The sequence below is a fragment of the Carassius auratus genome, unplaced genomic scaffold (genome assembly GCF_003368295.1).
Source record: "Carassius auratus strain Wakin unplaced genomic scaffold, ASM336829v1 scaf_tig00215316, whole genome shotgun sequence".
In the NCBI taxonomy this organism is placed as follows: Eukaryota; Metazoa; Chordata; class Actinopteri; order Cypriniformes; family Cyprinidae; genus Carassius; species Carassius auratus.
In genome coordinates, this window is record NW_020528035.1 from 565,951 (window position 1) to 630,873 (window position 64,923).

At 36.8% G+C, this 64,923-nt stretch overlaps 4 protein-coding genes across 5 annotated transcripts; all 4 read right to left on the reverse strand.

Moving 5' to 3' along the window:
• Positions 1-13,606: 13,606 nt before the first annotated feature.
• wasf3a (WASP family member 3a) lies at positions 13,607-27,950 on the reverse strand. Of its 2 annotated transcripts, none has more exons than XM_026259970.1 (9): positions 27,877-27,950; positions 23,588-23,758; positions 22,779-22,913; positions 19,157-19,310; positions 18,951-19,068; positions 17,889-18,070; positions 16,615-16,890; positions 14,591-14,874; positions 13,607-13,936 (listed from the first exon to the last, which is right to left on the reverse strand). In XM_026259970.1, the coding sequence occupies exons 2-9, from the start codon at positions 23,718-23,720 to the stop codon at positions 13,779-13,781; spliced, it is 1,440 nt and encodes a 479-aa protein (XP_026115755.1). In that variant the 5' UTR covers positions 23,721-23,758; positions 27,877-27,950; the 3' UTR covers positions 13,607-13,778. The 2 variants fall into 2 exon arrangements, with proteins under 2 accessions (XP_026115755.1, XP_026115756.1); XM_026259971.1 differs by having other exon boundaries at positions 23,588-23,738; positions 27,877-27,945.
• Positions 27,951-29,921: 1,971 nt separating this feature from the next.
• Positions 29,922-41,497, reverse strand: rnf167 (ring finger protein 167). The gene is made up of 10 exons (XM_026260030.1): positions 41,257-41,497; positions 38,219-38,346; positions 37,938-38,018; positions 37,702-37,842; positions 36,719-36,806; positions 36,418-36,508; positions 35,508-35,613; positions 34,496-34,589; positions 33,585-33,665; positions 29,922-32,193 (listed from the first exon to the last, which is right to left on the reverse strand). The coding sequence occupies exons 2-10, from the start codon at positions 38,306-38,308 to the stop codon at positions 31,739-31,741; spliced, it is 1,227 nt and encodes a 408-aa protein (XP_026115815.1). The 5' UTR covers positions 38,309-38,346; positions 41,257-41,497; the 3' UTR covers positions 29,922-31,738.
• Positions 41,498-41,846: 349 nt separating this feature from the next.
• spag7 (sperm associated antigen 7) lies at positions 41,847-51,036 on the reverse strand. The gene is made up of 7 exons (XM_026260007.1): positions 50,476-51,036; positions 49,906-49,973; positions 49,713-49,801; positions 49,400-49,484; positions 43,392-43,481; positions 43,041-43,197; positions 41,847-42,605 (listed from the first exon to the last, which is right to left on the reverse strand). The coding sequence occupies exons 1-7, from the start codon at positions 50,603-50,605 to the stop codon at positions 42,487-42,489; spliced, it is 738 nt and encodes a 245-aa protein (XP_026115792.1). The 5' UTR covers positions 50,606-51,036; the 3' UTR covers positions 41,847-42,486.
• A 172-nt stretch (positions 51,037-51,208) lies between these two features.
• On the reverse strand, positions 51,209-60,632 carry slc25a11 (solute carrier family 25 member 11). Its single transcript, XM_026260006.1, has 8 exons — positions 60,428-60,632; positions 57,964-58,116; positions 57,422-57,628; positions 54,591-54,681; positions 53,819-53,909; positions 53,519-53,618; positions 53,133-53,184; positions 51,209-52,135 (listed from the first exon to the last, which is right to left on the reverse strand). The coding sequence occupies exons 1-8, from the start codon at positions 60,508-60,510 to the stop codon at positions 51,980-51,982; spliced, it is 933 nt and encodes a 310-aa protein (XP_026115791.1). The 5' UTR covers positions 60,511-60,632; the 3' UTR covers positions 51,209-51,979.
• Positions 60,633-64,923: the final 4,291 nt, after the last annotated feature.

Sequence of the window (64,923 nt, forward strand, 5' to 3'; positions counted from 1 at the left end):
TGCCTTGCGTGTCTTGGAGTTCAGATGACCACATCTTCCAGCTTGACTTTTACTCTTGGTGGCATAGCATCCACTTTAGTAGTTCTAAACAGTGCTGTCATCACAGGATCTCCCTCTGGGTCTGTTTCCATTTCTTGTTTCTTATGGTGCACCAAGGCTCGATTCTTAATCCAATGTTATTCTCTGTTTGTATCAATTATGTCGCTCGTGCTGCGGTCAACTCTCTTATTCATCTCTATGCAGATGACACCGTACTGTACACTTCAGGCTCATCACTGGAAAACGTTTTAGAAAAACTCCAAAAGAGTTTTTAAGAAATTCAATTAGCATTCTGTGATCTTCAAATGTCATTCAACTTTAGTAAAACAAAATGCATGATTTTAAATCGAACACATTCTGTATCTTCTTGCCCAATAAACATCACCCTGAGCCGGTCTAAGCTGGAATATGTGGAGACATACAAATATCTAGGTGTCTGGCTAGACCCCCCACTTTCCTTTCAGAGCCACATAAACCATCTCCAGTCAAAGATCAAGTCCAGGATCGGGTTTCTATTTCGAAATAAAGCTTCATTTACTCTTCCTGCAAAACAGGCCCTTGTGAAAATGACCATCATCCCAATGCATGACTTTAGTGATGTTGTCTACAGAACTGCTTCTAATTCTTTACTCAAAAAACTGGACGTTGTTTACCATAGTGCTATTTGCTGTAATCAATCTGCATTTGAGAAAATATCTCTCTCTAGACCTTACAAAAGCCCGCATCTCTTTTGGCCGCTCTTCTTTTAAATTTTCTGCTGCAAATGATTGGAACACTTTACAAAAGTCTCTCAAATTAGAATCCACTGTTTCGATCACTACTTTTAAAGTATTAATCTCAAATTTACTGAATGACCACTGTACATGTTGATGTCACGGTAGGAAATCCAGTGTTTCCTCCGTGTCATGTTTTGTGATTGTTTTTGTACTTACGTTGTCTCCATGTGCTCGTTTAGTTGATTGTCATCACCTGGGTGTTGATTGTCTCGCTCCAGCTGATCTTCATCACACCTCAGCTACTTATACTCACCTCGCTCTCTCTCTGTTGTCAGATCCTCTCTCATGTCTTCGTGTCCTAGTTGGATTACCGTCTTCCGTGTTCGTGTGCTGGAGTGGATTAAGTGTTGTCGTCCTCGTGTCAGTGTTCCGGTCTGTTCCTGGTTCCAACCATTGACCACCTTCACCTGCACCGCCGACTTCACCACCCAGCTCTTCTCACGCCACCGTAGACCTTCCTTGCCATTGCCAACATCCTGGACTCTCTTTCTCAATAAACTACATCTGATCGCCTGCAATTGCTTCCTCCTCTTTTATCTGTCGTTACAGAAGGATCTGACCATCATGGAAGCAGCAGGCGACCGCTCCCCATCTCATCTGGAAGAATTTCTGCAACGAGCTGTGGGTCGTATGGATCGCCAAGACAAGGCGATAGATGAGATGGGTCGAGCCTTCCAAGCAATGGTGACGAAGGTGTCCGAGCTCGCTCTCCAGACGCAACACCAACAACAACCGTCACCCGCTGCGCCTCCCACGCCACCCACACCGCCGATCGTCTCCGGGGGGATTTCCCAGCCCGAGCCACGCCTCCCCATCCCGGAGAAATATGCGGGTGAGCCAGAATTCTGTCGATCATTTCTGTCTCATTGTTCTCTGCACTTCGCCATGCAGCCCCGCACGTTCTACACCGAGGAAATGAAGGTGGCATTCGTCTTATCACTACTTACGGGAAGGGCTGCCCTCTGGGGGACGGCGGTGTGGGAAAACCAAGACAGCTGCTGTGCCTCGTTCCACGCCCTTTCGGAAGAGATGAGACGGGTCTTCGACCGCTCCGTCGCCGGGAGGGAAGCGGCTCGCCTTCTCACGGACCTACGTCAGGGGGAAAGGTCCGTTTCCGATTACTCGATTGAGTTCCGCACCCTGGCGGCGGAGTGTAAGTGGAACGAAGAGGCGCAGTGGGATCACTTCCTGCATGGGTTGGCTGACCGCATCCAACAGGAGATCCGCGCCGTCGAGCTCCCCACTTCTCTCAATAGTCTGATTGACCTCACCATCAGAGTTGACAATCGACTCGATCAAGCCGCCAGACGGAGGGGGAGAACAGTTCTCGCGAACAGACCGGAGGCTCAGTATCAGCGCTCAGATGTTGCGGTCAGCCCACCGGGAGATCTTGAACCCATGCAGGTGGGGCGAGCTCGGCTCTCCCGGGAGGAGAGGATCAGGCGGAGATCCCTGGGACTATGTTTATACTGCGGCAGTCAAGAACATCACATCCAGCGTTGTCCGGTAAAAGACCAAGCCCGATAGTAAAACGGAGGCTACTATCGGGTGGGATCTCTGCCAGGAAGACCTCATCTACATCGACACTCCTTCCGGTGAGTCTACGGTGGTCCACCCACGCACTCGAGCATCACGCCTTGTTGGATTCTGGGGCAGAGGGTAATTTCATGGACTTCAAGTTCGCTTGTAAGCTTAACATTCCTCTCACCTCCCTCAAACACCCCATTGCACCCTTTGCTCTCAACGGACACAGACTACCAGTCATCACTCAGACCACCTTACCTGTTTCCCTCACCACATCTGGCAACCATACTGAGGAGATATCATTTTACATCACGGACTCACCTCAATCCCCCATCGTTCTCGGTCACACCTGGCTTCAGAAACACAACCCCAGGATCAATTGGCGCCTTGGATCTGTGGTTAGCTGGAGCGAGGAATGTCATTTGTCTTGTCTTTTGTCTGCTGGTGTTAATGTTTCTGAGTCTGTGTTTCAGGGGGAAGCAGTGGATTTGGCTAGTGTGCCCGCGGAGTACCACGACCTGAAGGAGGTGTTCAGTAAGTCTCGTGCTGATTCTCTTCCTCCTCATCGTCCCTATGACTGTGCGATAGAGTTATTGCCAGGTACTTCTCCGCCTAAGGGCAAGTTATATTCTTTGTCTATTCCAGAGACGGCGGCCATGGAGAAATATATATCCAGTTCTCTAGCAACGGGGTTTATCCGCCCTTCTTCTTCTCCAGCGGGGGCGGGGTTCTTTTTTGTGGGAAAGAAGGACGGATCCTTGCGACCTTGCATTGACTACCGAGGGCTGAACAACATAACGGTAAAGAATACCTATCCTTTACCGCTTATGTCTTCAGCTTTTGAGAGGTTGCAGGGAGCGTCCGTTTTCACTAAATTGGACTTACGTAATGCTTATCATTTGGTCCGCATCAGGGAGGGGGATGAGTGGAAGACTGCCTTTAACACCCCTAGAGGCCATTTTGAGTACTGCGTTATGCCGTTCGGGCTAACCAACTCGCCGGCAGTCTTTCAAGCACTCGTTAATGACGTGTTGCGAGACATGGTCGATCTGTTCATATATGTTTACCTGGATGACATATTGATTTTTTCTTCGTCTCTCCAGGAACACGTGCAACACGTACGACGAGTGCTTCTGCGGTTGCTAGAGAATGGATTGTTTGTCAAGGCGGAGAAATGCGTTTTTCATGCACAGTCTGTTTCTTTTCTAGGACACATCATTTCGACTGAGGGTGTTCGCATGGATCCTGAGAAGGTTAAGGCTGTGGTAAATTGGCCATCCCCAGAGTCTCGCAAGGCCCTGCAGAGATTTCTGGGGTTCGCCAATTTTTACCGGCGTTTCATTCGCAATTTCAGCCAACTAGCCGCTCCTCTGACCGCCTTGACCTCCCCTAGTTTGACGTTCAGGTGGTCAGACGCAGCTGAGGCTGCGTTTGCCAAACTGAAAAGCTGCTTTGTTTCAGCTCCCATTCTCGTCACCCCTGATCGCTCACGTCAATTCATAGTGGAGGTCGACGCGTCAGAGGTGGGGGTAGGAGCAGTGTTATCCCAACGCGCATCCTCAGACGGAAAGGTGCATCCGTGCGCGTATTATTCTCACCGTTTATCTCCTGCAGAAGTTAATTATGACATTGGCAATCGAGAGTTGTTGGCAGTCAAACTTGCACTGGAAGAATGGCGTCACTGGCTTGAGGGGTCGGGTGTACCTTTCATTGTATGGACGGACCATAAGAATCTCGAATACATTAGAACCGCCAAAAGACTTAACTCCAGGCAGGCTCGGTGGGCATTGTTTTTCGGTCGTTTCGATTTTACACTTTCTTACCGGCCGGGTTCCAAAAACATCAAACCCGATGCTTTATCCCGTCTTTTTGAGCGTTCCGATCGTACTGCTACTCCCGAGCCCATTTTACCGGGGACCATCATTATCTCCGCGCTCAGATGGGAGGTCGAATCGAAGGTGTTGACCGCCTTAGAAGGGGTAACGCCCCCGGCTCGTTGCCCACCGAACCGATTGTTTGTGCCGGAGGGGTTACGGTCAGACGTTCTCCAGTGGGGTCATTGTTCCAGTGTTGCTTGTCACCCAGGGGTTAGTAGAACTAGATTTCTAGTCAAGCAACGATTTTGGTGGCCTGGTATGGCTCGTGACGTCCACGATTTCGTCTTGGCTTGTTCAGTTTGCGCTATTGGTAAGACTTCCAATCGACCTCCAGATGGGTTACTCTTACCGCTGTCTGTCCCTTCAAGACCCTGGTCCCACATTTCGCTAGATTTTATCACCGCCCTCCCGCCCTCTAGAGGCAATACGGTGATTTTAACCGTAGTGGACCGGTTCTCGAAGGCGACTCATTTTATTCCCTTGCCCAAATTACCTTCAGCCAAGGAAACAGCGGTAGCTGTCATTGACCACGTCTTCCGCATACATGGCCTCCCGACAGACGTGGTTTCTGACAGGGGTCCCCAATTTGTGTCCAAATTTTGGCGAGAATTTTGTAAATTTTTAGGAGCGACTGTTAGTCTTTCTTCCGGGTTCCATCCCCAGAGCAATGGTCAAACCGAACGAGCCAATCAGGATGTCGAGAGGGTTTTGCGATGTTTGGTTTCCAATAATCCTTCGTCCTGGTGTCAGCAACTCTCAGTTGTGGAGTACGCACACAATTCTTTGCCAGTGTCATCTACGGGCATGTCTCCATTTAAGTGTAGTTTAGGGTACCAACCACCTAATTTTGTCAGTACGGAATCCGAGGTTTCGGTCCCCTCCGCACACGCACTAGTCCAGAGGTGTCACCGCACCTGGACCAGAGCTCGCAGAGCTCTGCTCCAGGCTAGGTCGCGCACCAAGGCTAAGGCCGATCGCCACCGGTCGAAGCCTCCCCGTTACGTCGTCGGTCAAAGAGTGTGGCTTTCTACCCAGAATATTCCTATGCGTTCCGTTTCTAACAAACTTGCTCCCAAATTTATTGGCCCGTTTTCTATTACCAAGATTATTAATCCGGTAACCGTGCGTCTTAGCCTTCCTCCGGCGTACAGGAGGATTCATCCCGTGTTCCACGTGTCCAAAATTAAATCGGTGATTTCTTCCCGTCTTAATCCGCCTGCTCCGGTTCCCCCCCCGCCTCGTCTCGTTAATGGGGAGACCACCTATTCGGTTAATCGTATTCTGGACTCTAGACGGAGGGGACGCGGTTTTCAGTACTTGGTGGATTGGGAAGGTTACGGTCCGGAGGAGAGAAGCTGGGTTCCTGCTCGGGACATATTGGATCACCACCTTATAGATGATTACAATCTACAGGTAAAGCAGGCTGGGAACGTCAGGTGACGTCCTAGGGGAGAGGGTACTGTCACGGTAGGAAATCCAGTGTTTCCTCCGTGTCATGTTTTGTGATTGTTTTTGTACTTACGTTGTCTCCATGTGCTCGTTTAGTTGATTGTCATCACCTGGGTGTTGATTGTCTCGCTCCAGCTGATCTTCATCACACCTCAGCTACTTATACTCACCTCGCTCTCTCTCTGTTGTCAGATCCTCTCTCATGTCTTCGTGTCCTAGTTGGATTACCGTCTTCCGTGTTCGTGTGCTGGAGTGGATTAAGTGTTGTCGTCCTCGTGTCAGTGTTCCGGTCTGTTCCTGGTTCCAACCATTGACCACCTTCACCTGCACCGCCGACTTCACCACCCAGCTCTTCTCACGCCACCGTAGACCTTCCTTGCCATTGCCAACATCCTGGACTCTCTTTCTCAATAAACTACATCTGATCGCCTGCAATTGCTTCCTCCTCTTTTATCTGTCGTTACAGTTGATGCTCTCTGCGAACAAAGGCTTATGTATTTTTTGCACATATTCAACTGAATGGCTGTCATTCCATTTATTTACACATTATCAATTTACCCATGTTGGACTATACTATTATCCTACTGCCATTTCTCTTGCACTGCCATTTTATATTTTTAAACTATCAAATTTTTTACATTTTTATTTTTATACAATGTCCAGTACTTTTTAATGGAATCTGAATGTCTTCTATATTTATGAATGTGTATTTGAATGTTGGTATGTCATGTGTAACTTCATGTCGCCTTGTACCCTGCGTCTTAACTTGGACAGGTTGCAGTTGCAAATGAGAACTTGTTCTCAACCGATTAACCTGGTTAAAGGTAAAAAAAAAAAAAAGTCTCAGTTGTCTCTGGATGTAGGTTGTAGGATTCTCTGTATCACTTATTGGTATTCCTTTTAGTGACATTGGTTTATTCTGCATTGGGTATTCAGTTCTCAAAGAAAGCCATATCTCAGCCTGCTGTTTGTCAAGTGGGGTCCCATCCATCATTTGATTGTCAATTGCTTGATCCAGATGCACCCCTCTAAGGAATTCATTCATCTTGGATACTCCCAGGCATTTTGCCAACAATGCTTTGATGTTATGTGTAGGTCTTGATTGTCACAGGGCATATACTGTTCATGCCTTTACTTGATCAGGACTAGACACTGCATTGGGTTTTTGCTGGGTTCATTGATGCTACTGGTACATCTTATCATTCTATGTTTTTTCTTTGCACATAGCATGGCTCTTCTTCGCTCTGCATATCCTCAGGAGAATTACATGTGATGTTGTTGCACTCTAGTCTGTTAGGACTGTTTGAGTGGACTCTGGTCTTTGAATGTATGTTTATTTTTCTCAATTCCATCTTGACCAGCTCTTTTTGCAGGGCGTGTCTCCCTTTTTTTTCTTCATTTCTCTTTCTTTTTGGTTAGAATCATTCATTAATTTTGACTGCTTTCTTAGTCACCTTCCCCACTGAGTCGGTTCAATTATATTGAAGATACGCTCTTATTAATTCATAACTTAACCTAAATTTTAATCCAGATCTGTCAATGAAATCTGATTAAAATCTAAATATAATAGGTTATACATAGTTTTTTTTCTGTACAGTGCATACTCTATATTGCCATATACAGGTGCTGGTCATATAATTAGAATATAATCAAAAAGTTGACTTATTTCACTAATTCCATTCAAAAAGTGAAACTTGTATATTATATTAATTCATTACACACAGACTGATATATTTCAAATGTTTATTTATTTTAATTTTGATGATTATAACTGACAACTAAGTAAAATCCCAAATTCAGTATCTCAGAAAAATTATAATATTGTGAAAAGGTTCAATAATGAAGACACCTGGTACCACACTCTAATCAGCTAATTAACTCAAAACACCTGCAAAGGCCTTTAAATGGTCTCTCAGTCTAGTTCCGTAGGCTATACAATCATTGGGAAGACTGCTGACTTTCTGTTGTCCAAAAGTTGTCCAAAAGACGACCATTGACACCTTGCACAAGGAGGGCAAGACATAAAAGGTCATTGCAAAAGAGGCTTGGTGTTCACTAGGGGTGACCCAGAATAGTCTACGAATCGATGCTTTGATTCGAGGAGCCTGATTCGACTACCAATTTAACAGTCGAAAATTCACAGGGTGTTATTGATTATGCCATTTTGACTATATGGGGGAGCTCAAATGTCTGATTTCACATAGAACTACTAGTTTTCTCCCAATAACTTAATATACAGCCTATTATGATAAAGCTGTAAGAATCTGAAAAGAAAGAAGCTTCAAATTAATATTTTAAAGTGCTTCAATTATATTGCATACAGTTTAAATGGAGGGACTGAGAGCTCTTGGACTAAATCTAAAATACCTTAAACTGTGTTCCAAAGATAAACAGAGGTCTCACGGGTTTGGAACGACATGAGGGTGAGTCATTAATGACATAATGTAGATTTTTGGGTGAACTATCCCTTTAATTGCTAACATTATAATGAGAGCACTATTGTAAAAAATGAAATAAAATAAAATTGTTAATTGTTATGGTTTCGCCGATGTTAAGTGTTAGCTATCTGTTCATCAAAACATAAAACATTATTTACCTTGTTTATATCTGCAAGGTGTTCATTACACATTTTCCCTGTGTGTTAACATCAGTAATTATGTTAGTCGAATGTTTGACTTGACTCTTGTTAATGTATTTTGCCTCGCCCCCAGACATATGACTCGACTATCAGTTGAAAATCGGCAAGATTCAAAAATTCTGATTCGACTATGAAAATCCTTAGTCGGGGACACCCCTACTGTTCACATAGCTCTGTGTCCAAGTGCATTAAAAGAGAGGTGAAGGGAAGGAAAAGATGTGGTAGAAAAAGTGTACAAGCAATAGAGATAACCGCACCTTGGAGATGATTGTGAAACAAAAACCATTCAAAAATGTGGGGGAGATTCACAAAGAGTGGACTGCAGCTGGAGTCAGTGCTTCAAGAACCACTACGCACAGACATATGCAAGGCATGTGTTTCAGCTGTCGCATTCCTATTGTCAAGCCACTCTTGAACAACAGACAGCTTCAGAAACGTCTCCCCTGGGCTAAAGACAAAAAGGACTGGACTGCTGCTGAGTTGTCCAAAGTTATGTTCTCTGATGAAAGTAAATTTTACATTTCCTTTGGCAATCAGGGTCCCAGAGTCTGGAGGAAGCAAGGAGAGGCACACAATCCACATTGCTTGAAGTCGAGTGTAAAGTTTCCACAGTCACTGAGAGTTTGCGGTGCCATGTCATCTGCTGATGTTAATTCACTGTGATTTCTGAGGTTTCGAGGTCAATGCAGCCATATACCAAGAAGTTTTAGAGCACTTCATGCTTCCTGCTGCCGACCAACTTTTATGGAGATGCAGATTTCATTTTCCAACAGGACTTGTTACCTGCACATAGTGCCAAAGCTATCAGTACCTGATTTAAAGACCATAGTATCCCTGTTCTTAATTGGCCAGCAAACTCGCCTGACCTTAACCCCATAGAAAATGTATGGGGTATTGTGAAGAGGAAGATGTGATATGCCAGACCCAAGAATGCAGAAGAGCTCAAGTCTACTATCAGAGCAACCTGGGCTCTCATAGCACCTGAGCAGTGTCACAGACTGATTGACTGTATGCCACACAGCAAGACTGTGTTGCACACAGCATTGCTGTAGTAATTCAGGCAAAAGGAGCCCCAACTAAGTATTGAGTGCTGTACATGCTCATACTTTTCATTTTCGTTGGCCAATATTATAAAAATCCTTTCTTTGTATTGGTCTTAAGTAATTTTCCTTAGTTGTCAGTTGTAATCATTAAAATTAAAATAAATAAACATATTAGAAATATATCAGCCTTTGTGTAATGAATGAATATAATATACAAGTTTCACTTTTTGAATGGAAATAGTGAGATAAATCAACTTTTTGATGATATTCTAATTATATGACCAGCACCTGTATATCCTATCCTGCTATTATTGTAGATTCTGGTGGTAATTATTGCAATTAACAAACACTGGTTTTCGCGAGACACACAAGTGCATGTGCTTTGCCTACATCCTATGTCATCTGCCCGGAATCTTTTAAATATGGCAGTTAGCTCAAGCTAGAGAAAAGTGATAATAACGTTTTAAATATGGACATTTTTCTTACAAAAACACTTTGATTTGTTACAGGAGGCCTTTATTCACCCTCCCGGAGCTGTGTGAGGCACTTTTTAATTATGGACGGATGCACTTCATTGGACTTCTTTTGGGCTATTGAACACTACCTATTTACTATTTATAGCCCAATGCCCTTATAAAATATGGAAAAAAAAAATGTATGCCTTGAGGGTGAATAAATCATGGGCTAATTTTAGCTAACCCTTTAAATATACTTTGGAGGTCTTCAAAAAAAAAAAAAAATCTTGAGCTGGATCCACTTAAACTTTCAATAAAGGTTCAGGGACTAAAAATTACCTGATTACATAGATTATTGTCTATCGTCCATGTTGTATAATTGTTAAAATGCATTTTGAATGGTTGTTGTTATCTTTGATGTCAGGTTTTAATTATACTAACTCAGCCTCAGGCCATTTATGTTTTGTAAGGCCAAGTCATTTTTTATAATTTGTTTTAGTAAGTCTGCACATCCACAGTTCAGTGGATAAAATGTTACTTTATTCAACATGTTGTCATTTGCGAAGAATACCAGGTTGAGCTAGAGTTAAAAGGGATAGTTCCACCAAAAATGAAAATAGTATAATTACTGTAATTACTCATCCTCATGTCATTCCAAACCTATAAGACCTTTGTTCATCTTCAGAACACAATTTATGATTTTTTTTATGAAATACAGAGCTCTCTGATCCTCCATAGATGGCAAGGGTTCTACTAAGATCAAAGCACAGAAATGTAGAAAGGACATCGATAAAATGGGGATTATTAAAATGCTAAAACTTATCTTAATTGAAATTCCATTTTTATTTTGTTTTGTGGACTCTATGTAAACATCTGTTATGTGAAGTAGCTTATTAAGCCGCAGTAAGAAATAATATATAGTCCCTTATTTAATTTGTTAAATTATTTAAGCATTTGCAGATTCTGAAAGGTGTACGTAGGCTTATGGCCTCAATTTATATTCTGCACTATGATAAAAAATACATAAATAAAAAGTTGAAACTAATCTAATTTGACATGAATTACACTGATGTGAAATAACATAGGTAGTGGGTCATTGGTAATTAACTAACTTGGGACTGTACAGTAAGAGTAATAGCTGATGAGACACAGTGATTCTTAAGGCATGGAGGCATGATGCAATTTTTGAGTATTTTTTGTCTTGTTTTGACTAAGATGGCATCTGAATTGTGCCCAGCAGGTCTTACAGAGGTACTAGAGAATTTGGGTGGTGTTGCTAGAGACGGGATTCTGTGAGGCACCGTGAATGTGCAACTGAAGAGGAGTCCCTCTTCCTTCTGCTTGGACCACAGGGGCTGGGATAATCACATTAGTGGAAGATGGGAAGTAGACAGTGGCGTGAAAGCCGGGAGAGCAATGGCACGACTAATCCCGTTACTGCTGGGAGAGAAAAGAGCGACGCTGGCTCTCTGCGGAGGCTGAGAAAAATCCTACTTTCCCAGGAGTGAGTTCACCTGTATGGTAACACACATAAGTTGGTCTTTTGATGCCTATTACAAGGAGACAATTGGCACTTGGCACGTACCACTGTTTTTTTTTTTTTCTTAACACCATTTTCCAACATCCCACCCTCCCTAACTCCCCACCGTAAAGAGCTATTACACATTGTCAATGTAAAGCAGTAGGAGCTGCTGTGTGTGGATAGGATAGGGAGGGGGCAGCGCTGCCAAAAACATAGGACTTGCTTTATCTCGAAATTGTTCTTGCACCCGAGTTCAACTTAAATGCAAACTTGATACAAGAACAGGACAATAGGATGCGCCCTATAAAACCAATGCCCTGCTGAATTCACTGGCAGATGGCCACAATTAAGTACACTCCTAGACTGAGGAGGCATTTCATGGGGTGGATGGGAGGACATGTCCCACATCCCCATGTATTTTGCCTCAAGAGCAGCGCTAGTGCTCAGAAGCAAAGATTCCTTGCACTCCCTGGCAACGGTGGGAAAACAAAATGTCAGATCTGATCTGTCAAGTCTTTAAGCCCTCTTCTTCTGTCTGTCTTTCTCTTGTCTTTCGGGATTGTACTGCTGTATTGGTATAGGGATTAAGCTGAGTAGTAAAACAGTGATTTAATGAACTTTGCATGGCAGCATGCCGCACTTCAACAACTATCGTAAATAAGCAGGGCCAGTGGGATATCGCTATGGGAACATTTCTGAGCCATATGGAAACGGGGCAAAGGCTTTTGAGGCTGTGGGTTTTTAATTCCACTAAAAAAAAACAATTTCAAATACTTGAAAACAACAGAGTCAGAGTGTGAGAAAGAATGTTCTCAGAAAGAAAAAACTAAACAAAACAAAAAAACAGACAGACCACCAGGTGCTCTGTGTGTGTGATGCAGACAGTAAACAAAACAATGTAAGAAAGGAATGTATCCGCTCACCAGACTGTTTTTCATTTTGCCATGTAATCACAATAATGCTCAGCTTTTAATCAATTATACTGCAGATGACCGCATCATTCAACCTAAACAGCTAGATTTAGAGTTGCTTGTCTTAGTCCGTATAATTTAATTCCCTCTCAAGGATTAACAGACATTCTTTTAAGACATTTAATGAACAAATTATTTTCTTCTTTTGTTAATGTGAGGAGGGACCATTAAAAAATAGCTACATGTAAAAAATCTAACTTGAACACAACCAACGTAAAAACTATGCTTGCAAAATGTGAGACTCCTTTCATATACATGCATAAAATTTAATAAAGCTTCCATCATAACTAGATGTACAACACCAAAAATATGTGAAGTATGTGACATGTCTAGAATTGTGTAAAAGTTTAGCACTAATGCCACTATTGTGGTCTGTTAACTTGTCCCATTCATGAGCCCTACAATGCACCCGACAGTGGGTTTGAATCATTAAAAGGTTGTAATCCCCCACCATTGTGTTCAGACAACGCTACGTTTTTAGGTCTTAAATCAGCAAGATCTTCAATAGGCAATATCCAGAATGCATTTCCTGACCTCTTCTTGTGTCATTTTAACAACCATACATTCACTCCTTAACTAAATGAAGTGAACTGAGGCATAGTTAAAAATGAAGCCAGTCTACATTTTGAAGAGATGACTCTGAGAACAATTTATTGGAAAAGTTTCCTCTTCAAAACATATTTGTATTATTTATTTATTATTATTATTTTAAAGATATACTAAGCTCTAGAGTCATATAACATTTCATGTAGACAACTAAAATCATATCAGTCTCTTAAGAATCATAAGAATAACTCAAGAACTTGACTTTAAGTCACATGAATAAACCAAGATTTAAAAGACAATTAGAGCTGTCAAAGTTAACATATTAACAGCTGAACGCAATAGTGTAGTGAGTTGTACAACAGCTTATCACTGGGGTAGTGCCCTAAAATGGGAAACTCTGAACCTTATGTATCTTTAAAAAGTGCATATTAATATATTAGATTATATACAGTCTTAAAGTATGTGGCATTAGTGTATGCATTTTTAACTTGAAAGTGCGAGACTTTCAATTTCAACAGCTTCTAGTTGTTCTGGCTTTACAAAAATGTTATGTTGCAAACTGGTATTTGTTCAAATGACTGCACTTTCTTACTCTTATAGTTATTTAACCACAGCAGCTAATGAATCTGAGAATCATACACAAGTGTTTGTTACAGTGTCACTTATAAAGATAGAAAGTAACATATATATTTTTAATATAATTTTTTATATAATATCTATATTTTATGTGAAAATCTCTTTACTGTAACTTGAACATTTGTCTGGTTTGAGTGCATAAGAGTCTGCTTTAGTTTCTTAAGATTTATATTACCTAAACATATTTTGAGAAATTGACATCATTCTCAAGGATCAACTATATGTAGGTATCTGAAGATGAATGTACTTCCATACTTAAGAGGAAGGTCTCTTTCTACTCTTGTGTGTGTGGTTGACTATAATCAGTCAGACCATTCATTCTCATCGAGTTCTGAGTCATCTTCTGAGTCGCTATACTCCACTGCAATGCGGCGAGAGAGTATAGTAGCCACATCGTTCCCCACCGGCTCTCTTTTAGCTTGCTGCTCTTGTTGCTCCTGTACTTTCTTTAGTTGAATACCTGAACACATACACAAAAACACACATGGGAGCACAAATAACACTAAATGCATGTTTTGTGCAGTTGTTTGACACTTTACAATCTTAACATATATAGCAACTGCTGAGTTTTGACTTAACCACAAAAACGTTAAAATTATTTGAATTAATTAAATTACTATATATCATTATATGACTATCAACATAGACACCTACTGTACATTTACATGTAAGCTATATAAATATTAAAATATTAATTGAAATATTCCATTTCAAATTATGTACAGTATCATATGTGAAAAATAAGTTTGCTTAATTGTATTGAATGTGAGTTTGTAGTCTACTTCAAATATTAAAAGTATTTTTTTTTAAATATGTGCTTGAATTAAATGTCAACTTAAATGTACCTAAATTAATTCCATTTTCATGACTGTTTCCTAAAATCATACATATACGTGTAAAAATGCACTTTGTAAAGTCAAATCAAACTCAAATCAAACACACTTAAGTATATTCTTTTAAATACATTATTTCTATAATAACTACTCTTTTTTTTAAGTATGCTGAAGTGTTGAAGTGCTGAGTGCACTGTACTGTGGTCATGCTAAAGTATGCCACCATAGACAAAACTCTCCTGTTGATGTATACAAAATATGCACAAACACACTCCACTTACCCATGCGTATTGCTGAGAGCAGGTCACTGCGAGCGTCTGTGACAGGCTGCAGAGTTAGTCTCTGTCCCTCTCTAAGTGCTACAGGATGAGGAGGTACAGGAGGTGCTGGAGGAGGAGGTGGACCTTCAAGAGGTGGCACAGGTGGAAGAGGATACTGTAAGGCTGACGTGATCGGTCCAGGATGAGGAGTAGCTGGAGCTGAGGCAAATGCCGTCTGTGCAGATGGAATGATGGGACCCACTGGAGGGGGCGGCGGGCCTGAGGTGGCATAATACTCCATCATACTATAAGAGAGGAAGCGAGAGCTTTACCTGGACCAGCATAGATAGTCACCAACATACTGTATATTTTGTTTTGGATATCAGGCTTTTTACTATTGGCATGAAGTCTGGTCCACTTTGTAGCCTATTCTGGCCAAGAACTGCCTAATTAAGGGGTGGGTTCCCCTGAAATCGTTTATAAACCAGAATTAACCAAGACAATTTGCAGAAATATTGACTTCATAATAAGAACGTGTGTTAAAAAGTATCAAGTACCTATTATTTGACAGCCATGACTCCAAATTATCTTTCTCAAAAGTGCTCACTGTATCCTTCTGTATCATATACTTTTTAAACAAAACGTAATTTTCCAGACCCGCTTAAAATCCTGCTCCATATTCTTTTTAACATCTGTAATGGACAAGGTGGCTCTTATTAATTATGAAAATGGGCAAGTACTGTTGTTGGCAATACTTGGGTATTTTGTTCAAAGCCTATTTCACATTAGACACGCAAACAGTGCATCTTTTTTCTATCCCCATGATAACAGGTTAGGGGTACAAGGGGTACTTATTATGGAGAAAAATATACTTTAAAAGAAGAATATACTTATTTTCAGATTTACAAAAGCTTATGTTACAGTTTTTTTCAACTGCTTACACACAAAATTATTACTTGTCACACAATTTCTAAAACCTGACACTCAAACACCAGAACCACACACTAAATCTGCAAAACCATACACAAATTTTTGGCCTTTTAATCAGTTTTCAATTTCGTTAAACACTTTTTGCAAAACACAAAACACAATTTTCTATGCAACACACAAAAATCTGACAGGAAGTTTCTTGATTTCCTTTCATAAACACAATCAATCAAAGTGCCACACTAATGCCACACTAATTCACTAATTCATCAGTGCCTCACACTAACTCCTCACATGTGCAAACACTTGTTGCTTTACTTAACAACAACCAATCATAACTTTAGTAGTGGCCTATAAATAGGCCAGAGGTCAAGTAATTTGGACAATGAATGCAACAATGCAGACAGAGTAAGAGGAGTTGGAGGGAGAGCCAGAGGACGAGTTCGACTAAGAGAAGTTGGAAGGGGAGCAAGGGGAGGAAGAGGACGAGTCAGAAATTGAGGAGGACAAGGAACAAGAAGAGTGGTCTCGAAGGAGATTAGGGCTACAGTAGTCGATCATGTGATAAACCATGGTTTAACAATGAGAGAGGCTGGACTTAGAGTCCAGCCTAATTTGAGTAGATTTACTGTGGCGGGTATAATTCGAACCTTTAGAAATGAGAACCGGTATGTAACAATCTAATGTAATGTACACATGTTCTAATGTACACATAATATATTTTTTATATTAAATGCAGATTGCTGAACTATAGATTTCTATTTTGAGCCACTTAAGTACATCTGTTATATGGTTAAAGTATACTGTCTAATGTATTGATTATCATTTATGCTAGACTATACTTTACATCTCTATTGAAACTTGTATGTCATTTATTTAAATGCAATTAATTACTGCAATTTAGTAAACTTAAAATAAATTGACTTTAAAAGAAATATCAAATAACCCACTCCAATTTAATGTGCTATGATTATAAAGTAAATGTACTGTAGTGTATAAGTCAACATTTAGTCATAACATGTTTAATCACACACACACACACACGTGTGTGTGTGTGTGTCTGTGTCTGTGTCTGTGTGTGATTAAACATGTTATGATTAAATGTTGAGTAATATTACCCATAGTCTGCTGGAGGAAGCGTGATGGCTCCATTGACTCCAGTGTCAGGGGGTGGGTACTGTGGAGGAGTTGGATGTGTTCGAGCGAGTACACCCACTCTGTAACCTACATCAGTACCCACAGGCCCTCCGATGCTGTGATACTCATGCTCTACCCCTCCATTTGCACTAGATGATGCTGTCTCCACAGTCATGAAGGGATGCGGCTGTGCATGAGCATGGCTGGCCCGTGCTTGAGCGTGACATGCTTGGACTGGGTAGTTGTTTGCATGTGATCTGAAAAGATAAATTCATTACATTGCCATAATGCAAACACTGAAATAATGATTTTCAACAAACTGAACCATGATTTTTCATGTATTTAAAATAATTATAAAAAAACGAAATATGCACTACTGATCAAAAGTTTAGAATAACTATGAAAATTTTGTTATTTATTTTTGCTCATGATGGCTATATTTATTTAAACAATATTGTAATTATATATATAATGTATAATATATCATATTTAACCATTATTTTGAGGAATCCTGTGAAAGCAAATATCTACTACACAGTTAAATGAATAAAAGGTAGACTCTATAAACAGAATTTGTGACTCTTGCTGTAGAATATTTCTACTTGTTCTGCTTGATGAGGTAAATCAATCAATCATGCACTTGTGCTCTTTGTTTTATTTTATTTCAGCACAGTTGGCATGAATCATCAATCAATGCAATCATCTTTTTGAAGCCAAACAGCTTTTGTAATGAGAAAAACTTTAGGGCGGAAATAGATTTTTCATTAATTGTAGGATGTAAGTGACGAGTTACTGGAGGTTAATAAATCATTTTAATAGACAGTGCAATATTCCGTAAAAATAAGAATTGTCACTTTTTATTTCATTGCAACTTTAAACAACTATGCAATGTGGTCCAGTGTGCTACAAATCATCATTCTCTTAAAAGCTATAACCACCAATAAGTAAATATTATAATAAATTAAAACTGATTTTATGAATATTCATAAGATATCATATAATAAGGCTTTTTATAATGCATTATGCATTCATTATAATGCCTTAAGAATACCATTATAATGTATTATAAATATGGGCTTCATAGAAAGTGTTATCAACAACTTGCCTTGTGTCCTTGTGTATGTCATGCCAGTTTTAGATTTTGCATTGTATGCCAGTGCATGTTATATTTGCATTGCATAAGCCCTTTCACTTTCATTTTGTGCATTACTGTAGCCATTATTATTTTTACAAGTTGATTTGAGAGGTGACAAACCTGCCGTCTGGAGACAGAGAGCCCTCAGACGATACTCCTCTGTGAAGTGAATGATAATGACGATGGTCCGGTCGCAGCTCCTTATCAAAAGCCATCATGTTCCATTCTTGTCTGCGGTTATGAGCCTTACGAACCTTTTTCACCTCACGGGGCAATGTACCATCAACAGACTGCTTCTGCTCCTGTATGAAAAGGAGAGAAAGTGAGGACATACTGAAGATGGTCTAAGTGATTTGTATGTTAGCTTGAAAAAAAAAAAAAATCTTTTTCTGAAAGTTACTTCTGAACAATATATTTTTTAAACTGGCTGAAAAGAAACTGTGAATAGGTAAAATAGGCAAAAGTCCGTAAAGCAATAGTTTACCCAAAGATAAAAATTCTCAGGCCATCCAAGATGAAGACAGAGTTTATTGGAACAGATTGGGAGAAAAATAAAAACTGCATGTTCGTAAGAAACAAATCCACCATTAAGATCACTGAATCTGGCTAAAATATCAGTCATATTACATAATATTGCTCTCTCTAGAGAAAAATGTGTCTAATGTAAATCATGATATCTACAGATCAAGCACTGTTTACAAGAGAAATCAGTCCAAGACAGTTCATGTTTGTTGATTTTGATATGAGAGGGCAACAAGTAATAAACTTCACTGGAGGAAGTGTTATTATGGATTATATACTTGTATTTTGGACAGAAGCGATGGTTTAAATTTAAAATGCCTTGATGGATTTGTCTCTTACAAACACACTGATGGACTAGAGATGTGTGGATTACTTGAGGATTATAGTGATGTTTTAATCAGCTGTTTGGAGTCTCATTTTGTAGGCACCCATTCACTGCAGAGCATCCACTGGTGAGCAAGTAATGTAATGCCCCCCCCCCAAATCTGTTCTAATGAAGAAACAATCTCATCTATATCTTGGATGGCTTGGGGAGGAGTACATTTTCATTTTCACATGAACTATTCCTTTAAGTCCTTTAATGTAAGACTAATGTAAGACTTTAGCAAGAATGTTACCAGATTTATAGATGAAAAACATTTAAAAGAGTAATTATTGTACCCTATGTTTTCTCTTCTCTTTTCTCTTGTCCTCTGTGTCTTGAAGCATTTTTTCCTTCCACAAATCAAAGAAATATGAGGGGTCTGTGTAGAACTTAATTCCATCAATATGGTCATCCCTGGAAAAATCAGAAACAAATTCATAAACCTATAATTCATATTGAAGAAGAAGAAGAAGAAAGCATACACATACACACAAACACACACCTGTAAGCAGAGAGTATGTTCAGAGGTGGTGGTTTGTCACTGGTGTTGTACATCTCTGTGATCGGGTTTGGAATGCTGCTCTTTGTCACCACCTGCTGGTCTTGAACAGTAGAGCTTTTAAAGGCTTTACGCATATTAATATCCTGGAGTGAAACTGTGACAAAAATAAAACAGAGAGATTATTACACAGAGTACACCAACTATGAAAATAATTCTGCACCTGCTCTATATTATCTTTGAGATTAATATATTTTAACAATTTGTGTTATTGAAGTTCCATTGATCATGATTTCTCGTCAACAAAACAAGCCTTGGATCGAGGCTTCATCAGGCACACCCATTTATTCTCAACACAAACTCTGATGCCTCGGTTTGAATGTCGCACCACTAGTTACACAAGACAGCACCTGCTAAGAAAGGTAATGTTATTCACCTTGCAAAGTTTCTCAAATCATTCTATGATCTTATTTATTACCTTGAATCACTTGAATTTCTGATATTCCTGCTAATAATGACATGGTTGTACGTACATTATCTCGTCTACTTCTCTTATTGTGTCGTCTACTTCTCTTATTGTGACAGAACACCAGATCTACCATAGACATCATATCATTTGACCCAGCTAATTTACTTCTCTCCATTCCACAAGATGGCTGTCCAATTGGAGATAACGTTGAAGAATTTCTTGATTTTTCCATGGAAAGAGTGAACCTTGAAAACAATCTTCTGGGGCGGATTAGATGATAATCTTTATCAACAGATGCCGGCGTCCAATTACCATCTGTCCTTCATGAGCACTATATCGATTATGCACTGTGGCTAAGTGGTTCATCCTTCACCCCATCCAAACACCCCTTATTCAGCCGGCACTCTAGATGCCCGTCTCTCTCATTCTCCACTTCACTTTGGTCTGGGCCCATTGTTCCCAAAATAGATACTTCTCAGTCTACTCACCTTGTAATACTTATCTGACATCATCCTGCCTTCTGTCTCTAAGTGCCATTTGAAGGTTTCTTCTAAAATGAATATTTTTATCAGGCTCCTGTATGGAATTACATTTGGTTCACTAATAATGAACGAAACTTTATAAAACTGAACGTAACTCTTTCATAAACTATCAAAAATATGCCATTACAAAAGAAGAAAAACACAATGAAAATGAAAAAAATTAACTCAGTCGCACAAATTTAACAGGCTCTTCAAATATGCTTCAGTCTTTGTTAATGTTTTTCAAAGATTAGTTTTCGCTAATCGTGGATTCTGAATTCATTGCCACAGATTTTGCTTATGCTTTGCAGTTTTTCGTTTGGTGTTTTGACACAAACCTGTCGTGGGGGCGGGCTTAACAGTGATCTACACTGATTGGATAGTGCGCTTTTGATGGACAGGTGCTCTCTGACCGGGAAGCGCAGACGGCACTCAGTGGCACGCATTTTGCAAAGCTCACGCGGTGATTTTTATTACTAAATATGTAAATAATATTTGACCTTTGATCGTCTCAGTCTATAAAGATGAGCTCTTGTCCTTCAAGGCAGCTTGAAGTAAGCTTGTGTTACTGAATGACAATAATAACCCGCAACAAACTGTTGCACACTATAACATGAAAAACTTGTATTGATGTTATTGGTTACTTCAGTAACACAAGCTTACTTCAAGCTGCCTTGAAGGACAAGCGGAGGAGGAAGATGACGCCGCACCGTGTCTCCTGAAAGCTCATCTTTACAGACTGAGACGATCGAAAGTCAAATATTATTTACATATTTAGTAATACAAGGCACGATGAATTGCATACAAATCACGGCGAGAATTTTTTTTTCTCTCTTTTTATTAATGCAGATAACAAAAACATACAAAAGTATAAACATACATTACACAATATCAACCATAAAAAAAAAAAAAAAAAAAACCCCAATAAAGAATAAAATAGAACTAAAGAAAAAAGTGCCAAAATCTCAAAGGCAGAGCAAATTCTAACAGTCCTTATAGCATTCTTATTAGTAGATACTGAAATTACATTCAAATAGTTTTCCATTTCTTTTAGGAAAACAGAGAAGACAAGTTTACAGTTAGGGAATTTGCATTTGTGAATGTGAAATTTGTTTGAGAAAATTTTTCAATTAATAACAAAACTGTTATTCTCGTTTGTGGGGTCAGAGTCATAATACCCAAATATAATGTTTTTCATATGTACTGAGAAGCCTGGCAAAATCTTGACAAATCTTGACAGTTGACAAACACACCAATATAATCCCAAAGTTTCTGAGTAGTGACATGACCAAAATAAGTGTACAGTTTCTTCAGAACTCAAACAAAAAGAGCATGTAAGATCAATGTCAGATTTAAATCTTTGCATAAACTTTTTTACAGGGTAGAACCTGTATGAGCTTAAAATAAATGTCTTTGAAAAATAATTTTTGTGGTATAGACCAGATTTAATCACTGAGCTTTCCAATATGCGTGCCACTGAGTGACGCATGCACTTCCCGGTCAGAGAGCACCTGTCCATCAAAAGCTCACTATCAAATCAGAGTAGATCACTGTTAAGCTCGCCCCCACGAGTGGTTTGTGTCAAAACACCAAACGAAAAACTGTGAACCGTAAGCGAAATCTGTGGCAATGAATTCAGAATCCACGATTAGCGAAAACGAATCTTTGCAAAACATTAACAAAGTATGAAGCATATTTCAAGAGCCTGTTAAATTTCTGCGATTAAGTTCAGTATTAACGTTCAGTTTTATAAAGTTTCGTTCATTATTATTGAACCAAATGTAATTCCATACTCCTGTGTGTAGGTTTAGTAATTTCACATTAATAATTTCCTTTTAAATGCCATTTACTGTATTAGTCACACTTTTTTTCATAGTTTGGCTGGTCCTGCGACTTATAGTCAGGTGCGACTTATTTATCAAAATTAATTTAACATGAACCAAGAGAAATGAACCAAGAGAAAACATTACCGTCTACAGCCGCGAGAGGGCGCTCTATGCTGCTCAGTGCTCCTTTAGTCTACACTGAAAATATAGAGCGCCCTCTCGCGGCTGTAGATGGTAATGTTTTCTCTTGGTTCTTTGTTCTAAGTAAATGGGACTTATAGTCCAGTGCGACTTATATGTGTTTTTGACATATTTTTGGACTGATGCGACTTATACTTAGGTGCGATTTGTAGTCCGAAAAATATGGTAAGTGAAATAGCTGAACACAAACATTAGAGCTTGACAAAAATACAAATTTTAGAAGAGCATTTCAGAGGCATTTAGAGGCTCTTGCATCTGAACTCTAACAACATACTGAATGAGGCAGGTTGTTGCTTACCACACAATTTTTAAACATCAATGATTTATATGCGGAGTCCAAGGGTAATGGTACAAATCTCATTAAAACTTAAAGAAATAACATACATGGAAAAAAAGTTCATATGATCAAAGACAGCTTATTTTAGGAATTCTGGGAATGTCAGATGAAAAGACCTCATCATGAAAAAAAATATATATACCTAAGAAAGGGCCAGATTTTGACCCAAATTCCTTATACATGTTAGGCTTAGCCTGTAAATATCCTATTAAACATGCATCCCATATCTGGTAAAGTGCATGTGATATTTGACTTTTGAACTTTAACTGACCTTCCTCCACACTAGAGTCCAACTGAGTGACCTTGACTGCAAGACGATCTATACGGTCCTGTAGAGAATTGGCACGAAGGTAGAATGTATTGGCTTCATTAAAGAGCTCACCAAACACATCTTCTGCATGTTTACCTGTAGAAGATAAGAAAGAAAGACTGACGGTCAGAGCTGACCTTTTATACAGTAATTTACTGGATGCTTTATCCAAAACATCTTACAGCACACTCATTAGGAAATTCCTCTCAAACAAACTGCTCTGCACTCTAGAATATTGGTTATTTCTCAGCTTTTATTTACAATCTTTAACTGTTATGTTTACAAACAGTTAATTAATTTGCATGCTCTAATCTACTGGAGAACAGCAAAACACACATACACACATGGGTGATATAAATTGCAAATCAATAAATGCAAGCCTTATTCCATACATTCACATAAACACAGCATCTTTGACCCATAGAACCCTGCAGAACATCCATATACTCCTTATCTACATCTGTTGATTGCGCTGTGCTTCATGGGATTAAGCTTAGAGTGTTTGCTTGGGAGCCAGTGAACAAAAAAAAAAGCATTGCTATCCCATCTCATTTATTCAATTGATTTTATAGTGTATTTGTGTAAAACAGAAGTGCATGCATGTAGGTTCAAATAAATGATGAATTAAACTGAAATGTTACACTGTTCTTCTTTTTTATTAATTGAAATTATTATTATGGAAAAAATATACATATATATATATACACACACACACACACACACACACACATATATTCCTACTAATACTAATATAATAAAGTAGGTCTTACTGAGGCTGCTAAGTTGGCGTATGATGGCAGAGAGAGTGTTGTTGGTCACACACTCCAGCTCATTGCTGATGGTCTCAGGTAAAGCTCCTCTACACAGGTGCCTGGGCTCGATGTTTCTCTTCACCAGTGGCATGACTTCACCTCAACACATCTATACAAACGAACCAGCAACTGTTAGGACAAACAAACAGGATTACAATTAAACCAAATGTACTGACACCATCCATTGCCCATCTTTCTCCATGTCACATTAGACTAACAGACTAATAGACTAAATATGTACACTACAAATTGGAAGTCCTATTAAAAATGTATTATTTAAATTATATTAAGTTGTCTTATTTTAAGAAACTATTAATATAAGCCAATGGTCATTACATAAAAGCATGGGTTCAGCTGATAAGTAGACAGCCATGAGGACTATGAAGTAGGACCATGAAGAAGAAGAGGAAAAACTTATAATTATAGAATGACATCTACACTGAACAAAATTATAAACCCAACAATTTTGTTTTTGCCCCCTTTTTTTATGAGCTGAACTCAAATATCTAAGACTTTTTCCATGCACACAAAAGGCCTATTTTTCTCAAATATTGTTCACAAATATGTCTAAATCTGTGTTAGTGAGCACTTCTCCTTTGCCGAGATAATCCATCAACCTCACAGGTGTGACATATCAAGATGCTGATTAGACAGCATGATTATTGCACAGATGTGCCTTAGGCTGGCCACAATTAAAAGGCCACTCTAAAATGTGCAGTTTCATCAAGCAACACAATGCAACAGATGTCGCAAGTTTTGAGGCAGCATGCAATTGGCATGCTGACTGCTGGAATGTCAACCAGAGCTGTTGACCATGAATTTAATGTTTATTTCTCTACCATAAGCCATCTCCAAAGGCGTTTCAGAGAATTTGGCAGTACATCCAACCGGGCTCACTATCGCAGACCACGTGTAACCACACCAGCCCCGGAGCTCCACATCCACTTTCCCTCCAAGATTGTCTGAGACCAGCCACCCAGACAGCTGCTTCAACAATCAGTTTGCATGACCAAAGAATTTCTGCACAAACTGTCAGAAACCGTCTCAGGGAAGCTAATCTGCATGCCCGTCATCCTCATCTGGGTCTTGACCTGAATGCAGTTCGTCGTCATAACTAACTTAATGGGGAAATGCTCACATTGGATGGCAGCTGGCACTTTGGAGAGGTGTTTTCTTCATGGATGAATCACGGTTTTCACTGTACAGGGCAGATGGCAGAGAGGGTGTATGGCGTTGTGTGGGTGAGCCGTTTGCTGACGTCAACGTTGTGGATCGAGTGGCCCATGGTGGCGGTGGGGTTATGGTATAGACCACAAACACAGGAGCATTTTATTGATGGCATTTTGAATGCACAGCGATACCGTGACAAGATCCTGACGCCCATTGTTGTGCCATTCATCCATGACAATCACCTCGTGTTGCAGCATGATAATGCATGATAATGCACGGCCCCATGTTTCAAGGATCTGTACTCAATTCCTGGAAGCTGAAAACATCCCAGTTCTTGGGGGCATGGCCAGCATTCTCACCGGACATGTCACCCATTGAGCATGTTTGGGATGCTCTGGATCGGTGTATATGACAGTGTGGTCCAGTTCCTGCCAATATCCAGCAACTTCACACAACTCTATGCGAAGAAGATGTGTTGCACTGTGTGAGGCAAATGGTGCAAATGGTGACCCCCATAACAGTAAAATTGCACAATTTAGAGTGGCCTTTTATTGAGACCAGCTTAAGTCACACCTTTGCAGTAATCATGCTGTCTAATCACCTGTGAGGTGGCTGGAATATTTAGGCATAGAAGTGCTCACTAACACAGATTTAGACAGATTTGTGAACAATATTTGAGAGAGTGATATAGGCTTTTGGGGACATCTTTTTGGGGAAAATCTTAGATCTTTGAGTTCAGCTGATAAAAAAATGGGGGCAAAAACAAAAGTGTTGCGTTTATTATTTTGTTCAGTGTATCAGTGTATATGGAATTATTATTATTGTTATATTTCACCAGCAAACAATAACATCCCAGATTCTTTGTTTACTATTGTTTTATTAAAACCTAACGAATAACCTTTGTCAAATGTTTTACTTAATAAGTGTGCTGTCTTCGAATTTATGCAGGTGGCTAAAGTATCCAATATTTTGGTGGTCATTGTATGTAGTTTTCTTATCAAAATACTCGTTTGCTAGGTTTATGTGTGGTCATGAATAACATTTGTGTTTTGTTTATTTTAATTAACTAGTATCTAACTTGATAATGTTATCAATTTAAATGGCTAAATGGTCAATGGTATATATTGATTTCAACATTTATTTACTTATTTATTTACATAACCTGTTACCCCTTATTTATTTCAGAAATTATATACTTAATAATACACATAAAATTTACTGAAGTGCATTATTTTGGACAATTAATGTTATGCTAATTGCAATGAAATGTATAAATTTATAAATCAGCATGATAGATTTATATTATATGCAATTTAGTTAGTCCGATTAGATCTTTTTTGACCCTATTAAGGAGGACTTTGAAGTGATGTGAAGTTGAGGTGAAGTGCAAGATGGAGGATCACAGGGCTGAAGCCTAAACTAAAATATGCTTTAATGTAATTTATATCAATTCTGTCATGTGTTTAAATATATTAGTAAGTAGACATCTGTAATGTTAAAATATATTCATTTTAAATGTAAAGCTCACTACAGCTACAAAAGTATTCTTGTTAGTCAAAGCATCAAAATATGTGTACTTCTTTAAAAATCAACAACAAAAGATTGAGAAGAATGATTTAAAATGTACTTTAAAGTAAACTTTTAATTTGAAATTATTACGAAGTGCACTTTAAAAGTCTACTTAAGTGTGTTTAAAAAGTTATGAACAGTTATTTGTGCACTTGAAATGGACAGTTCAACCAACTAACCCCATTGAGCATGAGTAAATTATGACATATTTGAGAGAATTGTCCCTTTAACAGTTTTTTATTCCACTTGTTATTTTATTTAATTAGTATAACATTGTTTGCAAGTACAAAAAAAAAAAATATATTCTATAAACACCTTTGAACATAACAGCGTAAATTCAAAAATTCCTTGTTCGTTTCATTGTGTGGCTTACAATCCAGAAGCGAGTAAGGTAACTGTATGTCACCAGAAGATTATACAGGGGGAGGTTGGTGTTCCCAGCCTCTCAGGATTAAGTTATTAGACAGACACACACACACACACACACACACTGCTCTCTGGATTACATCGCTTTCACTCACATTAACTTCCAGGACACATTTAAGAGCATCCGTAAGTTATTCTTTAATGCATGGAACCAAGAATGTGTGTAGAAATAATTTTCTGTTAAAACTATTAAATCCACCACATCTCTTGTAGCCAGGGGTCACCGTCCTGTAGAACATAACTGTACTGAGGCATGTTTATTTCAATCGTGGTTCAAGGTTTCCATTATTGGATATGTTTTATATATAATGCAGGTTTGAAATCACATTCTATCTCACTATAGCTAAATTTAGGTTTCAGGTTTCAGGAGAAGCTAAGAGCAAACATAATTGGTCAGCATCTCTCTGTCAGCTACCAATCAGGCAGACAGGGTTGTGGAAATGTCCATTAACTCAAATGGAAATCAATGGCTCACTACTCAACAGTGCTCCATTTCGCTAGTAAAAGCACAGAACATACATTATCACATTGCACTACATGACACTAATTATCTGTTAATGACTAAACAAATGAGAAAATATTATTGCTAAATTATTGAAGACCATACTATATTGTACATTTCTTATTTTTTGAAAAAGTTCCATGGAAATAGCAGGTTTTTTTTTTTTATTAAATAATTGGAGTATACCATGCCTACATCAACATCAAACATATGAAAACAATTAAGTACATAGTTTATATCATTACCAAAACATCACCACCAAGGTACCATAATACCACCACAACACTTTTTGGGAATTGGAGTTGAAAGAAACGCTGATTAATAACAAAGTTGAGCTTTTTAACTGTGAATGTGCAGTAATTAATATAAAGTCTACCATTAATGACGCGATGCTACACTGAATAAAGAGGACTAACTGACACTAGACTGCACTTGAGTTTATTCTGGGGGACTGTTAATCGACCAGCCTACGCTCTAAATAAAATATATAGACAAACGTACACAAACGTAAGATAAAATATATTATACTAATGAAGCATTTTGCAAATTTTTAGCATGTATTTTAAAACATTTCGCTTACCAAACGTGGCTTGAATGCAGATATAATGATAGATGAAACGGTCCGTCTGTTTTGCTGACATCAGAGCACAGTATTAGGGCTGGATTATTATGTTGATGGGCAGTTCTGTGCACCAATCGCATTTCAGCATCTGGAAGTTCTTTTGGGATTAAAACAATAAGAACCAATAAGATTTGTCCATAATTGCAATCTAGCAAGAAGACATGGTGGGTGATAAGGAGCAGTAACGGATTGTAACGGGACAGTTTCAGGTGGGATATAACCAGTCGAAGGTCCAATATACATATTCTTTCGTTATAAAGTATCTACCAACGCACTCTAAAATATGTTTTCTTGGAAAATATTATCCTGCTTTGTTATAAACGTTACCATGATTATTGTAGTTATAGAAAGTAGTTTATAGGTCCTTAATTCACTCACTGTTGTTTTATATTTTATTTTTATTTTGCCCTGCAGTAATAGCTGTGATGTTTGCACACACTGGATCTCGGACTCCTCCTCTTCATAATCACACAGAAGTCAGGATCAATATTTCAATGTCATTCAAATGTAGGGCAGAAATACATGTTAACATGTTAACAACCACAGATTGTTGCCATAAACAACCTTTCATAAATATGTAAATATTCCTATAAAAAGATTTTCACTTGCATAGTTATAAAACAGGGAATATTGTAAAGCTATTGGTTGTGAGGGTATTATCCATTGGTTTCTTGTATGATTCACTTCAAGTCTCCCCTACAGCGGTGAGATTTGACAAACTGGAATACTGGACTTGGCCATTCAAAAACTCTTTATTTCAGAGAGCGAACACTTTGTCCTTTATGAACTCTCACAACCACATTTGTGCAGTTTCTTCCAGAGCTGCCTGTAGATCCTTTGATGGCACTGTGTGGTTTTTGGAGACTTCATCGCCATATGAGAATGGTTCTTGGAGAAACTGTGGATTTTAAATTTCTTTCCAGCATCTTCAGACTTACCGGACTACTTCTAATATTTATGACCAACCAGCAGTGTATTCATGTTTATAAAAGGTGTGATCTTTCCTTTTAATGATTTTCTCTAATGTGTACAATTTATTTCTATTTTAGGCAGCTGATACAGTGAAAAATTTAGGGATATACTTAACACATGGAGTCTTCATAGGTGGGACTGGCATCAGATACATTTATTTTAGCAGGACACTTTTTTCAAGCAAAATGCAAATTATATAAAACAGTAAAACATTGATACACTTTTTGGTTCCTACATTTTGTGAAAAAACAAACAAACAAAAAAAACAATGTAATGAACTACACCTGTGGTATTTCAAGGACAACTGCATGAACTTAGGAGAACTGACTTCTTGAGTTCATCTATGAGTGGTAACACTTCACTCATAAAAAATAATAATGCTACTGAACGAATAATGAATCACCAATTACTGATTACCAATGACAACAAGAGCAATAGTATTTGAACATATAATCTTAAAGTAGACAATTTTTCTAATGAGTATTTGCCACTGGCATTTAAAAAAAAAAACTGATTATATATATATATATATATATATATATATATATATATATATATATATATATATATATATATATAATAAAATATATAACATATAAATTATAAACATATTTTTAAAACAAGAAAAAAAAAGTCTGATTTCAACAATGAAACACTTTTATTATAATATGGTTACGTGCAATATAAACTTTGTTGTTTTCCTGTTGAGTTCAAGTAGTTTATATTTATCCAAAGATCATCCAAGAATCTTTGTATACATTGTTGTGAAAATCCAGTTATTTATTTACCAGTCTGTTCAACATACAATTAGGCTGTATAGATATTAAATGGATCATTAAATAGATATTTACACGCACTTCCACTAACCAACAAAGCCATTCTACAGCATAAGTTGAAATATGTTATATAATGTCTATTTCATTGTCCAGTAAACAACCCGTTCCCATTCCACAGGAAATCATGTTCAATTGAATATCTCAATCAGCTGTTCTGATATTTTTATATAATAACTATTTTTATCACTCCATTCATTTTTTTTTTTTTTTTTAGAAAAAGGCCTCCCAGTCCCAGGGCACAGCATTACAGTGTTATTTGTTTTATATTTTAAATTTGAGACAAATAGAGCAAAATGTTTTGTCTCATTGACTTTCAATTTGTGATTTCCGTGTCGGTGATGTCAAAGACTTGAGTTTGGACCTTGAACTGAAAGTGAAATCACAATAAAAATTAAACTTGAGAAAGAAAAACAGACACGTCATTCATTTGACTGATTAGTGATTTAAAGGAAGAAACACATGGTATTACATTTACAAATGAAAAGCTGAAGGAGGCACAAGTTTATTTAGTACAGACAACACAGTTTAAGGACAGTAAAAGGTTATGAACATTGCTATTAAGTCATTACACTGTCAGCTATGATCAAAGTAAATTTGAATTTCAAACAGCAGCTAGCATTTATATTGCAAATATCTATATTAAACAAAGACTGCCTGTCCATCCAGCTTTACAGCTTGCATCAATAATGATAATAAAACGTTTAACTGCAAACATATGTATTAACTGTATATCCACATGACAGAGAATAATGCCATTACATGATGAGGGGAAAAAGAGGAACAAGGATATGAAGGAGAGGAACAAGGATATGAAGGAGAGGAACAAGGAACTGGTTCAGACAGTCAGTTTATGTATTAAAAAAAAAAAGAGATTAAAAATTATTTTTTGTTGTTGTTGTAGTAGTAACCTAAAGAAATCCTGTAGAATGGTATTGTTTGATCAGTTAAACAGGTTGATTTATGAAGGTGTTTACTAAAACTAAAGCAAGTTAGTTTTCAAAAATGCTAATCCAGAAGTCTGCAATAATTTTTGTGTGGCCTCTGTATGTACAAACAAAATAAAATGACTAATTTACAAACTGGCAACCTGTCCTTATTGCACATAAATAGTGACAGCAAGAAATAGTCCACCCAAAATTTTGAGAATTCTGTCACTATATACACTCACCATCATTTTGAGTTTTTTTTTCTTAGTAAAACACAAATGGAGAAATTTAGTAGAATAAGGAAGCTGACCAAGCTCCCAAATTGACAATCAATCACCATTAAATTAATCCATGTGATTAATGTGCTACATTCTACATCTCTTGAAGTAATATGACAGCTTTATGCAAGGAACAAAGCAGAATTTAAAGGGATACTTCAACTAAAAATCTTAATTGTTATTTACTCACTATTATGCCATTCTAAACCCATAAGTCTTTCATTTATCTTCAAAACACAAATAAAGATATTTTTAATGAATCTTGACAGATTTCTGTTCCACAATTGATTGTCTACAGACCAAAAACCTTTTACAAGTTTCAAAAAGTTCTTAAAAATGTCATAAAAGGAATCCAAATGAATTCTTGATCGGTTTAGTCTTTAAGTCACTTTATATAACGAAATGATTTAATTTAGGATTTTATTCACATATTAATTTGATTAAACACATTCATGGCCACATCAAAATATGGTAAAAGTGGTAAATATGGTTAAGAAAACTTAGTTATATTTGCTTAACACTTGCTTATAAATGACATGAGGGCGAGTAAATGATCTGTTGTAATTTATTTATCTATTTATGGATGGACTATTTTGTTAAGAAACCGTTACATTCACTTAACAAAAAAAGTTACTTTTAAAATTTCTATTTGGACACGGACCAATTTTTACTGTCAAATAGAAAAATTGCTGTGTAGTGTTGATTGCACTAGCAAGGGGGATGCATATCTCAGCGAGACTGGGGCGCGCTAAATATGAGCTCTGTGATATACAACAGAGAACAACCGTAGCTGTTTTAAATCGGCCCCTCAGACTCGCACAGTGCCCCGTCCGATGAGCTCTGCGGTATCGCTATCTGAGGGGTGACCCTCATCCTCATCAGTACCTTCATCAGAGTCCTCTACGGGTGAGTAGTACTCATCGTATCCCAGCAGGGGCACGTCAGGCTGGGGTGCATGTGGCAAGCATTGTGCGGAGGTTGTTACAGTAGCGACGACAGCCTCTGACGTTACTGTGGAGGCGTAGGTGGGAGGCGGGCTGGAGGAGGCGGGGGACGAGGGGTTGGAGGGACGAAGGAGAGGTGTGCGCTCTGAATCAGCCTCGCTGGTCGCTCCTTCTTCTTCAGCCTCATGTGGCGCCGACTCTCCGTCGGAATCTGAAGAATCTGAATATTCTGGGTTGGGACGGGTCACGCGTTGCTTGCACACTGGGCACGTTTTCTTAGTTTGGGTGAGCCAGGGGTCCACACATCTGCAGTGGTAAGCTGAATAACGGAACAAAAACAGCTATGTTATGGTATTCTGAACAGGGACAAAAAATAGCTCTTTCTTCCTTTAAAATTATTTTTTAACAATACATACAGTACTTGACACAAGTGTGTGAACGTTAAGATTTGTTAAATATTTGTAAATACGTTTCTTATACTATCCAAGGAGACAAGTCACCTTTATTTATATAGCGCTTTAAACAAAAAGGATTGGGTCAAAGCAACTGAACAATAATTATTAGGAAAACGATAGTTTATCAAAATGATAGTTAAAGGCAGTTCATCATTGAATTCAGTGATGTCATCATCTCAGTTAAGTTTAAATAGTGTCCGTGCATTCATTTGCAATCAAGTAAATGAAGTGACTAAACAACTAAGCAAGCCAGAGGCAACAGCGGCAAGGAACCAAAACTCAATCGGTGACAGAATGGAGAAAAAACCTTGGGAGAAACCAGGCTCAGTTGGGGGGCTAGTGCTAAAAAATAGAGTAAAACATGAATAATGTGAAATAGTATTCAAAAATAAAAACTTTTTTATCAGAATCACTGCTGAATCATGCTGAAATAAATTACACTTTAAAATATGTTCAAATAGAAAACAGTCATTTTAAATTGTAATAATAGTCCACATTTTTGCTGTTTTGACTGTATTTTCAACTAAATAAATGCTGCCATGGTGAGCAGAAGAGACTTAATTAAAAACACTAGAATCATATTATAGAAAATCATAATGTTTCCGAACTTTTCACAAGTGCTGTATGAAAGCATTATTTAAATTGAAGATAGTAAATAATGCATATTTACTAAAATAATTAGTTTCCTTTGCGGTTTCAAATTCAAGCTCATAGTTAAACGCCACTTCTTACATAAACATTAAAAGACATTGAGATTTTGTTGTTGTTGTTTTGGTGACTTAGAATTTAGGCAGGAAATTTCTTTTACACACAGAGATTAAGAGACAATTTTGAAAGACAATTTTTCGAAGCCATTATTTTAGAGAGCATTATGGCCTGATTTTTATATCACACTATTTTATATATAAATAGTAAACAACACATGCATGGAGGATTCTTGCATTGAAATTTGTTTTATTTTATTTTTTTACATAATATTTACCAAAATAAGTAGAAATAAATCATTTAAATTTTTTTAATTTAAAATAATTGAACTTGATAAAAAAATATGTACAAATGCAGCTTCTGTGTGTGAGAAACCTCCAATGTGTCTCTGATCAGATCCAATCAGATTGAAATGTTTCACTTTGCTTTTTCAAAATCAACTAAACAAAAAGTCAAACTAAAAGATGCAATTTCTTGTAATATATGTGCACTTTATCTTTAGCCAAAGGTTAGACATGTTTAAATACACAGACTTGAGCAGCTCACTTACCATGGGAACAGGGCAGCACTCTCAGCTTATCTCCCTCTTCATATTCATCAAGGCAGATCGCACACACATCATAATTATCACCTGGGAAAAATATGCAATTATTAAAGTGCTAGATGATCCAGCCACACACTCTGTGAACTCTGACACCAGTGATCGTGAGTTCTTTGTTTGACCTTGTGGTTTATCTCAGTGTTATTTCAGCGTCATTAAGATACTGTATACTGTTAATACTGTTAATATTTTGAATAAGAAGTAATTTTAAACTAATTTTCTTTATTGTTAATTTTAGTTAAGGATTTATTTATTTTATTAATTTGTGATTTTATTTTTACTGATTTGAAATGTATATAGTTTTTATTAATTAGTTTGATTAATAAATAGATAGAAATTAATTATTAGATAGAAATGAATTATCAATTAGTTTTTATTAATCTAATTTAGATTAAAAACTGCTCATGTTGAATGTATGCAGCATCTTTTTTTTTGGATCCTGATTAAAAGTGGTTGCCTCTTATTTTAAATGGAAAGAGCACAGTCAAAGCCTTATTTTGTTTATATGAAGAGATTTATATTGTGTTATTTATTTGATTTGGGGCTTGTTTTAAAATACATTTTTTGTTTTGTCATTTACATTTACATTATATTTAAAATATCTATCTATCTATCTATTTATCTATCTATCTATCTCTCAATTTCTCTCTCTCTCTAGATATATATGAATTTCTAAGACATATATTTTCTTGTAACTAATTTCTGGACTTGATTGTCAGTGCATATTGCATTTCAGTAATTGTGTGTTTTTGTTGGTGGAGTCAAGACTATTTTCTGTGTAAAATAAAGACAAAACCACATATCCATAGAGTTTATGTAATGTTTAATACTGAATAAACCTTAAATAGTTTCTTGCTCACCTTTAACAAACTTGTGAGTGGGGATTTTTTTCAGCTGTTCTTTGGAGAGTCTGTTTTTCCGAAGTCTCTTCCTGTGCTGCACGCACCGCACAATCTGGACCAATTCAAAACACAACATTATTACCAATGATGCACATACGTTTCGTATAAGTTTGTTTAATGAGAGTACCTAGAGATTTGTTTTGGCACTCACTCTGCATGTACTGTGACCCATTAAATATAGCTATAAAAATATAAATAATTAATAATAGTATTATTATTCTTTTTTTTTCATAAAAATAAAAAGTAAATCATAATAATGCTATTAAATTGTAAAATAAAAAAGTGAGTATTAAATAAAAATAAATTACTTAATAATAAAAATATATATATAATACTAATATCAATTTTTTTTTTCAAATGTAAAATCAGCAAGCTTTTATTTTTGCCAAGTTGCCAGTAAGTAAATATATGCACTGCCAGTTTTATGGCTGCCGAGTGAAGCATGTCAGAGAATGACATTTTACAGTTTTGTGTTTTGCTCTATCAGCGCATAGCTTAGATTTATGCTTTCAGTTTGAATGGAAATCTTATACAGTATTACAGTTAGTCAACCCTAAACAGGGATTATGTATTAATATGAGTATGTGAACCACTTGTGCACATGTGCATCCCTGATTATAACCCACCAATGAATTTATCATGATCGACTCTGTTCCAAACTCTTTATAGCTGCCTACATGGACAACACTGACATCACTCCTGACATGAGCAAAGCTACTGCATGCATACATTATGATAGTTCTTGGTGCTCCTTTTTGAAGCTTAAAAGCTCCAATCATTTTGTGGAGCGTAATAAAGAAAAGAATAATGGATTTTTGACTTTCATGAGCTGTAAGCTGTAAAATATGAATATAGCACATCATACTATCATTATAATATTTGTAAAAAAAAAAAAAATGTTCTCGACACCTTTACTTCCATGCACGATTCTTGTGTAAATCCACAATGATATTAATAAAGCAGCACTGACCAGTATGATGACCATGACAATGATGATCATGCCAACAACTCCAGTGAAGGGGATGAGATAGTAGGTCAGAGGGAAGGAGAACTCAGGCTTTAGAATCACATAAGCCCTAAAGCAAAGTGGGTCAACAAACAAAGTTACGCATACAACCTTAAAAACATACCTTTATAACAAACTGTGCCCTGAAAGATGGTAAGCTAAATAAAATAATTCAAATTTAGCATAATGCCCTTTGACTGAAATTAGTTAGAATTAGTACACAAATTTAAATTGTGCTTCAACATGGTATTTTGTTACAAATTTAAAAAAAGAAAAAATAACTGAAATTCCTCCTTAAGAGCATCCAAAAAAGACATTACCAGAAGCTGAATAAGTAGGTTTGTAAACGGTTCTGTATTTTATCATTTGAAAATTCTATATGACAGTTTAGGACCGGTTTCATTTGTTAACTATTTTGGGTCGCTACATAATTTCCACATGTTCAATTAATTTTTTTTTCATAGCTTTGATCACTTACTACTGGTATTAATACTAGAATGGTACAGTATATATAATAAATATTAATTATAGTGGAGTACATTCTGAAAAAGGTACAAAATCTGTCATTAGGACAGTACATTTTCTAAATATATTAATATACCTTTTGGGTTCTAAAATATATTTTTTAAAGTAACTCTGAAGTATTAAAATGCACACCTAAAATGACAGCTTTTGTACCTTTTTTTTTCTGAGAACATAACGTCCTCTTGGAATTAAAAGGTTCTCTCTGCATTCCGAGTAGTTTTGAGATATAGAGCTTCAAAGTTTTGTGTTCCATTCGACTGTGTAGTTAGAACCTTGTTTTTTAAATAAAAAGTCCCATAATCCATGTACCATTTTGTGAAAGAATGTAAGTAGACTTTATTATTCTCACCCTTTCTCTGGTATGATGAATTTGAGCAGTATCTGAGAGGCGTAGTAGCTTGTGAACACAGAAGGAATCTCGATCTCCTCCGCAATGGAGTCTAAACAGAAACAAAATGGACAAAAAATGTACTATATTGCAAATACGATAAAGTATGCAAAAGTCTTACAACAAATGTCTTAAACCCCTTTCAATAGGGGATCAACTGTTCTGAAAAATTCCATAGATAGACTTCAAACATTCTATAAACATTCACCACTGCTTATATGTTCATTTCTTAAAAACTGTGTTGTGTGTATTTCAATCTCACCATTGCTGTATCCCATACTTAGAAGTGAATTAGAGAACATGTTGTGAACTATGGCTGCACTGAAACCGGCCTGCTGTGCATGGAGCACCTATAACAAAAAAAACAAAACAAATAAAAAAGAATATTGCTCACATATTCTGTTATTCATTGTACATTAAACGTACCTGTGACCATATAAAGTCACTAACATTGTGATAGCCTTCACACTGGATAACAACCTTATGAAAATGAACTGTGCTTCATTGTATCGAATGTGCACTTATAGTGTACTTGAAATCTTAGATTTTTTATTATTTTTTTTATTTATATTATTTACTTTCATGACTGTTTCTTTACAGACTTAATTACTCTTAAAAACTGCTCTGTGATAAGGTCAAATGAAAAGTTTTGCTTTTTAATCATTATGTTTAGTCATGCTTCAAAGTTATGATATTAGTCAACACAACTTATTTTGTTGTGTTGACTAATATCATAAATCTTACTAATATAATAAACTTAATGTTCCATTTAAAGTTCATATGTTTTAAATGAACTACATTGTGTTTTAGACTTTATCATTACAATAGTACATTTACAAATATATTTAAGTTCATGAAACAAGTTTCAATTGATATTAAAGTATTTTAGTTTACCATAAATACTTGTCAGTACATTAGGCAGCAACCATATTTCCAAGACAATAGAAGTACTTATGAAATTAGACAGAGATCCACTTAAGTCCTAATTAAGAAAGAATGGACGAAGTGGACAAAACCGTAACATTTACTTCACACTCAAGTATATTTAACTACATTATTTCCATAATATGTATTTTATAAGCATGCCAAATTGTACTTCTTTTTCACAAGCGGACATTGTCTTTTGTCACATGCCTTTAGTTGTATATATATTCTTGTCAGTTGACCATATTACTTTACACTTCAACTTTTATAGCCCGTATTTTGGTATCTATTGGAATAGCACAGCTGTGCAAGAACATTAACCTTGATATCAAAGTTACAGTCATAGCGTCGGATAAGGACAATGTATTTTGTAGTGCTGTTGGGATCAGAAGGTGTGGGAGAAACTGGAGGAGGATCTATAGGTGTGCAAGCATTTTGAGGATGAGCTTCAACCAGCACACCCTGGAAGAGAGAACAAAAGAGAGAAGTTAGTCACTCATATGTAGTGACTTTATTCACTGGTCAAAACTACAAGTCCAGCAGTAGAGATTAATTACCATGAGTCCGTCTTTTGGCAGAGTATGGCCGAAGAGAGCAGGCAGATCCTCAAACAGCATGGAGGTCATGTTACTGTAATGCTGCATGGAATAGAAAATAGGCCATTAGCAGCTGCAGTATAAATCCATTATAAAGCAATCAATTGTTTCGCATTATAAAATTTATATACTGACTGTTTAAAGGTAAAGTTTGTATATTTGTTGCAACCAAATACCCAACAAATGTACAGTATCATAAAATCCTCTATAAAACCAATGAAGACCTGAATGCAGACACTTACAGCATATATATATGCCTGACCAGGAGACGGAGCCATAGTGCAGAACAAGACTAGCACTGATACGCCCAGCTGTGCCCCAACATACACCATCCTGAATTAGGCTGGGCCCTGTTGAGGGCGATCAAGACCTGCACACAGACGCATGATTTTACAATCTTCAACATGACAAACATTTTCAATGTGACTGTTAAAAAAATGTAACTTTAATAAGCTCCTCAATACATGAATCCCTGTTTATATACAGATTAATTTCATTTTAAAATAGGCCTAACTGTTGACTTACGAATCAATTCTAAGAAAGCACAACTCATGATTAATAATTTCTCACACAAGCAACACTCATCACGCTGATTACGTTTTGGTGTACTCTTCAAAATGGCAGAAGATAGTAACTTTGGGAGAAAAACTGCTGAATAAATTACGCTATTATGGTTTTCTTTGCACACAAAAAGTATTCTCGTAGCTTTGTAAAATTACGGTTGAACCCCTGATGTCACATGGACTATTTTGCTACAGTTCTTTGTGTTGATTGTAGTAATATCATTGCAGTCTAATGAAGGGTCAGAGAGCTCTTGGATTTCATCAAAAATATCTTAATTTGTTTTCCGAAGATCAACAAAAGTCTTTGAGGTTTGGAACAACATGAGGGCGAGTAATTAATGATAGAACTTCTTTTTTGGGTGAACTAACCTTTAAAATGAACCACTTTAATATGAATGCATCAAACCAAGTCATACGGAGAAATCCAGATTACTCATCTTTCCAATAACTAATTAACCCTGACCATAAAATGTACTGAGCACATTCAGCGATTTCAAGTGCTACTAAACTGAGCAACTGCTGTTTACATGAGTCATCAACAACGTATGAGGAATTAAAACTGCTTGAGAAAAGTCTGGGCAGTCCACATTTTGTTAACCTCAATCAAGCAGAACAATTTTATTGGGTTTATTTCATAAACTCTCCCTGTAAGGAACTGGTGAAATTACAAAAAGAGAATTAATTTCAATTTAATTTATTTAACTTCAAGAAAAATAAATTAAAATAAAATATAAAATAATTAGATAACACATGCATCATAAGGTGTGTCTAAAAGTCATCCAACGTGTTTTGCAGATATGTAAATGGACAGTTTTGGTTCCTTATTATCATGGCCAGATCAAAATGCTGAGACTTTCTAAACAGGAACTGTAATTGTCACTTTCTTGACCTGCTTATAAAAAGATCAAGAAAAGAAGAATCACAATGTTCTTGATATTTACACACAGAAGAGGCTACTCAGAAATAATAATAATAATAAAAAAACTCAAAACCTCAGTTTCAGAACTCAAAACCTACTCTCAATATTAATTATTGTTTGAAATATGGTAGAATTGTGTCTGTTAGTGGATGTAAAGCACCTGCATCTCCAAGAAACCTACATAGATTCCATAAAGAGCTCAGCAATAGAAATGCAGGGCTTCAGTTTATATTTACTGACACATCTGAGTGACTGAAACCTAATATTTTGTTTGTTCTTCACATTTCACAACGGTCATTTACAGTGTCTTTTAAGAAATAAGTCAACAGTTATGTTTATACTGTTTTGCATTGCAAATGATTGCGTGGATTCAGTTTTTTTCTGACTCGGGCTCAAACATACACAGCTCTATCACAGGGCTTGCCATCTCAATCATCAAAACACACAACATGCTGTAAAATCTCCCCTTTCTTGGTGAAAAGATTATATATATATATATATATATATATATATATATATATATAGGAAACAACTTTATAAACTAACCTCCAGATTACAGAGATTAAACTGCAAAGCAGTTTGTTTAACAAATGATTTACATGTTCTTGAATAAAGGATTATGAGGATGCAAGTCTATAACAACATGGGTATTACAATATAAACATGGTTTATGACGATCCTACCTGTGTCCTTGTAAAACAAAAGAGTTAAAAACCATAATAAGTGGTGTTTTTATTATAATAATAATAATTATTATTATTATTAAAATAGGCAGTAGTTTTGTGTGACGGGTAGGTTTATGGTAAGGGGTGGCCAACATCGGTTCTGGAGAGCCACTATGACAGTCCTGCAGTTTTGAGAAAAACTCACCTTAAGTAACCCTTACACCTTGATTGGCTGGTTCAGGTGTACCTGAATATGGTTGGAGTGAAACTCTGCAAGACTGTGGCTTTTCAGGACCACTGTAAACATTTAGTCTGTTGATGTTATCAAGAGATACAGTTCAACAGGACAGGTTACTCTAGTATTCAGCCATTCGGAGATAATAGTCACCAGCCAATAACTAAGAGCTCTTAGCCAACTAACAGTAGTGGCATTTCATTTGCATGTAAATTTGCTAATCATGATAAATCATTAAATACTTAGTATTTCAAAAAACACCACATCTGCGAAGAACATTCATTATCTATTAGTGTTGACTGCCGCTTTCAAGTTCTCAGAGGAACTTCGGTGTATTGTGTTTGCATGTGTTGCAACGCATTGTTTTGTTATTCATTATTCTAGATTTCTCCACAAACATGGAACTAACATTTTTGTTTACAAAATGAAGGGTAAGGGATGCGCATTGGGAATGACCAAAACTCTAGATAATTCTAGGGAACAGTAAAACTAAATTTGACTTTTTAGCCATTCTGCTAAAGTAATATTTACTTGCAGACTTTATCGCTATTTATGGACAATACAGGCTTTACAACCACCAACAACTGCAGCTTTTTAAGCCCACTTCGCGAATTCTTTACTGACACAAGTCAAACACACAACAAATCAGGGCTAAACAAAATCCCGAAACTCCTCACTGGTGATTAACGTTATGTTAATGACCGAAATAGAATCATTCATCAGAAATTGATGATCATCTCTGACGTGGAGGCTGCTACTTCCCGATCCCTGTCGTGTCATAGAAGATAATATTTCCGAAACCCAGAATTATATCCCAAGCGTACAAACAATTCAATGTAAATGGCAAGGACTCAGTTAAAGTGTAGTTGAGATGTCTCTAAGATAATTCTTTACTCACTGTACAAGCGAATGCCAGCTAACGTTAGCTGGCTTAATGTCTCCCAGTCGCGTCTCCGCTTCGACTCCGCTAAAATCGTTGTAACAAGCCGTTTTTCTCCCAAAATTGCTTTTTTCGAAGATTACAGCTCATGGATCTGTGTAGGTTTCTCGATGGACTGGCCTGGTTCGCCCCTTGGTGGAACTACGATCACACGTTTGTTTACAAGTCTGCAAGGCCAACGGGAAGTGCGAGAACTGCAGTTATCGCGAGAGATGTTCGAGTTTCCCAAAGGTTCGTGGATCCATCTGGAGATAGACGACGGAACTGCAGCCAGGGACTGATGTCCAAGGCGAAATGAATTAATAAAAACTGAAAATAAAAGCACATATATATATATATATATATATATATATATATATATATATATATATATATATATATATATATATATATATATAAAAAGTTGATAAAATTAAATGTTCTCAATTATTCTAGGAACAAAAAATAGAGAGGGGTATGGGTTAAACATTGCAATAAATGTTTATAATATAATAAGTTAATGAAAATATCAATTCCAAACTAAACATTCCAAATCTATGACACTGAAATCTATGACACCACAATTTTATTTGTTTGATCCATCTAGTCCATATACATAAGGACATAATGATTCACAGCTCAGAATGATGGAGAATGTGTTAGCTATGGATGAGATGATATACAAACTGCATACAACACTTGTACATAAAACACACAAGGAATTTATTTAAAGCAAATAAACATCAATGAGGAACAACTACTAGTTTAAGGACATACTGCTTAATAATTTAAAATTAAAACGGCCATGGAGTCGAACATACCTACCACAGTTATGTCAAAGCAATAAATATGACTGTTTTAAGCATTTCATGCAAATGAAAACTATTCTAAGACCAACTGTGACTTTACTTAAAAAGGAGCCATTATATCACCATGCCAAGATACAAAAGGAATTTTCAATATTGAACAACACATTTCTGTTTATTCTAATAATGATTTCTAAAAACACATGATTTGGGACAGTAATATAGAGGTGAAAGCATTTTTGAACAGTACAGTTATCCTGCGGCAGTTTTAAACTGTCTTTATGTGCATGACAATTCATCTTTATCAAACCCTGCTCTTCATGTAAAACATTGTAAAACACTGTTCAATCGCTCTTCTGTTCTGCATTATAACGGATTATATAAACAAATACACACACCACTTTCACACACTGCTGCCGCTGCCAGTGGCCTCCACCTGGCCTTTCTTCAGTCTTTTTTTGGCTCTGATCTCGTTCATGGCTTCTTCAATGGAGCGAGTGTCTCTCTTATTGGCCACAGGGACTATAACAACAAAACAACAAACACTATTCTAAAAATCAAGGCAAAAGCGGTGTCCTCTGGTGGTCGCATTTGTTAGAAAGAAATTGCAGTATTTTATACCTCACAAGAATAACGGCCAATTTTACTGCCACTACTTTTCTTAAATGAGACGTAGTTATAGCCTTTCAGAGCTTTAACATGTAATGTTGTACATTGGGCATAAAGTATCATCTTATTTTTTCAGATTTTTCTGTCTCACTATCCTGTTGCAAACAGTAATGTTTTTTTACTTTGGTGTTTTACTTTATAGTCCTTTATGCTACTAAATATGTATGCCTTTGATCATTTAATATTTTTTTAGGGGATACAATTTGGACGATTGATTTCCCCCCTCCCCTGCATGATTCAGATTTAAAGTGTTTTTACAAAGTGTGCAGTTCCTTTAATTATACTCACCACAGCCATATGCCCGATTGGCTTGAAGCATGTGGGCGGCATCTTTAGCAGCAGATGTTCCAATCAGATGGCTGTATTTGTCTCTGTAGTTTGAATTGGGTGACACAGGCCTCTCCTGAGTATGACTGGCCTCTTGCATCTCTAGTGCAGCCTGTTCCTGAAGAGTGCAGTAAAACAACTTGAACATGGTGTTCCAAGTAGTCAAATTGTGAAAGACAGCCAATTATAAAGATATGAACTAACAGAAATTAACTCAAAGCAAAGTTCTCCAAGATTACGAAACTACTTTCTCTCCTTATCTTACTACTGTGAGGTTTTGAACAGGTTCTTGCACAGCATTCGGGATCTTACCTTTAGCCGACGTCTCTCCTCGGCTTTCTGCGGGTCCCACTCCTCACCCTTCCGATAAGCCTCCAGTTCTTCATCTGATGGTGCAAACTCCTTCGTAACAAACACACAGCCAGTCAAACACTATAAGCATTAATACAGAGCAGTGGTGTAATGTAGCAAAGTAAAAATACTTAGTTACAGTGCTTAAGTATTTTTTAGGAATATCTGTACTTTTCTTGAGTTTTTATATTTTAGCCAACTTTTACATTTCCTAATTAAAATCTATACTTTACTCTGATACATTGCCCTGAAGCATATTCGTTACTTACTACAATATAGTCAGAAGAACACAGACTGCAGGAAAACAGTTTTAACGAATCAGTTGTCTGGCGTTTGCAAGACTCATAAAAACACTTTTGCTCATGGGCAAACAAGTGCGCATCTTGCACAACCGCAGATGTTTTCATTTTCCACTCAAGTCAAATCTGGGGTGTGCAATATACAGCATTGTCTGGGATAATATGATAAGTGTTGTTGTAATGATGTGCTATCTGACGTTATCAAGTGGGCTATATCACCAAATCACACATAGAGTGCCAGCACATTGATTAATTAGTCTATTAAAACTCAAAATTCCAGGGATTCTAAATTGTAGAGGGCAAAAATGCTTCTGAACGCTTTTATTAATATTTATATGATTTAATGTAGGCCTAGTTAACAATTTATATCACACAAAGTGTACCCTTTTTTTGCAGATGCATGAACACATTTTAATAATTATTTTATACAAGCTCAGTAAAGCGATGCTGTGTCCAAATTCAGGTTCTACATCCTTCGGAGTACTCATTTGAAGGATGTTAAGTCACAGCGCCGCGACGAAGGCTGTCCAAATTCGTAGGATCCTTCAAACGCGGCCCACAAATGCGTCCTCCTTTTCCCAGAATTGGAACGAATGGTGTGGTGGATCCTTTCGTGTCCTACCTATCCCATAATTCTTTTCGGCAGGACGAAGCAAGCGGTAGCGGAGTGGGGGAGGAGTATTATTTTCGATGTTTTTTTAAAAACTGGCTTTTCAAAAATATATATTTTCAGTGGTTTTCTAGTTAGGCATTTTGTTTTAGCATTAAGCATTTTTTTTACATTTGTACGTGTATATGTAAAAAAAAAAAAAAAAAAAAAAAAGTTTACTTTCGTAAACTAGCTTCTTCCTTACTGCCTGTGTGAATATCCCCTTACACACAGCTTATTTGTTAGTGATTGAAGCTGTTTTTAACGCTTCTAAGGACGAAAGAGCAGACAGAAGTGTTTATAAAGCTCCGGGGAGAGAACGATGAGCTCTTCACCCGCGTCTTGCTTAGCGCTATCACGGTTGCTAGGCAACATGATATGAGCAACGGGTAAGGGAGGGAACTGAAAGAAGGATAGGCTGTCCAAATTCACAAACACCGACTTCCGGTTTTTGCGGTCATCGGAGGACCCCTCCTCCTTCAACTGGGTAGGAAGGATCCTAAGGTGGATGCAGACCCTGAATTTGGACACAGCTAATAAGTGACTTACATTTAACTTTTTTTTTTTTTTGCTCAATTTTGCTAATGAAAATAGTTCCAACCAGATCACAGCACTGTTTTCAGCAATTACGGTGTTTCCTTATTGAATGAATCAGCTTTTTTGAATAAATGATTCAGTTATTCACTCATTAACCCGATCAAGTGCTTTGTTTCTGAATGAATCAGCCATTTTGAATGAATTGGTTGAATCTCAATGACTCACTCAATAACCTACACTTGCTGTCACGTACTGAGGGTTTTAATTTCACATTTCTACTATTTCTTTTTTTTCTTCATGTTTTTAAGTATATACAATGTTAGTATACAATGTTTAATGTTAAAAACAAAACATAAGGCATTTTTATACAACTGTAACTGCAGTTTAGATGAATCCTTGTCCCCTTTGAGATACATGTGTACTGTGTAAATACATGCTATTTCAGATGCAGATTCCAGAAATGTTTTCTTATATTGGAATGAAAGACAATAGCCGCGTCTCATTTCAGCTGCGTCCTCCGGAGGTCGCATTTGAAGGCTGCATACGTCATCGGGGAAGTCTCATTTAAGAAAATTAATCATAATAAAATTGACTGTTATTCCTTGTGATGTTTAAAATGCTATAGATTTTTGTTTACTTTGCAATTTAATGGTTACTTTTCTCAAATGAGACTTCCCCGATGAAGTATGCAGCCTTCAAATGCGACCTCCGGAGGATGCAGCCTCCGAAATGAGACACAGCAACTAAGTACAGATGAAGTGCTTCTCATTCTTACCCAAAAATACAAAATGGAAGAAATGGTTAAAACTGAACACAATCTTGCTACTCAAGCCGTGTATGAAAATTTATTTGCTTCTTTTTTTATTTTTGCAATTACTTGTACTTCTACTTTTAATTAGTGATGGGAAGTTCGATTCTTTTCCGCGAATCGGTTCTTTCGGACGGTTCGATTCAATAAATTTTTTTTTAAAAACGGTTCAGCCGTTCTTTTACGCTCAACGTAATGACGTCATTGGCGATGACATAATGGCGTCACGTCTATCAAACATTTAAAGAGTAACTAAACCCTAAACCAACTTTTTTTAGTTAATGATCTGTAAGAATGGGGCTTTATTAGTGCTGTTCATTGATTCGAGTAACTTTTTTGACATTTGAGCATAAAGTGTTTTAATTCTACAATATATGGTGCAAAAACGTCTGAGTGCTGCCCTCTTCAGATTGAATGGTGGCTACTGCAGTTGATTTTTCCTATTGGATGTTGTGGTGGCAAGTGACGTAAGCAGTGGCAGGTGACGTAAGCAGTTTCCAGCTCACCATGCCCCTTGGTACGAGCTACCACGCCCCTGGCAGTATAAAACAATCTTGTTCCGTCAAAATCACAGTAGTGAGTCAGGAGTTGGAATTGCGAGTATTGAAAACAGGATTATAGCATCTATTTAGCATATCAATTATGTAGTTATTTAGATGTTCAAGTTAGCATAGATTTATCTGTATTTAGTACAGTGGTCAGGATGGTACGTAGGTGTGTTGCTGGTTGTGACAGCACTGCTGGACTGCATAGTTCTCCAGCAGACTTTAAAATTAGGCGCCAGTGGTTGCATGCACTTGGCCTGGAAGACCGTGAGTTCCCGCCTAGAGCTGGAGTGTGCAAACTGCATTTTGCACGGGATTGCTTCTCCAACGCAATGGAGGTGGAGATGGGCTTCTCCACACAGCTCGTGCTGAAAAGCGACGCGATGCGGGAGTTGAGACCGCAGTTTGAGCCAGTTGATCGAATTGATATGAACAGACACCTCGACATCCACTTCAGGTGAAGATAGGTGAGAAAAGTCCTCTACTTCAAATGATCGCTCTGTTGCAAAGCTACTTGCATCATTACAGTCACTCTCCATTTTAGCGTCGCTGACAGCAGCTGTCATTCAATCCGCCGCACTTGCTCAGCCCCGCCCTCGGTTCGTCCCCTCTATCTCCGCTGTGATCTGCCCACTTTTCACATATTGTCAGTCGGTGGAGTCAGGCTCTGACCAGGGGTTTAGTTACACTTTAAATATATAAAGTCAGTAATCAACTTTAGTCAGTTAAAAAACTCATAATCATGAAACGTTTACAATTAAGTTTTGCAACAACACACCCAAATACAGTAAAAGCAATAATGTGCATACGAGGATTTAAATCTTGAAGATCAGCACAGAAACCATGACTATACATCCATTGCGATGTATCTGTTATTAAATGAACTTACGTTTCGCCAGATTGCCCTTCATTCAAGCCCTCGCTTTACCCACGCTCATAACATTAGCACAGAATCAGTTCAGAATCAATCACCAAAAGAATCAGTTCGGTTCATACCGCTGCGCTGTGAGTCAGTTGGCTTCACGCTGAATCACGCATGCGCAGTATCATTAGCTCCTCGGTTCTCGAATCAGACGCGTCCGAAATAAATGGTTTTCAGTTCAGTGTACTCATGATCCGAAAACCGATGAAACCGGTTCTTGACTCGAGAACGAGAATCTATTTAATCGGCACGTGCTGCAGTTCAGTATCATCAGCTGCTCTACTCGTGTTCATGTTCAGTTTACTACAAACTCAATTTGTGAATCTGTCATCATTAACTATAAATACAGTACAGATATTTCACAAATCATCCCTTATTCCTATTCATTCCTATTCAGTCTTTAGAGTCTTAATTATTGTCCAACTTCACTGAAAATCCCTTTTGGTCTATAAATTATCTACAATATACAGATTAGAAACATTCATCTTAAAAAAAAAAAAAAATGTAGTTATTTTATCACACTTTCCGAAGTTTAACAAAATTCTTAAAAAATTACACGCATACGCAGTATCATCAGTTCATCGGTTCTCAAATCGGACGCGTCCGAAAGAAACGATTCTCAGTTCAGTGTACTGGTGATCCGAAAACTGATGCAACCGGTTCTTGACTCGAGAACAAGAACTGCTCCAACAGTGAGCGTGTTCGTTCGTCATCTGGCTTGGCACGGTGTTCATCTTCAGTTCTCTCTTCACAGCAGTTCAGTCAGTGTACTGTTTGAGTACATTAATTACTTCGGGATATTGGTTTATTCTGACTCAGAGGGTGTGTCAGTCACGTTAAAAAAAGTTAACATCAAGTAATTTTGGATTAATGCTTATTGGAGACGCGAACCGTTTCAAACGATTCAGTTTGATTTGGTGAAGTACAATAAATATCACATACCGTAAAACTTCAAATAATAGCCCGGGCTTCTATTTACCCAAACCGCCGAACTGCACCGGCTTGTATTTGAGACCGGCGTCTATAAGAGACAGGCCTTTAATTTAGTGTTGAGATGTTCAAGCATGACAGCAGGAGGTTACCACATTATACTACGTTTTATTTATAATTCATTTTAATGTGTTTAACAAATCATTTAATGTAAGAAATGTCTTTGGCTATTGGCAGCATAAAAAAATATATAAAAAATGAAACGATGTGACAGCAATGGGCAGAACAATAGAAGTTACCGCTAAAATCCATTGAGCATATGAACTTGTTGCCCGAAACATATCAACAAGAAAGAATGATGGCTACCCTGTAAAACAACTGCAATCATGTGATAGAACATTACTCTATTCATCACTATCATCATCCCCGCGATCCTCAATTACAAGTTCATTGGCGAATTCCTCCTCCACATCGCTCTCTCCTCCACTTCTCCCTCTCCAGCCTCCGCTAACTCTGCCTTGCTTGCACTAACAGCTCTCGCACAGTTGCGCACGGCTCTCCCTCTTTGAAACAATGGTGATCCTCACTTCCATCAGAAGCTACTGTCAGGCCACATACCTAAGGATAACATCCTTAAGTCAATGAAATATATTATCTCCTCTTTCTCCCTCGCGCGCACACACACGCGCGCGCAAGCATACCTTAAAGGATTTTTTCAGCCGCTCCGTATCCAGCTTTTCCCACGCTTGAAACAGACCAGGCCTCTATTTGAGACCGGCCTTTATTTACCCAAACCTCTCGTCACACCAGGCGTTTAAAAGAGACAGGCGTCTATTTGGGACTCGGCTATTATTTGAAGTTTTACGGTACTTTAAGACTTTTACTCAAGTAATATTCTAAACGGTGACTTCAACTTCTACCAAAGTAATTTTCTGGTAATATATCTGTACTTTTACTTGAGTATGACTTTCAGGTACTTTATACACCACTGAAACAGAGAACAACACGGGCCAGAGGAGAACTGAATCTGAGTCTGGCTTCTCCTGTTTTTTTTTTTGTTTTTTTTTCATTTCTTGGATCCTAGAATTTTAAGTCATTTCATAATTGTTGTATTTTGCTAAATGGTTGTTGTCCTGTTTATTACTATCAAGCTGCTTTGGAACAATCAGTATTATAAATAGTGTTACATAAATAAATGTTTCATTATACAGAACACTAAACACAAGGAAACATATTTACAAAGATTATTGTGTGAGGAAATTCCACAGTACATACGAACCTTTTTAAACAGCATGACATATCTGCTCTCTTCATCCTCACCAAAAGAAAACGATGTCAGTCCAGCCACCTCAGCCACATCATGCCTAAGAGAGATGGAGGTGTTTCGCATGAACTGAATGTCACACAGGAAAACAGGTAATCCTGCCTAAAACTCATGCCACTGGTTAAACCAGTAGTTGAAAGAGAGCAGTGGCATACTTATTAAACTAGAATAGCAGTATGTATTTAAAATAAACACATTCTAACATTATTTACATTGCACTTTGGTAATCCGCAGCTGATAACATCCCTAAACACAGTGTTGAACTCACAATATACTTCTCTCGATCTTGCCCATTGGGTCATATTTCTTCTTCTGTAGTGTGCTGTCCTGAATGAACTCTGACACTTCCTTCTCCATCTAATGGAAAACCACACTGATTTTCAGAAACAAAAGCTCACTATGTCATAAGATCATTTTTATGCGGGACAAATAAAGTCATAAGTTATAGTCATGAATTATACCTTTTTTCTAAACTCTGCTTTCTTTCGCTTCTCATCCTCCTCAATCTTCTTCAGTCTGGCAGCTTGTTCTGCACAGTTACAGTAAGAGAGGTATTAGAATAGACAATTAAATTACAAAAATGACTTAAGTGCCATATGTATGTGAACTGTCTGTGAAAAATGTAATAAATACATTAGCAAACGTTGTCATTGTTTATGACAATTTTGTTGCTGCAGTAAAGCTTAGGAGACTGGGTGTAGGTTCCTCCTTTTTACCTCATTTTAAAAGTCACCTTTGCATAAAAGCGCAAAGCACGGCCAATTCATAAATTTAATTAATTAAGTGTATAAAAAGAGACAAACAAACCAACTATGACGTGTTGAAGCTTTTTAACGGCAGAAGTGCAAAAACATGACGTATGTACTTGCATCTATCATTTCTTAGGCGGTGATTGGCTCATTTTTATTACAGCGTTAGTGTCGCAGAGGACACTCAGATATTTCTAAAGTTTCACTTGGAAAACTACAAGCACACCCAGGTTCATTTTCCAGAATGTAAGGATGTGTATCTGTAGGCTTAAAACTGTCTACCTCTGGCTTTCCTTCGGCTTTCTTGATCGTGAACGGTTGGAGGCTTTTCCATTGAGCTCAAGATCGAGCCCAAGAGGTCCGCCATCTTTGGACTGTCTAATTTTAACCGGAAGCTCGCTTCATGCTGCATTCTTGAAATGGCATTGTGGGTAACGTAGTCCAACCACAGGCTTGCGCAATGACGTCATTAAGCCGCTCGCTGTATTTGGATTAGTTTGATCTTAAGATATTCAGCATGTGATCGACATTGAAGCGTCTGAATCTAAATAAATGTCGGTGTACAATTATCAAAGAACAGTATCTTTGCATTGAAGTTTGCCAAATGTTTTATTACCACGTAAGACTCTCGTGTTGATTCATTAAAGCATAATATCGGCACTTTACATCAACTCAGTGTAGATTAATAATTGCTCAGTAATACCACGTTATGCATATGAATAATTTTTTGTGATTCCCATTCTGGGTATTTTCGTTTATTCTGGAATTGTCTTCTGCTCATTTATTTACATTTGACAAATTACATCAGTGTAATATTTGTAAAAGTAATGTCTGATCAATTATTATACTTCTTTCTGGTGCATGTCAGAACCATTGTTTCAAATGTTTAAACCTGAAATCCACCTGTACAACTTCAACTGTTATTTAAAATGGTTTCATTTAATGGACTAGTTTTATTCAGAATGCATAAGTTGTTAGTTGTTTCTGCATATCAAGCAAATAAGAAACACAATGGTCAGTATTTTAATTCTTTACTTGATGAAAGTTACAGTAGCATGATTTTTAAAGAGCTGGGCTGTTTGTTTGATTCGACTCTTCATTCAAAACAAAACTATGCCTTACATACTAGGAAGATTTCAAGTTGAGTCTAGTTTTGTAGCTCCTCCGGAAAATGAATTCTCAAATACCTTATTATATAATTTAATACATCACAAGGAGCTATAGGGTGCGGTAGTGGCCTTTACACACCACATTATATTTATACATTATATTCTACACTTTCCAGTTAACCGTGCTCAACGTTGGCAAACACCACCAAATGTTCACTACAACGTAGTCCTTTATGTTTGGACATAGGGTGGATTGGGATCATAGGTATTTTGACCAAGAATTAGAATTATATCTGCACTGACGTAGATTCCTCACAACTACTTCTGTTGACAGGTCAGTACAGCTGTTGACCTTAAAGGGGACATGCTTGTGTGGAAGGTGGGGGCGGGTGGGTGGGTGGGTTACATAAATATAATTTAAAACTAAAAGAGGGATATGACTGGTGTGAACAATCCCTTCATTCAAATCAGTTTATAGTTAAGCTAGTCAGTCTTTGTAATATGAGAGTCAAAATGGTCTTCACAGTCACCACCACAGCAAAGGGTTGCAAACCAGTTGGTAAAGTGGCTCTGTTACCAATCATCAAAAAGGGAAACTATTCTGGTATAGGATGTGGGAGAGAAACACAATGTGGAATTATGGCCTGTGCGGTCCACCGATGACCTTCAGGACAAATCTAGGAGTCAAGGAAATAGATCTTGTAGAATTTGTTCATCTGCTCCAGGAAGATGAAGGTGAGAACTGTGTGTGGCCCGAGACGAGCGTAATAAGGAGTAAAACCCTTCCACAGACTGAAGAATCCTTCCTTCCTTATAACCGTTACCAACACATCCTACAAAAAGAGAAAGAGAATGAAAAAGAAAAAGAATGAGAAGGAGAGTTTATGTGCCAAAGACACATTTTACATGACGTATATTTATATTTACATGTAAGCACAATGAACATTTCTAGAGGTTTACTGATACTATTAAATCTATAATATTTGCCTCATTGTCTCATTGTCAGGTTTCAACAGTATATTCAATTTAATGGATAGTACATTATTTTACTGGATGTCCACTTTTTATATATATCTACTCAGTGCAATCACTTTGATTATAAACTACATAAAAGCACCAAAAAAAAAAACTTGATATAATTGTAAAAACATGAAAACATTAAAACTGACCATGGATGGTGCAGCAAAAAATGGCTGCCCACTGCTTCAGGTGTGTGTTCACGGTGTGTGTTCACGGTGTGTGTGTGTGTGTGTGTGTGTGTGTGTGCACTTTGTATGGGATAAATGCAGGGTCAGCAAGCTCTCAGATTTCATAAAAATATCTTAATTTGTGTTCTGAAGATGTACAAAGGTCTTAAGGGTTTGGACGACACAAGGGTGAGTAATTAATGACAGAACTATCCATAACTAAAACATAACTGATGATTGGTGTCACTGATTGCATACTATTGCATCTAACATAATTGTGTATTTTCAGCAAAACTGAAATTATGTGTATTTCTATGCTGCCACAAAATAAGAAAAAAAAAAAAACTCCTTTGAAATTATGGTGGGACTGACTATTGCACAACACGACCATAACACTGGACTAAAAACATCACGCGGTCCCGGCCTGCTGCTGATCATGTTACTGTCGGTGCACTAATACCTGCAACCAAATGCAAATCTATATTTTACTGTTCTTCTGGGTTTCCTCCAAGACAAGAGGTTTAACTGACTTGATTAATCTCCTGACGTTCTCACTGCATCAGTGTGACTGAAAGGACAAAACTCCAGCAGTCTGAGATCAGCTGCTTAAAATGCAAAAACTGAAAAGGAGTTGAAAACTTACCAAACCATTTTTGTACTCTGGCTTCCCATCAATCATTCTCATGTTCTGGATTCTTTTGAAAAAAAAAAAAGGAAATATATGTCAACATTAAATATTAAACAATTTCTACAGAAAACAAAAAGAATAAGTTGGAAGACTTCTAATATTTTGAATCTTCTGTTTTAAGCCAGGTGCTATTTAATGGGTGAATCAATTTCTATCTACACCTGGCGTCAAGCTAGGTCCTTTTATACTGTATTGAATACTGTAGCAAATAAATTGCGAGAAAAACAATATAGCAAAATCTCAAACAATAGACACTTTATATCATCATCAGAATATTGTCATACCACCCTATCTCATTTAGTAATCTAGTAATACGTCCCAGGAATTAAAAGTGATTGTACCTGGTCTTAACAATGTCTACTGGCATGGAGGCAGCAGTGGTGACTAGTCCACTGATCATACTGGCACAGAAATGACACAGGATATCATCTCTGAAATATCCTGCACAGAACACAGAACAAGAGAGATGCTTAAGTTCACTGCAGCACAACTCACTCATTCAGAAGAACATTCAGAGGATGATACACCTAACAGGGTAAATAAATAAAAGTTAGCTACCATCTAAATCTGATATTCGCTAGATTTTCTAGAAAAGCTAACAACACAAGTTTGTGACTGATAAGATAAAAGAAGGCTCATACCAGAGTCCAACAGTGCTTGTTTGGACTGGGAATATGAAGCAAGTTGGGCTGCGTTCACAACAACTGCTCTAGCCATGGTGGGTATGCAACCCTACATTAAAAATAAAACAATACATGCATCATTAAGCGTACACAGGGTTTCTGCAGGTTTTATGAAGGTGAATTAAAAACTTTTTAAGACAAAGTTAAGAAAATGTATGGAACAATCTGAAGGAACAAAACATGCTTTCTCAAAGTAAATGTATACATGACTAGGAAGCACACCGAATGAGTTATATAAGCAAGCCTTAAAATACAACTTCCTTCAAATCTTCATTACTTTTTAATTCAGTTCACAAAAACAATAGCTTAAGCTTGAATACATTTGCTCCAAAGTATCTTGTGATCACACTGCAAAACTGCTTACTTTTATTGCCTTGTTTTCTTGTGCAAATGTATAAAGATTCACTTGAAAATCAAAATGAAAAGATTTGCTAAAGCTAACGGAGAAAAATCTAAATAAAAGCATTTTTTTTAACTGACAAATAACTCAATTTTGTTTAGTTTCTTAAAAAAACAAGACTTTGTATTTTCATCTTGCATCTCAAGTAAATGTTTCTTGATTTAAGTAAGACAAAAAGACTGAAGGAAATGTTCAAGTGAATGCAACATTACATGTCATGACTTTATTCATTTAAGACTTTCAACTCTGATTTATGCAAAAAAAAAAAAAAAAAAAAAAAAAGTTTAATAATAGTAGAGCAAACACACAAACACACACACACACTCTTACCCTCCAGAGTGTTGTCACTCCCTCCTCCCTTGTAATTCTGATGAGGGCATTAAAGACATTTGTGTAACCCCTTCTTTGATCTGCAGGCAACCTGGACAAGATAATGCAGGAAGTGATATTTTATTAATTGTTTTAACAGTTTAATAGCAAAAACACAAGATCATGACAAAATTAATATTAAGTGTTATTTCAATATTATTTAAATACCATTATAGTGTTTTTTTTTATATTATTTTTAGTTGGACATAGAAAAATAAAAGCGGAATCATTGTAAAATTATGTAATATTTTGTCATTTTTTTTTTTTTTTTATGTTTCTATTTAGCTTTAATTAGTAAATTAATACTTTAAACTGCAACATTTCTAATTTGCTAGAATAGTTTTTTAATCTAATATTTTTTTTTTTTTTAATTTTAGATCGATTTCAATCAAACAAAACCATTTTTAATAGTTTTAGTTAACGATAACTATTAATTTTGGCACAATGTATAATCAATAGTTCATATGACAAGCACGATGTGTGTTGCGTGTTTATTCTAACAATTAAATTCCAATAATGCTCACAAATCTGCGTTTTTAGAACAGTAAAAGCTTTTTTTTTTAGTGCACTGTTATCTTGAGTCATGTTTATCAAAAAACACTGATAAAAGCATATATACCCCCACCTTAATGGTATTTAGTAGCCTTCATGTTTCTGTTGAACTTTGTTCTTGAACAGATGGCGCTGTATTAAGCAGTATACAAAAAGTGTTTCTGTTGCTCATAAAAACGTTTCTATGTATTTGACAAATATTGAATTTACTTTTCTGTGATAAAAGTATGCAAACACAGTGAGAGAATCACTACTGGGAGCAGAAAGTATCCGACTTTTAATTCTACTCCGACAGCAAGCGACTACTCTCGCCGGCCTGTGGTAGGCTAGTATAGTTCATCTCAAACAAGCTTATTCGAAATCTGGCAATCTAATTTGTCGATGCAGTTCGGTTTAGGATGCAAGTATTTGCTTTAGTTTAGAAATTGGTAATAAAATATAAGAACTCCGTGTCAGAACAATAGTTCCTCTTGATAATGTCAGATAACTTTGATAGAAAGATATGTTTTGCATTCAACCAGAATTTGTTTTGATAACTGTTAGTATGATAATATTTACACAACTATCAATACTTTATTGACCAATTACCAAGCAATGCTTAATTTTGTTCAGTGTGTGGTGTGAAAAGGTTGCATTAGCAATTCAGGAAAAAACACGCAAGTAAAACATGGTCAAGTCAAAATCTCAGATTAATTTTTGGTCCCAAGTTCTCTTTATTTTGCTATACTCACTTAAATAAATGAACTAAAGTGTCCTGCACCCACTAGTAAAACAATATAAACAATTATATTTGGTGTCTGAATAATTTTTGGTTTGACTGTGGATAAATTCTTGTTAAAACTACAAAGTAAATCAATCAAGAGCAGTGAGTGATTTTCTGTCTTTCATGTTCTTGGATTAACATTAAAGACACTGACAGCAGAGCTAGTAAATTAGGCGTGGTCACTTCTTTCACTTAAGACATAACCAACGGGTTTTTTCGAACACACTTTCCAGAAGGGATTTTTTTATATATTTTGTATGTATTTGTCGGTACAAAAGCAAGAAGAGGCAGATTTGGTTTAATTGCTTTCAGACAGTCTCTCCATGCGCCCTGAACACCGCGGGTGCTGAATTGGGCTCTTCCACATCTTTTTCTGCTTGTTTAATCTGTGATTTGTATTTGTTCGTTCAGGTGCAGGAGGATGCAAACTTCCTGAAGGAGAGCTCGGTTCGATGTTGCTGTCCGTGAGACGCGGCTCTCTCATAGACTGAATGGACTCACTGCGTGCGCACCAAACACAGCGCACAAGTAACATACTCAGTCGAGATTTACCGCGTCTTGTGTTTGAATGCTTTAAACTAAAAGAATGTTTAAATTGGCAAGGTTTAAAAACATGTGAAAATATAAGCTTTGATGATGCGCAGCAGTGGCCTGTCAACTGTCCCGAGCGTCTTTTTAGGCTGGCCTCAGCCAGTCAGTTGATATAATCATCACCACCTTTCACCCCACTAGCGATGGCTCTGATGATACATATCGGCCGATGATTAATGCACATCTAGTCAGTAAAGCCGGTTATCTAATCAGCAGTAAATTACATCAGGTGTGTGATTTCACATAGAGCAGTTGTTACTACACAGAGCCGATGTTAACTGACAAGCTGCGCAAATAAACACTGATAACGTGGATTTGCGCAGCTTAACAACGGCTCCATGTAGTAACAGCTGCTCTATGTGAAATCACACACCTGATGGAATTTACCGCTGATAAGATAACCGGCTTTACTGATGAGATGTGCATTAATCATCGTCCGATAGATATCGTGCACTCCTATTTTTGGATAGGCCGAAATTCTGATGTTTTTTTTTTTCCCCCACATCAGTCCATTGTTGTGGGATCATCCATTTCATGGAAACCTGCCCCTAAAATGGCACAACTTGGTTGGTTGTTCACATTACATGTCAAATAAACTATCTCTCTGTCTCTGTCTTTCTCTCTCTGTCTCTGTCTTTCTCTCTCTGTCTCTGTCTTTCTCTCTCTGTCTCTGTCTTTCTCTCTCTGTCTCTCTCTTTCTCTCCCTGTCTAAGGGGGCAGTTTTTAAACCGAATGCTCTATACTTCACAAGTCTATAAGAACACGTCTTCAGAATTATCTTAAAGTCTTAGTCTTAATGCAACAGTGTTTGTTTAATTTGGTCTATTTTACAATTACAAACTATTAGTAAGAATGCTTCATTTGGAGTGTAGTTATATTCTTCTACCTCCCATCAGCTGTCATTCGAATAAGCGCCACCTCAGCTGGAGTCCCAACAAACGCCCCTGTGGCCCCAGCAGTCATTCCTATTAAAGCCTTCATTAAGAAGTTAGGAGGTGTGCCGTCTGCTTTGGACATGCGCTCAAACAGGATCGTGTAGATGCCCAAACGGGTCGTGGTATAGGTAGCCTGCCTCAACAGACCCGCAGAAAGCCTACAACGAAAAACATGGGAGAAAAGACGACAAAGACATGAAAACTGTTAAATGTGCTGTCAGACAATAACGAGATCAGATATAAATCAGATATAAACCTAATCAGATATTTACTGCTTGTGTAAAGCTATGGGCTCCCTCTACAGGATGTCCATCTACAGCTCCCTAGTTTCTCACATCCAGTGTCTGGTAAAATTAATCTTAAAAAAACAAAAAACATTCATTCAATAATTCATTCAGCTGTACTTGGACTGAGGTAACACATTCCTTTTTTCTGAAAAACTTGACCTCTCTATACAACGCCTGCGTCAGTGTGGTGTGCCTCTCTTTCTTACCCAGTGTAGATACCGCGGACGCCCTCGTTGCGAAGGATGCTGGCCACAGCATGGAAGCTGGTCTTGTATTCTCGAGCCTTTGAGCCCTGACCACTCAACTGCATTCGGTTCTTCACCAGGTCCAGGGGCTGCACAAACACAGTGGCGCCCATCCTGGAAGTCGGAGTGAATGTGTATTAGCCAAATCATTTATTTAAAGTATGTGTTAATCCTAAAGGATTAATCCCATTTATGTTAGAGTCAAAAATTGAAACCAATCCTAAAGAAACATACACTGAAAAAATACATTCAGACTATTTGCACTCATAAAATGCTAGTAAAATTCACAAACAATTACAAAGAAATGCCAAGTAGCACACTAAATTAAATGTGAAATTCTGAAGTGGAAAGCCTGTAGTAGTGTTTTCTTGTAAAACATACTCCAATAATCTTTTATTTTTTGTTGTTTGTTTGTTTTTTGTAAAATCAATTTTTCAAATTATACCCAATAACGGGGAAAACCATATAATTGAAACTTTAAACAGAATCATAAAAGGAAGGCGACATAAAATCCTGTAGGAATTAAATTCTATCCTGTATGACCTAATTAGAAATATCATTTTATCACATCAAGATCCTTTAAGACTATTTCCATTTTCACGATGATGATTGAAATGTAATGGTATTTTATAATAATAACATGGGTGCTGCACACATCCTTTGAGAATATACTGACTAAGGATCACACACAGTACCTACAATGAACAGCTGCTGTTTCTTTAACAAAGGTCACATCAAATTAATTTCCTTAGGCCCAGTTTAAACAACTCCTACACGCAAGAACAACCTGTATATGAAATAGTATTGATTTACAGGTCTTATGCTTGTTTCAGAGTCCATGTGTTAAAGTCCTGTCTAACATGTCAAAAATATTATTATATTTTCTTCATAGATTTTCTTAAGATTTAACAATGTCCCCATAAATACGAAATGGTTTATACATGTTTAGATTGTAAGTTTTAAAAAATGAAGTATTATTTTAAGGATAGAATTTAATGATTAAAGAACTACTTTTTTCAATAAGATCACCTACTGTATAAGTCCACACAATATGTATGTTCCTAAAGATTTTTTTATTTGAATTAATTCAAATTGAATTTAAATAATAATTTAAAGAAATGCTCAATTTAATGATGTTTCTGGATAAACTAGTGAGTTATGGCTCCTTTTGCCATAAATTCACTTGAACAGATCTCTCACACAAGTTTAATTACACAAAAACCATGTTCTAACATATATAATATATATATGCACCACAAGAGATTTCTATACTTTTTGTGATTTCAACATATGTAAACTGATCATTATGTAACGGTACGTTATGATAAATCAGATTTTATCATTTTATATTATGTTCCCATTTAAAAAAAAAAAAAAAAAAGCACAAGAAAAATTCAATATTGTTTAGTAACTTAAAACATTAAAAAAAAGATTGATTACTGTACTCAGAAGAGAGAAATTAGCTGTCAAACCCAAAATTATATTTTTATAATTAAACGTTAGTTAACACAAAGTACAGCATTATATAAAAAAAAAAAAAAAAAAAAAAAAAAGAAATATGAAAAAAATGCAAATGCTGTATTTATAAAATGTGGTTAAAAATGCGGTTTATGTTAATTATAGTGAAAAAACATTATCCCAATCTGTGATTCTCACATTTCTTTTTTAGACAATTTGACAAAAAAGTTGGAAATGTGTTTACAAGTTATATTCATTTGTTTTCTGTTTTTTTTATTATTATTATTATTATTATTATTATTGTTGCATATGTCATATATTATATCAATCATGCTCTTCACTGAACCTGTAACTGTTGTTTCCTTGGAGCTTTTTCGTAACTTTACAAGTGTTCAAATTGTTGCTGGTGGAAACCACTACAGAAGAACATCAGCTATTTGAGTAAACGAATTACATTAAAAGTTTACTCATAATAAATATTGAAATGGTTAATGGATAATGGTTTATTTAATTATTTAGATTATATCAGTTTTATCTTTGTATTATTATTATTATTATTATTTTAAATATCTAATGACAAGGGTTTTTTTTTTTTTTTTTTATCTGAATATTATAGCCATTTTAAAAGTAGCAAAAGATCTCCAGACCTACAGAGTTAAGGAACCAATTCGAACAGGAATTCTTCCGTGACAGCAAATCAAACCCATGCACCTTGACATTTAAACTGAAGTTCAGACTGTCATGGGGTTACCAGGCTTCCTCTGGGCCTGTACATTCATTCACAACTGAACTGAGAGAAAGAGTAGAGAAAATGTATAACACTAACGTTACTAAAAAAACGCTCTTTGCTTATCGATAGCTCGCCTAGCGGATAACTAACCCTTATAAATAACCTCCCATAAAACTGGTAATTCAGTTGACGTCCATGCAGCAGAGAGCGCCGCTGCATTCATAGACGCATACGTACCCAGCCAAGCCACCGAAGAGGAACTTAATAGATTTGGGCGAGGTTTTGGGCCTGGGTTTGGCCGTGTCCGCTGCGGCTGCCATGGCTGCAGTGCTGGTTTGGGTTTCTGGAGGACACCTTCGCTTCTGGCGCTCCGCTGATATACGGCTGCTAATGTGAACAGCAAGGTGACTTGCCTGAATTGCACACGTCAAACGGGAACACGTCTGGACCAATCCAATTCGATTTTTCAGTCGCGGTGCCGAGCACGTAAGTGACGTGTTTGTTTTCGTGTAATTTCTCTTAAAGAGACAGACACGGCTTTCATCTTGAACGGGGATCTATTCAAAATAGACAATCCACTGAAATCGATCGCAGAAGTCTAATTAACAACAACAGAAAAACAACCTTCAGAAAGCTTTTGCTATTTTAACAGGCTATTTTAAAGTTTGTCAGTGACAGTGAAACGTTACAATTGAAGCATTATATACAGCGTTACTCTTGTAACTTTTCTCACCATAGCTCACAACGGACCAATCACAATCGTCTGTGATTACTGGCTATATATTTTTCTTATACTTTACAGGGATTTCTGTATATCTTCTATCAAGCAAGCTCCAGTCAAATTTAGACAAGAGTGGGGTTGTGGGTGCTGTGTTTCTTGATTTACAAAAGACATTTGACACACAAAATCATAATATACTGTTATCTAAATTATTACATTTGAACTTTTCTGTACATAAAATGAAATGTATTGAGTCACATCTTACATTAAACAGTGTACCCGCATTAAACATATATCTTCTTTAAGAGATTGTTCCATAGGGGTTCCTCAGGGGTCAACCCTAGGGCCATTACTTTTCAGTTTGAATGAATGAATTCACAGATATTGGTCCTGATGTACATATTTAAATATACACAGATGACACTGTGATTTATGTACATGACAAAGCAAATGAACAGGTGGCATACAAATAAAAATATTATGTTATGTAAAAATTTTTTACATTGGCTTATTCAATGTTGGGTTGCACTTTATTTTACAGTACGTGCACGTACATGTACTTATAGTGTACTTACAGTGTATTTATCTAAGAAAGTTCTGGTAATACAACGTAACTACATGGGGTAGGGTTAGGTTTAGGGGTAGGTTCAGGGTTAGTACCTAGTTATTACATAGTTATTGTAATTACTATAATAAGTACATAGTATGTACACGAGGAACAGGACTGTAAAATAAAGTGCTACCCAGTGTTGTGTAACATTAACTGTTTAGAAAAATGCCTGTATTTATAAATCAAAAATATTAAAAATCAAAAAGGACGAGGAGGTCTAACTTAAAATATTTGTTAATGGTGAAAAATGTATAAACTGTGCCGGATTTGAAATATCCTGGAGTTATTTTAGACCAGGGCTGGGCAACTTTGGTCCAGGAAGGCAACTGTCCTGCATAGTTTAACTCCAACCCTAATTAAACACCCTTCATGACCGTAGTTGTCCAGCCCTGCTAGACTCTGATTTAACATTTGAAAAATAAGTTCAAAGTTTGTGCAGTGACTCCTCAACTCAAGAAATATAATATGGAGTTTAATGTACAAAATTGTTAATAACCTTGCACTCTACCTCTTGAAATAATTTGTTTCTTCGTGTACTGAAAATTTAAAACAAACAAGAGCTTCATTAAGAGGTGGTTGTGCAGCACATTTTAGAGTTCTGGATTTTGTGCATCTTTTTTGTAAGAGCTGTTAATAATTTACCAATTAATTTTAGACAGTGTCCTACTGTTGAACAGTTTAAGTTACATTTGAAATATGGTTAAAGATGAGTCAGGTTCCTGATCAGCGAATATTCTTGCATTGTGAAATTGTTATTATAGGGTGATGTTCTATAGTATTTATATGAGGGATCATATTGCATTTCTTATTTCAATGCATATGCTACTATATTGAGGTTTTTGTTATGTAATGTTTTCTGTAGCTAATTCTTAGGCAGTCTTTGATTGTCCATTGTGCCTGCTAAATAAATAATTAAATATGATACAATACAATTGTCATGCTCATTCTTTTTTCTCACCAGGTCAAAGGTACCAGTCCAAGAATGACGGCAGCAACAAAATCATATGAAAATCATAGACAGCTGAAAGTGATTAAATTAAGTTCTAGCTTTTCAATACTCAAAGTTCCCCCTAAAAGAATAACACTTTCATAGGTTTTAGCAATATAAAAGGTTTTTAGCAACATTCGCCATCTAAAATAATGCAATATTGTCTCCTGTTGAGAAGAAGTGGTGTTTCTTTGGCTGTTTCTTGGTTTATAAAGCACATAGTATGCACATTACATCCCTAATCCTAACCAATATAAACTTATTTAGCAAATGAGCAAATTAGGAGTTTACTACGCAGTGGTTTGTTAATAGCGAGTATTGGACAAAAAATAAATAAATAAATAAATAAAATAACAAAATTGTTTTTACACAACATCATATTTTTGGCTGTATACTATATGAAATGGGTTAATCATTTGCGGTTTAATGCCATCCAGGAAAAATTGTAGATTTAATTTAAGAAAGATGATTGTCTCCAAAAAAAAAACATGTAACATGACAATAGGGGGCATCCTAGGATATTGCAGAGATTTGACATTGTTTCAGAAGCAAGGTCATTCATTCGTTATCTGATGAATGTAATGGAACAAGTGCAGACAGTCTCACTGAACTGAAAGAGGTGGAGGTGACAGGCTGCACATATTCAACTCAAGCCAACTTCTATCTGTGCTTAGAAGTACACTGTAGGAATAAATTCTGACTTAGTGCTTTCCCTGGAGCAGATATACAATAAGATAAGTATTGGAACAGTAAAGACAAAATTGCTTTATATGCTGTGGAGTCAAGATATTTGCAAATATGATTAAAAGATGAATATGCCACAAAACTACAGAATGTCATAGTTTATTATTAGGTCTTTCATCACATACATTTTAACAAATAAAAAGGACAGCAGTTTTAGAGTTCATCCCACTATTTGATTTGAGTATAAGTATTGGAACAGCTGAATTTAAGGCAGATGTAAAAGATTAAAAGCTAATATTTAGTTGCAGATCCCTTGCATGCAATCAGAGCAGTGAGTCTGCAACCTATAGACATCACCAGACTCTTGCTTTGAAATGCTTTTCCCAGCCTTTAATGCAGTCAGTTGTTTGTTCTGGGGAGTTTCTGTCTTTAGTCTCCTCTTCAGCTGGTGAAATTAATGTTCAGTCTGATTTAAATCTGGATTTTGATTTGGACTATCTAAGACTTCACATTTCTTTGCATTGATAAAGTCCTTGACTGAACTGGCAGGGTGTTTTGGTTCATTGTCCTGATCTAATATGAAGTGTTTTCTAATGAGTTTGGTGGCATTTTCTTGAATATTGGTAGCCAAGATGATTTTGTACCCTTCCAAATTCATTCTGCTACTGCCATCATACATTAAGTCATCATTAAAATGAAGAAGTCCCCATGCCCATGCCATGACAACATCCACCAAGCTTTACAGATGAGGCTTAGGATAATTTGCAGTTCCCTTTTCCTCCACACATTTGCTTTCCAATCACTCTTTCATCCAATCTTTGTCTCATCGGTCCATCAGCTCAGTTCCAAAACTCAATGGCTCACATTTGTGAAGAATCTTGCATTTCTATTTTTTGTGCTGATCATAGGTTTGCATCTTGCTATGTAGCTTCTGTAATTCTGTGTCAAATTCTCCTGCGGACTGTATTTTGACAGAGCATCACCCCAGCTTTCTGGAGGTTGTTGGTGATTTTACTGACATGTATTTTAGGGTTAATTTTCACAGCTTTTATCATTTGTCTGTCATCAGCAACTGTTGTTTTTCTCAGCCAATCATGTCGTCGTTGGTTACTGATTTCGCCGCTAGTTTCCAAACTCTTGATTTCTCCATGCCCTTTGTTTTTCCTATAGTTCTAATTGACTTCCTCTTTTCTTTTAGCATCCAAATGGCTTGCTTTTCTTTCAGAGTCAGCTTCATTTTCTTCATTCTGGTTTGTGTGTGTCATCATCGAATGTAAGACTTAGAATGTAGAAGCAATGGACATAACTGATCATACATATTCCCTTCTTTTAATATCTGAAGAATTAATGCAACAGGACACAGCTGATCACTTAGAAAGACCTGTGAGGCAAAGTGCTGATCTTCTTAGCTGGTAAAACATCTTTGTGTTGAATCACCCAATAATAAAATGCGACATTCTGTAGTTTTGTCTCATATTCATCTTTTAATCATATTAAGATATTTCTTGACTCCGCAGCAAACAGAAACATTTTGTCTTTACTGTTCAAATACTTATGGAGGGCACTGTATACATAGTATGATAATCAATACATGAAGTAATAGAAGAGGGGAGTCCATGAGATAATGAGGCAATATTTAATGTGCAATTTGCTAAATAAATTAATATCCTTGTAGTGCAACAATCAGATACAATGCGCTTAATCTTATGTAGTGGATGAAAAGCAAATTC

Coding starts and splice junctions, on each gene's coding strand:
- wasf3a (XM_026259970.1), bottom strand. CDS start 23,720: ATGCCACTGGTGAAGAGAAACATCGAGCCCAGGCACCTGTGTAGAGGA. Junction 19,311..22,778: donor GGACTCTAGTGTGGAGGAAG/GTCAGTTAAAGT, acceptor TTTTTGTCACAG/TTTCACTCCAGGATATTAAT. Junction 19,069..19,156: donor AACATACTCTCTGCTTACAG/GTGTGTGTTTGT, acceptor TGATTTTTCCAG/GGATGACCATATTGATGGAA.
- rnf167 (XM_026260030.1), bottom strand. CDS start 38,308: ATGGTGTATGTTGGGGCACAGCTGGGCGTATCAGTGCTAGTCTTGTTC. Junction 35,614..36,417: donor TTCATCATACCAGAGAAAGG/GTGAGAATAATA, acceptor ACTTTGCTTTAG/GGCTTATGTGATTCTAAAGC. Junction 34,590..35,507: donor TTGTCATGGTCATCATACTG/GTCAGTGCTGCT, acceptor GAATTGGTCCAG/ATTGTGCGGTGCGTGCAGCA.
- spag7 (XM_026260007.1), bottom strand. CDS start 50,605: ATGCAGCATGAAGCGAGCTTCCGGTTAAAATTAGACAGTCCAAAGATG. Junction 43,198..43,391: donor AGGAGAGACGTCGGCTAAAG/GTAAGATCCCGA, acceptor TGCACTCTTCAG/GAACAGGCTGCACTAGAGAT. Junction 42,606..43,040: donor CAATCGGGCATATGGCTGTG/GTGAGTATAATT, acceptor TTGTTGTTATAG/TCCCTGTGGCCAATAAGAGA.
- slc25a11 (XM_026260006.1), bottom strand. CDS start 60,510: ATGGCAGCCGCAGCGGACACGGCCAAACCCAGGCCCAAAACCTCGCCC. Junction 54,682..57,421: donor CGAATGACAGCTGATGGGAG/GTAGAAGAATAT, acceptor TATCTTGTCCAG/GTTGCCTGCAGATCAAAGAA. Junction 53,619..53,818: donor ACAAGCACTGTTGGACTCTG/GTATGAGCCTTC, acceptor TGTTCTGTGCAG/GATATTTCAGAGATGATATC.